This window comes from Myodes glareolus, chromosome 9, assembly GCF_982192425.1.
Source record: "Myodes glareolus chromosome 9, mMyoGla1.1, whole genome shotgun sequence".
Classification (NCBI taxonomy): domain Eukaryota; kingdom Metazoa; phylum Chordata; class Mammalia; order Rodentia; family Cricetidae; genus Myodes; species Myodes glareolus.
The window spans coordinates 32,327,363-32,399,115 of record NC_142034.1 but is presented as its reverse complement, the minus strand read 5'-3'; the positions used below and the strand labels follow the sequence as shown (position 1 = coordinate 32,399,115).

Genomic DNA, 71,753 nt, shown 5'->3' with positions numbered 1-71,753 from the left:
AGGTGACATCCTGGGCAGTAAACACCTCTCCCCAGCTCAGATGTCTCTCAGACCTGTTTTGCTGTGAGAATTTTTTTTTAAAAAAAATCTGCTTCAACTTTGCTTATTCCAACAAGAAGCACATCTTTAATTTTTTTATGGTGAAAAAACAAACTTAGAGCCACTGCCCCAGGTCAATCTTTGCTGACCACAAGTGTGGCATCTTAGATCCTTGGGTCATACACAGCTTAGCTGGGAAAGGTCCCATCACTCTCAATAGCCCCACACAGCTAAGAGATAGAAACAACCCTGCTGTGGGACAGTTCTGCATTCTGTCAATTATGTTTTAAATAAATGCTGATTAGCCAGTAGCCAGGCAGGAAGTATAGGCAAGACAACCAGACAGGAATTAGAGGCAGGGCAATGAGAACAGGAGTATTCTGGGAAGAAGGAAGCTTTTACTCCAGTCCTGTCCAGACACCAAAGAAGCAGGATGTGATCTACCCTGCTGAAAAAGGTACCAAACCATGTGGCTACCATAGAGAAGAATAATGGGTTAATATTAGTTATAAGAGCTAATACGAAGCCTGAGCTAATGGGCCAATCAGTTTATAACTTATGTAGACCTTCTGCATGATTCATTGGGACCTAACAACTGTGGGAACTGGGCAGGACAGAAACCCCAACAAGCAGGCACTCATGTTACACAACCCAATATAAACAAAATGTGGTGTGTATATATGAATACAATTTAACATGGAAAAAAGCAATAAAATGTTGATACATGCTGCAATACCAGCGACTCTTCAGACATTAGGATAGGTAAACTAAACCAGACACCAAAAGACAAACACTAGACAACCATGTTCATATGACTTCTCCAGAAGTGAGAAATTAAATCACACTTGTTATGGGGAGATAAGGTGACAGCTTAGAGGGTGAAACATTTGCTGTAAAACCAGGAGAATTCCTAGCACTCAAGAGAAAGAAAAAAAATAGAACAGAAAAGAAAAGAGGGAAAGAGCCAGACACAGAAGCATGCCCTGGGAACCCCAGTCCTGAGAAGGTAGAGGGAGGAGGGCCCTGGGTTCAGCTGAGCAGCTAGCCTAGAGGAAATGGAGAGCTCCAGGTTGAGGCAGACAAATACTGTTCACACACATACAAACATGCATTAAATAAACAAATAAATAAATAAATAAATAAACAATCGATCATATGGGGGCGACTCATCATCAATAATAACAGCCTCTGGACCAGGCAGAAATGACAGGGAGACAACAGTAGCTCTCTGTGTCTGGCCCCAGTCAAGTTCCTAACCCAAGGTCGTTTTTCAAAACAGGACTGAGTGGTCGGGAGGAAGGTTAGCACATTGCCCACTGAGCATTATCTAACCACATCCTCAGGCGTCTCTTCTGCTGACAGCCTCCCTGGCTACTTTGTCCCCAGGTTCCACCTCTATTTGAACTTTGGAAATAACTACAGAACTAAATGAAAACTAGCTATGACCCCGAATGCCTGCATTAAGAGCACAAAGAGAAGCATTAGTTTTAATGAATTTTAAGTAAAGTCTTTCTTTCTAGGCAAGATCATGGAATTTCTGGGGTCTGTACGAGATATCATTTTGGTGTTTTTTACTCTGAGCTTTCAAAAAAAGTTTGTGTTAGCATACATTAATTATATATAATTAATAATGGATTCCATTATGACATTCACAAGTATGTGTGTTATATATTTTGATCATATTCACCCCATTAGACTCTTTTCACCTTCCCATTCTTCCCCACCCCCTTCACTAACCTATAACTTCAGGGTCATCGTCATGGCCTCCCATTCCTATGTCTTTAGGGCATCTAAAGTTTTATTTGGGGTTTCTCCTCAACACTCACCACCATCATGTACAAAGGTATCTTCATTTTGGTGCCATGTCTTACACATACTTAGTTGGCCAAAGGTCACTGAAGTAAAAATAAACACTGGGTCTTCCCCTGGTACTAATGATAGTAATGCATAGGTGGTGCGGGAGAATTGTCTGTATTCTGTCAATCATGTTTTAAATCAATGCTGATTGACCAGGCAGGAAGTATAGGTGGGTCAACCAGACAGGAAGTAGAGGCCAGGCGATGAGAACAGGAGTATTCTGGGAAGCAGGAAGCTCCCTCTGCAGTTCTGCCCAGAATACACTGAAGAAGCAATATGTGAGCTGCCCCGCTGAGAAAGGTTCTGAGCTGTGTGGCTAACATAGATAGGAATAATGGGTTAATATAAGCTACAGGAGCTAATAAGTACCCTGAGCTAATGGGCTAATCAGTTTTATAACTTATGGAGAGCTCTGTGTGATTTTCTTTGGGGCTTTCCAGCTATGGGGAACTGGGCAGGGCATAAACCCCAACAAGCAGGCCCCTTCATGTTACACATAGGAGGTCACAGTATGCCCCAGGCAGTGTTCTGTCTCTATGTTAGTGGTTCATTTAATCTTCATAAGAACTCTGAGATAAACATATCTGCTCTGTAATTATTAAATAAACAATGGATATTTATCTCACCTCCCTGAAGAAGTTGTAAAGTTCGCCCAAGGTCATACAGTTGTTGAAGAATTCATTTCTGGTCACTTTGTATTTCATCTAAAATGTTCAATCAGTCACACACATTTCCCAACGAGGCAATAGGTGGTCATTTCACAGCTAGCATTTGTCAGGTCTGGAATGAATTGTTCCACTCAGATGGAATACTAAAACTCAGATACGTGGCGCAAGGCTCGAATGAAAAATCCAACCCAAATTCTTGGTCTGTGAGTGCGCCCCTCGCCCGTGGAACTCTAGTCTTCTCTTCTTATCTCAGATAGTCACAAATATGGCTACTGCAATTGCTAACTCTCCTCATGATGGGAAGTCATGCAACAAAAGGACCTCAATCCTGCCAGAGCAATGTTGAGGTTCTAGTTTAGGAGGGGAAGTCACTGTCTTCACAACAGGAAGAGGAAGCTGTCAAGTGGTTTTAGCATGCTGTTTATTGCATTGCTGCTGTGAACGCTGGAGATGAAGTATGCATCTACTTCTCTGAGTCTCTCTCTCATGTGTGCACACACACACACATGTAAGTTCTCACATATGTAAGGCAAAAGACGTCTTCAGGAATTGGTTCTAAGGCATTATCCACCTATTTGGGCTTTTTGGGGGGGGGTTGTTTTGATTTTTGTTTTTGAGACTGTGTCTCTCAGGTGATTCTGGTGGACCGGTGAATCTAGACTCTCAACTCTTCTTATGTGAAATCAAGAGACGATGTGGAAAAGAACCTCTCTGACTTAGACTTGCCATCCCAGCATATCAGTTTCACAACCAATTTTGTTCGATTATGAATTGAAATTTTAAAGAGAGTTTCTTGCCGCCGACTTTAACGATTTTCCTTGGATAGTGGTATGGTTCTTAGGGCTGCTGGTCTGCTTTTAGCCAGGAGCCCCATTTATCTACTATCCAAGTGTCCAGGTGCAAAGATTCTCCTGTGACCCCAAGCAGGAGATTCAGGGTTCAAACACTGGGGCTTTGTGAGGGAGTTTCAAAAGTTAGCTCCTTCCGCAGACTGGAAATGGTCAGCACAAGCATGCCCTGCTCCCTATTTTCCTCACCTCCTGAATGCTATAGTCCACTAAGCACATGAAACTCAACATGCACCTTAAGGGACATGGGGCAAAATCAGGTTGGAAAGGGCAGCACACGCTAAAATCTCTTCTCTCTCCAAAACTGGACCAGACAGAGGGTTTTCCCCTTGAAATCATTAAGAGTCACCTAGGCTGATGACGCTCGTGTTGAGAGTTATCACAGATTCTAACTCTTTGGTTAAACTGTGGGAAAAGAACCCTGGATTGAGGTTCACAAGTCTCCTGCAGGATTGCTACCATGTTGTATCGGTGGAGGTTTGTCCTTGAGCTGAGGAAGAAGGGCTGCAAAAACAGGGACTGAACTCTCATCTGGTTGGCCACCTCTGCCTGTGTCTGGCAGTGAATCCTTGACATGTTCTTACAAAGGAAGCATGTCTGTCTGCTTGCTTGTTTGTTTTAGCAATTTTGTGTCTTCTGCATTGTTCTTGAGTTTCACCTTTATTCAATAGAAAAGCTAAGGTACTGAAAATATTTCCTAGGGCCGAGGAGACGGCTCAGCCAGTACAGAGCACTTTGCCATGGAAGCTTGAAAACCTGAGCTCAGATCCCCGGAACCCACCTAAGGCTAGCCACAGTTGGACGTATCTGTAGCTCCATGAGAGGCAGAAACAAGAGATTTCCTGCATAATAGCCTGCCATGTGATGGCAAACAAGAGACTGTCTCAAAGAAGACACAAAGTAGAGACCGGCAGCTGAGGCTGTGCCCAGACCTCCACACATGTGCCATACACATGTGTGCTAGCACCTCCACACACAAACATGCACATTCACATGTGTGTGCACACACACAAGCACAGTCTTTTTACACACACACACACACACACACACACACACACACACGACTGCCAGTATTGAAATAATGGAACATGAAAAACAGGGATCCTTAAATATAAGAGATTTCCCCATGTCTGGTCAGTTGAACTCAGGAGTCAAGGTACCAGACTCTGACGGCCACAGAGAACTCTGACTGAGTTGGCAGCTCTGGAGCCTTGTCGCGTACACCCAAGAACAAGACGAGACGAGTTTCACCACTGACAGTGCATTTAGGGAGATAGTGCAAGAAGGAGGTTTGGTTTAGAAAGAAGGCTTAAAGAACTATTTAACACTCTGTTACAAAAGGCAGAGCTCCAGAAAGCAAACAGGGCTCTGGGGGGCACTGACGAGAGTCTCAGAAAGGACAGATTCACTCCCATGTGGAAGGGGGGGTCCAGGAGAAGGACAAACCCACAGAATTATCTTGCAGTGTCTTCTTGTATGGTAGAAAGTAGGCAAAGACGGAGGTGATGTCTATAGTGATGAGTTAAGTCAGCACATAGAAAGTCAAGCCACTTGGGGTGTGCTTGCTCCCCTGAACCATTACCAACCAGGGAGACAGCCATCCACTGCGCACTTATGTCTCACCCAATCAGGGGAGTGCTTTGGCTTCGAAACTCCCCTCTCCTGCTCCCTCATTTTGACCTTGACTCATCTGCTCTACTCTATATTAGCTCTGGCTGGCCTTGCTATTTGCTAACCTTGCAAGCGTTGCTGGTCTCTAATGCTGGTGGGATCTGACAGCCTTTAAAGAGTGCTCTCTCTGTTCTCTTTCATGTGACCAGCCGGCAGTGTTGACTGCGGTCCTTTTTCCTTCGCCATCTAAGGAGAGAGTTCAGTCTTCTTGCAGCTATCAGGACATAGCTGTGATTTTTTTCAGATACCTTGTCTTTGTCTCCCTGACTTGGGGGCAGACTGGAAGAGGAGAAGGCATCGTAGAAACTCACCATTCGGCCTGCTGCAATTAGCTGCTTTGGAAGCAAGACCATGTAGAAGGACAACAATCTTGCCCATGTTTCTAGGGGTAGAGGGGTTTTCAAGGCAGACAGCCCAAACCTGCTGAGACCAGTTTTTCCCCAGGGCCTCATCCTTCCGGTGAGCTGGCTGTCTCCTATCCAACCACACATCCCTTTATGTCTCGTGCTAATTGTCCTAGCTAACCATTTTAACTTGAACACTTGACACTGACCTCTATTTTCACTGGCACACTATTGTTGTTCCTTTGGAGAATGTATGGCATGTAAATTTCACTACATAGTTCTAAACCAAAGACTCCAGCGTTGGGGTGAGTGCCTGAGCCCTTGCCACCAGAACAACAGCTCTGGGACATTGATCCCCTTCCCTTACCAGCTTAATGGAGATGTGAAAGGACATTCTTGCTCTTGCTAACCAGTATTAGCTTCATCGGAGGCTGACCACACCCCATCTTCCTCCAGGACATCCTGCCCCAGGATTTCTAAATCAGGACCAAAGGCAGCAGCGTGCAAACGATACATTCCATTCCTTGCGTAAGAAAGCCCATGAAAATTCCCCACTTGGCAAAGAGACAGCAGGAGAGCCTTGAAAGTTGCTACTTTACCCCAAAGTTGAAGAGCAAATCCACAAATCTTCTGCCGAAAAGAGATTTTTCAAAGGAGACAGGTTAGGAGATGGGTATTTCTTTTTCTGTTTATTTATTCATTTTTGTGCGTGTGAATGGGAATCGAGCCCAGGAAGAGCAGTCAGAACTCTTAAGAAATGGCTGAGCCATTTCTACATTCACACACACACATACATACCAGGTACCGGGTTAGGGTTTTATAACATGTCCTAAAGTCTCATGTTCTGGCTTCAAAACAATTATATTTTAAAAAATTATTTTATGTGTATGATTATTTTGCATTTATGTCTGTGCACCACTTGCATACCAGTGGTGGAGACCAAAAGAGGACATCCGATCCCCTGGGCCTGGAGTTACAGGTGGTTGTGAGCTGCCGTGTAGGTGGTGGGAATTGAGTTCATGACCTCTGGACGAACAGCTAGTCCCCCTAAGCACTGAGAAATTTCCAGCCAAAAATTTCTCAAATTTCGTTTTGAAATGAGATTGGGGCCACATATTCTCTCCACTCTTGCGAAGTCTCATCGTGTCTTGGCATGCTAAAGGCCCAAAGAAAGATAGCCAGAGGAATCTTGTTTATGTTTTGTGAAAGACTTCTAAAAACTTACCAGCCCACACAGGATCTTCTCCCCGTCCTCTTAGGTAACACAGTCCACATCTGCTCTGAGGAATGGACGTTGGGAAATAGTAGTGTGATAGAAAATGGTGACCTTGGCAGTCAGCAAACCTACACTGAAATCTCTGCACTGCCATCCTCAAAAGACAAGCTCACGACTCTGACATAACAAAACTATAGCGCGGGTGAAATAAGAAAACATATTGCTTGGTACCAGATGGGGAGGCCAGGAAGCAGAAATTGTTGTGAGCTAAAATGGCATCTTATGGAGTGGATTTGGTAAGGCACTCCCAGATCCCTTTTCTAGAATGAAGGGACTTTTTTTTCCTTGGCTGCTGGGAATTCTGCCAGGAGAAGCCCTTCCTCTCTCAGTTCATCCAGCTGAGGGCAAGCCTTATCCTTAGAGCAGTGGGTAGTGGGAGCTAGGAAGCAGAAGTTCTCACAACCAGGCTCCCTTGCCCTGTCTGCAGAAGTCTAAAAGCTTGTTTTATCTTCTGAGTTTCCCATAGTGACTCAAGTCTAGGAGTTCTCATGAGACCATAGCTGCCTTTCTTCTCTTCCCTTCTCATCTTCCTTTGTCTTTTCTTTTCCCCTCTGTCTCCTTATTCCTTCCTTCCCATGGCCATTAAATCAAGAGCGTTTTTTAGGACTCGCCTGCAAACAGACTCTCCACGGCTTCTCTAATGCAACATTGACTCTACAAGTCCATCTTCTATCCTGATTGTGAAGGGCAGAAAAGACAGGCATGCAGGACTCAGGGTGCTTGGGAAGACTCGGGCTTTTGCCTAGAGGTGTGAATGAGTTCCTTAAAGAGGTACCTGTGAGACAGACACAGTCTTCCTCACTGATATCTTGCTAGTACAGCAGTACACAATGTGGCTTTGTTCATCGCCATATGGTAATTCTGCATCACCCAATTGTGGGCCTTGCCAGCCCTACCTAAGAGCAAGTCTCAGGTGACACTGGGCATTGCGGGATATTTTTACACTATGTGAAGATGTATTGCTGTGATTGGTGTAATATAAAGTTGAACGTCCAATAGTCAGGCAGAAGTACAGGCGTGGTTTCCAAGAAGACGCCAGGAGAGACAGAGAAGAAACAAGAGGTGCAGGATTAAAGAGAGCTAACGCCACGTGATAGTATGTATATCAATATAAAAATGGGTTAGTTTAAGTTATAGGAGCTAGTCAGTAATAATCCTAAGCTTTTGTAGTCACTAAGAAGTCTTCTTGTCATTATTTGGGAGATGGCAGACAGGACAGAGAAAGGCTTGTTAGAACTGGGAATCAGTATTTCCAACAAAACCTGCCAGTGATACTGACTTAGCTGGCTGGACCACTCTTGGAAAGAGAGCACTGTCAGTTCTTTCTGTATGGAAGCAAACAGGAAAGAGTTTTAAGACTGGCAGCCCATGTAGTCTGTATCACAACTAAACATTACTTTAGTTATAGCAAGGGAGTGGCCACAGACAACACATTAGGCAGATGGGTGCCATGTCTTCCAATCAGACTGAAGTGATTGCATTAGGGATTTCACTGGGCCATCAACTCCACATAGCCAATCAAGCCCTAGACCATTGCCTTAACGGCTTGGTCCGTGTATCATGAGCATCATCTGGACTGTGCTTTGAAGGCCAACTCCAAGGCAGACCTCCTCAGGGGGCTTCCACAGGAATGGGTAGGGGGTACCTGGGAAGGAGCATGAGGTTAAGGAAATGGCAGACTGAGAGAAATTGAGACAGAAAACAAAGGATAGGACCTGGAGGGTTGAACGTGAATACCAACCAGCCCCGAGTTTATTTCAGAACTTGCTTTTATAGAGATTAAAGACAGACGGCAGAACAAAGAGCAGTACAATCAGCTAACCACCTCCCTGCGCTGTCCTTGGGAGGAAGCGCAAAGCAGGTGCACTATCTCTGACGAGAATTCATCTAACAGCAGCAACTTCTACGTCTAACGGGATGTGCCTCTGGCTGGCATACACTAGCCCAAGTCTTAATAGAATAAGGTGCTCCTTCATCTGGGCAAACATGCTTTTTCTTCTGGGTTAACTCAGACTTTCTCATGGCCCTCAAGGTGACTGAAAAAAAGCAGAACAGGCAAGCTTGAACTCAAATGACTTATAAGTCAGAAGTGACTCCAGATGGAAACTGAGTCGCACATGGGCTCCCCCACAGACCCAGTGCTCAAATCACGTAGTCTACAACTTAACAACGTCCTCAAGTACTTTCCAGTGGCTTTGAGGTTGAGAAGCCATGCTGTGTAGCATCCTTTGAGACACGGTTTTATGAAGATCAGTATCAGTGAGAGCAGGTAGGCATCTCTGTTCTGTGACTACGAAGGAAGGATCGGACTGGGGCTCTGCTGGCTGTCTTACAAAGGTGTGATGCATAGAGCAGCCAGCTCCGTGCTCCCCCTCAGAGGGCAAGCTAAGTACTCAGCTTCTAGCAGGAGGCCAGAGGTTTATTAATTAAGGATACACAGTCATTAAACACTGCAGTCAAGTTGACTTAGAGGGGGAATGGTGGAAGGAAGAGAAGAAACATTCTTATCTGGAGAGGAATAGCCTGGAAGATAAAGTCTTGGTTGCTAAGCGCTGGAACTCACCTTCCTGATTCTTGTCATCCTGTTTTTCCAGTAAAGACTCTGCAATATTGCATTAGTCAAAGAGTTCTGCCACATCATCTAAATGACATAAGGCGTCTGCTTGTGTCTGAGCATGACTCAAAAGGGCAAACTTGTGCCAACCCATCTGTTCCTCTGAGAACATACTCAGAATTAATTCTATTAGGAACTTGAAAAAACAGGCTCATTTGACAGATGACCCTGTTGAATGGATAGAAAAAGACTATGTACCAAAAGATGTGTCTTTTCTTCCCTCATTTTGCCCATGCAAGCACCAAAGAAAGCCCAAGGATGCTTTCTTGACTGGATATCATCATTGCTTCCTCTAGAGTAAACATAAGGGAAGTAAAACTTCAATTATCATGAGATAGATTAACAGGAGAAACTCATAAACATTCATTAAAGGTTTTACATAATATGGAAACCCTCAAAGAAATGCCCAAACCCACAAGCGTAACTAATGATGTCAGAGAAACTAAAAAGTAAGGTAAGGCGTTTTTTACAAGGTCTATAACTCCAGTAGAGAGTGGGGCGGAAAGAAATGGGGCCGACCCTGGTACAACTTTACTTATAAATGCAGACAGGGATTTAGATTTGGCTTCAAACTGTTAGCTTGTTGGCTCCTCTGCTGGGGTCAGGTCTAGATGATAGCTTCTCAAATCTTAATGCACTTGGAAATCAGCAGGGTGTCTCGTGAAGATACAGATTCTGGCTCAACAGGGAGAGCTTAGTGTTCTGCATTCGTAGCAAGCTCTCAAAAGAGGCTGACCGTGATCCAAGGACCATATCTAGAAAGACCAAGTTGTAAAAAGTCATGCTCAGCCTAGAGTCACACTAGAATCAACTTGGAGAACTATGAAAATACCAACGACTGGTTCCGGAATTCCCCACCTCCATCCCGTTCCTCATCCTGAGGTGTGGCCTGAGCATCAGAATATTGTCGCAGGTCCCCAGGTACCTCTGACACACAGTGAATGTAAGAAGAGTGTACAGCCCAGTGTCTCACACATAAAAGAGGGGTTTCTTGGAGAATCCACTGCTCAAGTTTCTGAAATGAAGATTTGCTCAAAACAGAATTGTCCTTCAAGGGAAGAAAATAGTCCTATCCAAGAATAATAATTATACTCTCTCTTATGGGTAAAATAACCATACCCCTGAATCACACAAATAGGATCATATCAAAGCCCGTGGAGATGAACAGAAGAGCATCAAAGAGATTAGTACTTTCTCCAAAGTTGAAGCAAGAATAGAAATAAAAGCTGTTAGGGTTCTCTATTGGCAATCTTTATTTTGGGTGTGGGCAAATACCTGGTGAGAAAAAAAAATTTTGATGTGGGATGAAGGCTTAATTTGCCTGACTTACATCATGGTGGGGAAAGCAGAGCATCAGGTGGGTACATGTGCCCCCAGTCAGGAGGCAAAGACAGACAAACACTGGTGCTCACGTGGCTTCCTCCTTTTATTCAGTCTGAGAGGCTGGTACATAGGATTGTACCATCTACATTCAGGTTGAGTTATTTCTCTTCAGTTAATCCTCTCTGGAAACAACCTCACATGTATGCCCAAGGGTGTGTCTTCTGGATGATTCTAAATTCAGCCAAATTGCCTGCAGCACATCTAACCTTTCTCTTGGAATAGCTCCACTATGGCTTTCATGAGAGAACATCTCACCATCCTGGCATCCCCAACCCCTGGGGTTCCCATTGCCACTTGGGCTTTCTCTTTACAGCTTCGGGCAAGGGTTCTTTAGGGCATCCCTGAGGGAAATTCAACCCTTTGCCACACCGCCTTGATTTGGTGGCTTTCTGGAATGTCAGTGCAAGCCCCTGGGACCCCTTTACTCTTCATCATACATGAATGATGTTTGCCAAATTCTGTTGCTAGCTCTAGATCTATAGCAACAACCACCACTACAGCGGTTGTACCCTTTGAAGGGCGTGGCTTGCCTCCAGCACACCTTTCCTATGGTCTCACCCTGATCTAGCAAACCCCCCACCACAATGATCCAGTAAGCTGTTTCTAGCCCTCTGGGGCTTTTCTAACCAAAGGTTTCAAATTCTTCCACATTCCTCCTGAAAACCAGCTCCAAAGAACTATGAGCTGTGTAATCCATAGGCACCCAACTCCTGGCACTGACTTCCTCGATTACTTCCTTTTCTTTTACGATGACTAAATACCTGACAAGAAACAAGACTTCATTTGGGCTCGGCTTTCAAAGGTACATCACAGTGGAGCGGTCCTGACAGCCGGAGTGTCAGGTGGTGGGTTATATTGCATCCAGGGACAGGAAACAGAGAGATGAATACTCAGAAGACTTTCACCTTTCTCCTTTCCAGGCAGTTTGGAGCCCAGTCTATGTTATTGTGCCACCTGCATTCAATGTGTCTTCCTCCCTCGGTTAAAGAGCTCTGGAAACACTCTCCCAGACAGGACCCGAGCTCTACCCCAGAGATGATGACACCCCAAAGTTTGTCAAGTTGACAATAAAGGTTAAACGTCACAGATCCAATCTAGAATTTGGGGTACTCATGCCAACTCTTTCAGAGAGAAAGATTCTCTGAAAACTTTCTCAGCATAGCTGGGGGAGGGGGTCAGTGGCTTAAAGAGCAAAGTAGAAGGCTTGAAGAGAATTGTGACATTTTAGAATCTGTTCTGTCAACCCTAGGAGAAGATGCAGATGGGGCAGACATGGGTTTCCTGGTGCTGTGGAAGGCCGGTTGAGGCTGGAAACATTTTTAACCGAATGAATAGAGGAACTTGCTGACAGGGGAAACTATTCAAACTGTCCTGGGCTGACTTCTGATACAGGGATTGCCAGTGTCAGGATCTCTACCATAGGTGAAATCAGCATTTTTTATTAAAAAAAAAAAAACTCCCATATACATCAAGAGCAGTCAAAGGGAGTATTAGTAGTGATTCTGGGTAATACTAATTAAATGCCAAAATTTGCAACTACATGGTTATAAAAATATACTTACTATATATTAAAAGTTGTTTATATAACAGCTGTCTCTCTTTTTTCCCTCCTATTTTACTTTCATTATGCTCCTTTTAATTTTTTTATTTAAATTCTTTACATTTAATATACTTTAATCATATTCTTTCCCTTCCCCCAACTTCTCTCATATTCTCCTCACTTCCCTATTCACCAAATGTCATGCTCACTCTCTTTCTCTTTCTCTCTCTCAAACAAGACATAAATAGAACAAAAATAATCAAAACAAACAGAAAAGGAAAAATATCAAAACAATAGCTCTCCCTCCCCCCACATACACATACTCAAAACAAAACAAACAAACAGAGTCCATTTCATGCTGTCTTGGCCACAGGGCCTGCCTAGGAGTGTGGCTGATACACCCACTGACACTCTAATGTTTTCCCTTTGCCAGAAGATACCAATTGCAAATAACTTTGTGTCCACTTCCCCTTCTCTCATTAGCAGCATTTTTGTACTAGCATGGTTTGAACTTGTGAAGGTTTTGCGTGTACCATTGTCACTATTAATTGTTTTCAATATTCACTTTGCATGGGAGAAAAAGGGCAAAAGATATGCGTGCCCGGAATTGCATCCACCCTGCGTTCTTATCGCGAAGGCAGAGTAATGTATCTCACATGAATGTTATGTTCAGAGGAAGTGAGATAAAAGGACCGGTGATTCATGGGACAGCTGGGAGCGTTGTGACTTTTGAGTCTGAGAAGCCCCTCACAGGTTCATGTGTTGGCACCAGACTGGGAGGCTGAAGAAGTGTTAGGAGATGGAACCTCACTGTGGGTACCTTTGGGGTAGCTCATCCTTGTGGACTTCCTGTGTTTGTCCCTTATCCCTGGGCCAGGAGGCTCTGAAGGAACTACCTCTGCCATCTGTGCCTGTCACATGTTCTTGCCGCTATGATCTGAGCCTTGGCTTCCCCGCCACAGTGGATTGAGAATCTTTGAAAGCACGAATCAGAATCGATCTTTCTTCAGCTAAGCTGCTTCTGTCAGGTTTTGTGGTCGCCAGCAACACAAGCGTAGCCACTACCGTGTGGGAGACTGTGGAACCGTCGTGTGGACTTAGACTACAGTCGAAGGTTTTCCAATCCTCACAAGCTGTGATTCTAAGAAAACATCTGAGCTGCAGTTTGAAAGTAAAAGCCTCTTATAAGAAAGGAATGAATCACTGTATAAATTATTCAGGGCTTCAAGTCCTTTAGGGAAATGCTCTCTGAAATTTGAGGCAGCTCTCTCTCTAGCTATCTCTAGATGGAAGCTGCAATTTTTTTTTCATTTCTCAAGTTCAGAGATAGGCCATGGATGACTAGGACATAAACCAGGTGTCCCCTTAGCTCATCTCATTGTGACTGTTAAAAACATTACCTCCTTTTGTAAAAAAAAAAAAAAAAATTGCAATAAAATATATTCCTGAAAGCTCAGAACAGCTACAAGGCAAATTGCCGTGAGGTCATGTTGCAAAAGAATTTTTATTGCAGTGTAATGCCATGGTATACCTGGCTTTAGATCTTAGTTTTAGCACATTGCAAAGAGTGGCCTTAGATAGGTGATCTAGGCATAGTGCCAGTCTTGGAAAAACAAGCCTATCCATGCCTTTGAGGGTTACTATGAGAACATAACACATATAAAGTGTTTAGAATAGTAGGTGGCGGGAAGAAAGGGGGGGTTAGTTGTGCTAAAACAATTCCTAGTATCTCGTAGCTGAAAGACAGACTTGCACGGACGGACACTCTTACAGCACAACGGCCAGCCAGCACAAAAGGGACAGGAAGTGAAAATAATAGTAACATGTGTTTTGTTGCTTTTAAAAAATAGACTACCTTTTTGAAATTTATCACTGACTTAGTTCTTCGGCATCAAAGTCCATGAGAGGCTGGAGATGTAGCTCACGGGGACGGCACCTGCTCAGCATATACAAGGCCCTAAGTTTGAATCCCATCACCAGAAGAAAAAGGTCCTCCCTGTCTTGGTGTCTCTGTTAGTTGCATTAATGTGTGTGTGTGGTGTGTGTGTGTGCGCGCGTGCAGTGTGTGTGTGTGTGTATGGTGTGTGTGTGTGTGTGTATGTGTATGTGTGTGTATGTTCTTCTCTATTAAGTGAATAGAAGTACTTGAAACAAACCAGACTACTTGTTTTGGTCCTACTAGGCACCACCTCTTTCAAAACTCTGGACACTTACTGTGTATACTCAATGTGTATGCAAATTTTTTTGTTCATCTTAAGTGGCCAATATTTTTCCAAATCTTCACCTTCCAGTCCAAATGACTTCATCACGAAGACTTTTTCCCAACAACACTTTACAGAAGGTTCCTACCCTTTTCTCTGGCGCCTTACCACTTCATGTTTGTTACTGTACTTAGAGTTGTTTGGTGACTTCTACCCCTAGATCTTCAGTGCCTCAAAAGAGAGAAATTGTTCCTTATTTATTTTTATAGCTCATCTTCTGATTGGATCCCACCCTTCCACCCTCTCAATACACGGTTATGTGATAATACCCCACACACTATAAGATTTTTATAAATCTGAGATGGGTATGGGAATATTGAGGATGTAACAGATTTGCAAGTTCCGTATCTAGCCTAAATGTGTCAAGATAAAGCAGACGTCTGCTTCCTAGACACTGCGAGCACTTATTAAAATGAGATGTTTAGTATCTAAGAAAAAAGTCTTACACGCACTTAGTATTCATCAATTTTCAATTACTAGCCACTCATTGCTTCCCATCTATAACAACCTCCCCACTTAACCTCCGGGGATAGATATGGTGGACGACTCATCTGTTTGCTCCGTCATATCTCCTGCACAGACCGTTTGCAGGAAGTCTGGTTACTTCCAGCCTAGTGAGACCGAGGAGCTCTACCAACAGTGCCCTCCGCTACGAATTTCCAACAAAGACCTGGGACTCCTCAACCAGGAGCCACGAGCACCACAATGTGTATAATAACAACAGCAACCATGGTCATAGCTGTGTCCATTGAGCGTGCACTACACACCAGCCACTGAACATTCAAGGCGTTATCGTTACTTCTCGAAGTGTCCTGTGAAGCTGAAGCTATTAAAAGTCCAGAAAATCAGAACCCAAAATATAGCATTTTGGAGTGTTGAATATTTGAAATAGCTTCAATATTTCGCTGTCCCTCTCTAGCAGCCCCTGTTTCGCACCCTTTACTTCCCTAGAGACTCAAGAGGGAGGCTTAGTTTAAATTCTTCGAGTCTGACTACGGACCAGATCTTCTAGAAGATGAGTGGCTAGCCGGAAGGAAGATAAGAGCTACCATCACCTCAGAGGGCCAGAGGAACTGGATCCTAGGGTATTTTCTAGCCTTCAGTGCACTGATCACCCTAAAAATGGTTTGTTTCCCTTCTAAATTGTCTATATTCCCCCCACTTCTCCCATTTGCTGTAGACTATGATGAAGTGCATATACTTCTTTTTTGTTTTCGTTTTTGTTTCGAGACAGGGTTTCTCTGTAGCTTTGGAGCCTGTCCCAGAACTAGCTCTTGTAGACCAGGCTGGCCTTGAACTCACAGAGATCCGCCTGCCTCTGCTTCCCGAGTGCTGGGATTAAAGGCGCGGGCCACCACCGCCTAGCTGGTGTGCACACTTCTAAGAGACACTGAGTTGCTGGGTCTTCACTGTCCAGGGACGCAACTGTACACAGTAGGGGCATACCTTCTTTGCTGTTAATCTGTGTCCTGCTACTTCAGTCTATCTAACTCCGCTATCCAATCCACAGAGACGAGAGGGGAAATTCTTATGGGCCCCGCAAAGCTACAGTTGGCTCCATTTCACAGATGAGGAATCTGGAACGCGGAGAAATGGCTCAGCCAGGCATCACACTCACTCTCTCGATCTGCAATGTCTCTAATCTGCAGTGTCTCTATTAACTACAAGGGAAATGATGTTCTCCGTGAATGGTCAGGAAGGAGCAAGGTCCTGAGGATCTTATCAGGGCACTTTTTTTTAAAAGGGTTTTAAAATGTCAGTCTGATGAGAAAACACCAAAACTACCACGGAGAACAATAAATGAAAGACAAATAGAAGAAAACAACCAAGAGCACTGTGTCTTATGAGCTGGGAAAACCCCCCGGGGGTGGGGGGATGTTTGGCAATACTGGGCTTCCTGCCTTAGAATTTGTGAACCCTGGTTGACCTTTGTACATTTACATAATGGGACTTGAGAGGAAACACACGCACTTAGTAAAAACCTGTGTGGACTCAAAGTCACCCACATGCTGGTTAGATCCTTGTCACCCGGATACAATCTAGAGTCATCTGAGGAAAGGGAACCTCAGTGGAGAAAATGCCTCTATCGGAATGCCTGGAGGCAAGTCTCTAGGGGCCTTTTCAGGATTAATGGTTGATGTTGGTGTGGTCCAGTCCACTTCGGGCTGTGCCCACCCTGGGCTGTGTAAGAAAACTAGTCAAGCTAGCCAGTAAGCAGAAAGAACGCCTCTGTAGGCTCCGCTTCAGTTCCTACCTCCAAGTTCCCACCGGCTTCACTCACTGCTCTAGCTTCCCTTCCTGAGAGACTGTGAGAGTAAACCAAATAAACCCTTTCCTTCCCAAGATGCTTTGGGCCAGTGTTTTGAGACAGTAACAGGAAGCGAAGCGAGCAGGGCAGTCTCTGTAGACTGTCACACTCTGGAAAAGATCCCTTCCTCAGATTTGGATTTATTGGAACACTCGACCATCTGCCCAGGGAGGTCTGCTCCTTTAATGTGTCTGAACCGCCACAGTTTCGCTTATAAAATGGCCAAGGCAGGGAGGGAACGGCTAATCACATTTGCTGTGTCTTCAGCCGAGAGAGTTGCGACTGCAACTAAGCTAAGACGAATGTGAACACCACCATCACTCCCTCTCCTGTTTCCCCCTCCCCCCCCCCCCCCCGCCCTTTTTTGTGTGTGTAACATTTCTTAGGACTTGTGTGGAAGACCTCATTTTACCAGCTGGACTGGGTTAGTCAGTAACAAAGAAGCGAATTTTATCTATCTGGGTTTCATATCACTCGGGTGACTGTTTACAACGTCATGAGTATTGCCAGAAAATGCCTGCGTCCCTTGCTGTGAGTCCAGTCTCTCTTCCTAGCTTACTCGTTATCTACACCATTCTTTCTAGGCTGGTTGTTGTTTATTGTACTGGTCTTCAGTCTTGTTGATTTCTGCTTGGCCAAACCTTACTTTCCTACACACTTGGACCTAACTGGCCACGTCCCTGCTGCACCCCACCCCACTCCCCTTGGCAGGTAATATATGATTAGAAGAGAAATTTCCTTGCTACAAGGCAATGGGTAAGATAACCATCAGCCTGAGGTGAGCCAACTTTATAATTCCCTAATACAGTTAGGCCTACAGAGACAAAGCAGTCACATTTAATTGCATTTCGTAGTGGATTTATTTGTAAATGAACCATGCCTGTCTTATAAATATTACCCGGGGTCATTTATGACTTTGGAAAGGTTTTAGGCCTTGGCAAAATTGCAAAACTCACTGATCCCAATCTTTCTGTCATGGCCACATGACCAGAACTTTACACAAACAAATTGTGCTTAGATGTGCTTAGAAGCACCCCACATGAAATTGTGGAATGCAAAGGACTCTGGGAAAGGACTGCCCTGAGGTGGGATTGCCACACCAAGTTCGGGATGCTGAGTTAAATTTTAATTTCAGAGAAGTAGTTAATTACTAACCAGTACTGTATGAGGGGGCAGAGGCAAATTTTTTTATAGTAAACAAAAATGCTGATAACTGAAATTTAGATTTCCTTGGGTATCCTGTGTCTTTATTTGGATCTGACAACTTTTTACCAAGGGGTTGAGTTTTAATTCTTTTAGCAGAAAGTGTTTAAATTCTCCAGCCCTCTAACTCCTCGAGACTGAACAAGATGGATCCTAAGAGGTTTTGCAGCTCTGCAATTATGTAAGCCTATGACTCAAATCCTAATGAGCTACAAGAGTGATGTTAGGTAAGGTATTTAATCTCCTGGCCGATCAATTCCTTCATCTTCAAAGTAAGAATTATGCAGCTGAAGAATGACCTGGCACAAGCTCCCGTCATGGATAGTCAAGTTGGACACTGGTATACGGGAAAGCTGATTTTACTTGCTAAATAGTGAGGCTAGGGGAAAGATGTTGGAGCTCTGATTTTGGTGACTGCTCTTTTAGAGGGAGGAGGAGGGAGTAGGCAACGGGAATCTGCTAAGTTCCTGCAGAGCCATGGCAGTGAAAAATCACAGAGGGCTGACCCATGCCAGTGTGCTTAGGTCAGCCCTGTCTGCAAGCCGGCAGCTTGGAAAGTCAGTAGTCTCTCTTCCCCTGAGACCCTGGCCACAATCTTCCTGAGGATTCCTTTGCCAAAGAATGCTCTTGGGTCCAGGGGGGTCACGCAAAGATGAGAACACCACCAAGTCTAATAAACCAGAAGCAAACTTTATTCCAGAAACCAGATCCTAGGAAAACCAGAAGCAAACTTAAAAATAAAAAATAAAAATAAAAATAAAAATAAAACACCACGGGACACAGAAGCTTATCAGGTAGCTGAGACCACAGCCAGAGATGGTGTTTGTTAGGCTGTGGCAAAAGGCTGGTTTCTGAACCCACTTTTTATAGTAGGGGCACCAGGCATTAGCTCTGAACAAAAGAAGTTGTACAACCTTGCCCTGACCCTTAGGTTGGTCAGCGGAGACCCTAAAGAGGGGAGTGAGTTCTAATGTCAATGGGTAATTAGACAGCCATCATGAAATATGTTTAGCAATTAGTCAGAAAGGGACTGCTGGTAATACTAGAAGGCTAATAAATTAGGATTAACTGGTTCTTAGGCTGAGAACTTAGGAGATAGCAGAAAGCTTTTCACACTATCTCAAGGTAAAACTCAGATACTGACTGCCATACTTTACAACCTCCATTTTCAGAGCTCATCAATTAAACCATTGTATTTGTCCACTGTCTCCTGGTACCTCCAGGTGTAAACTGGAGTCTTATGCCTCTCCTCTGGTGGAGCCAGTTTTCCATAACGGAGACAGTGTCTAACCCAGAGGTCACATATCTCTGTCTCCTAAAGGTTAACTCAGTTCACATCTGTCATTTATCAGGGATGGTCAGGAGACTACTCTCAATTTGTAGAGAGACACTCTGGCCTTGTAAATAAAACAGCCAGTTGTAAAATGACCTACGCTTCCCAAGCATCTGAGAAAATAGCTCACTGTGAATGAATGATCCTTGATCTGCTGAGCAAGCTGCTGACAGTCTGTTCTCATCCTCCTAGACTTATAACTTTATAGGTTTTTTTTTAATTTTTGGAATCTACATTTTTATTTTCTTATTTCTGGACTCTTCAAATGCTTTTAAGACACTTGAGAAAAACCTTCCTGAGTCATAGGAGATAACTAAGTCTCGAAGGACCTGGGAAAGGACTCCTGACCTTGAGTCCCTTTTATACTGTGCTAGGGAAGGTAAGACAGAGGGTGGTGGTCAGCTTTGGGCTCAAGGGCCAACTTCTCTGACAGCTTTGAACTCAAAAGGGGGCTCAGTTGATCTAGCAATGCCATATTAGGCGCTAGAATCCATGTTCAGCCAAATCTTAGCACAGGATGTAGGGTTTTCCAGGTCTTTTTTAAAAATTTATTTTTGAAGTTACTGTTACTCATTGACAGTTTCATACATGTAATATATTGCTTTCTGATTACTCTCCCATCACCCTCTCTGATCTCCTTCCCATCCCTACCAACCCCCCTCCCCTCCCTATAAACCACTTTCACAGATTCATAGCTTTTGACTGTGTTTTGTGAGTCATTCCCTTTAACGAGGGCTGTGTGACCACTGGAGTGAGACTAACCTCTGGCATCTTGTGGGGTCACCACTGAGCACGGAAAACAAGGATCTGTCCACTCTCCGAATCTACCACAGCAAACGGATGAGCGATGAAGGGGAGCCCCCACCCCCAGTCCCTTCTCCATCCGTGCCTGGCTATTGATGGGCCCATTCTTTTGTAGACCCCATATGGGCACCCACAGTTGCTGTGAGTTTGCGATCACGGTGGCTCGTTTGCCCCAAAGGCTGCATTTTGTAGCCATTCTCACTGTCCTCTGCCTCTTGCTTCCTTCTACCCTCTCTTTACAGTGTTCCCAAGTCCTAGAGAACATTGTCTCAATTCCTTGCTAAGGCTTGAGCCCTCATTTTCCACTTATTCTGAGCACCTCGTACAGCCATGAGACTGCATTGACCATTATTCACTGGGAAGAGAGGTTATAAGCATAAATGATTAGAAGATAATTTACTATTATGCCAACTTAGATAAACAGAATTTTTTTAGCTCCCTATGACCTCCTCCAGTATCAGGCAGGGATTCCATTCTATGGAGAGATCTTGAAACCCAATTGGAGAGACACTGGTTAACCCGGTAACAGTAGTGTCGCTACTGCATGAGCTCGTTTATTAATCGATTGATTGATTGACTGATTGCAGTCATGTGTGCCCTCAGCTGACCCCAAAGTCATCTTTCAGCCACGACGGGCTTAAACTTCAGATCCTCTTGCTTCCACTTCCAAAATTCCGGGATCACAGGCATGCACCGCTACACCCAGTTCTAGACAGGGTCTTACACACAGCTCTGGCTCTCACACGTTCTTGACATGTCCGCGTGTGTCGTTCATGCCCAAGAGCAGCAGTGTAAGCCTGTAGTTGCAGCTACTCAGGAGGCTGAAGCTGCAAGATCTCCTGAGCCCCAAAATTTGAGACAACCTTGGGCAACACAGTGAAAAGACTCTTACAGAAAGAAAAGCTACCAGGTGGTGGTGGTGGCGCATGTTTTTAATCCCAACATTTAGGAGGCAGAGGCAGGTGGATCTCTGTAGTTTGCTAGCCTGGTCGACGAAGCGAGTTTCAGGGCAGCCAGAGCTTTTACACAGAAAAAGAAAAGCAGATATTTACTTGCTTAAAGCACTGTAAGGTCTTACATAATCAAACGTAGTAGTTCCAAAATTGTATGTGTACATGCATGCATGTGTGTGTGTATGTGTTTTCACTGTACATGCGAAACGCAGAGGCTGACACTGGTTATGTCTTCCTCTATTGCTCTATACTTTAGTTTTTATATTTTGAGTCTCTCATTAAGATAACTAACTAGCCACACTGGCTGCCTTGTAGCACATCTAAGCCAGCTCTAGGGAAGAGTGTGTGTCCTGTTGTGTGAGTGTGTGTGTATCTCTCAACACTCATTACATTTCCATTTTTAAATAGTATTAAAAAACTGAATTAGGCACAACGAACACAAAAGCATCCACGGGTGGCATTGTCACTGGTTCAAGAGTATTTTCACAGGTTGAGGCTTTATATATAAAGTGTCTTCAGTCATGCAGGACGGCTCACGCCACCGGTAAGGCCAGCACTTGGAAGGCTGAGACATGACCACTGTGAAGCGGAGGCTGGCTGAGCCTCAGAGCGAAGTCTCTAAAGAAGATGGAGACGGCTAGGAGAGTTCGCTCACGGCGCAAAGCACTTGCTGTGGAATCCTGAGGACCCAAGTTTAATCCCCAGAATCAGAACAGAAGCTGCCTATGGTGGCATGCACGTGTTCTCAGCAGTGGGGTGGTGATGGGGCAGAGATCTAGGCCGTCAGACAAGCTCATTCAGTGAGTCCCAGTAAAAGAGAGAGAAGATGTCTTAAAATACAAGAAGGTATAGGCATCCCAAGGAATGACACCTCGACTGACCTCTAGCCTCACATGCACACTGACGTGCGTGCACACACACACACACACACTGGCTCTTTTATATGTCTCCAGTTATTCCCCCTTTATTCCTCTCCCATGGTATAACCTCAGTGTTCAGCTTTATCGCCTCTTGCCTGGACTGTCGTGATCTGTTTGTCAGTTCCTCTCACAGGATTTATTGGGATAGGGTAAATGCGAGAGAAACTCCAAATAAAGGCACCGGGAGTGAAATGGAAACTTTCCCCTCTTATTTAGTTAGACTCGTGAACTAGCATGGCATCTCTGCCCAAGTCACTGGACTTCAGCTCATCTGTCTTGCTCTCTGTCCGACCAGAGTCACCCTGTGCGTGCACTGTGTCCATATTTCAACCCGTGGAGGAGCATAAATAGGCAGAGCCCCGACTCTTAAAGCGTGCCCCAGACACCACACTGTAGCTCACAGGGAATTGTCTAGAACTCAGCCCCATGACCACATCTGCTGCCAGGTAAGCTGAAAAACATCATTAATCTAAGCAGTCATGTGTTCAGCTAAAGCTTGGAGCGTCTATTCGTACAAAGAAAAAAGGATATAGATCTCCACTGTGTAACACAGAAGCCACATAAAAACTGTTTAAATTAAATATATTAAAATTCAGTAGCGGAAAACATCACGTTCTTCAGAGCACCTCAAAGGTACTCAGTAGCCGAGGGCTACAGTATAGATTCCAATCCTCATGGGACATTCTACTGACTAGAGTCGCTATCAGGAACCAGCAGTGTCAACTGTGTCCCGTCTAGCTGTTTCCCATGCATCCCTCTAGCTGTGAAACCGATCACTTCGCCTGGGTGTTACAAGTTTTTCCAATATGAACTCCCAACTCTATTTTAATATATCCATCTGTTCTTTACTATGATGCCTATGTACCGCCATCTATCTCCACCTGGGACTCTGATCCACAACGTCTCTAGATTGATTGTTTCAAACACGTCAGGTCTTTGTATGTTCCATTGTTCGCCGCTTGGAGCTTAACTTGCTAGCCTTTCTCTCCTGCCTAGTTTGCTAAATCTCATTGTCACCTGCTGACAAAGTTACCCCACGCTGTCCCGTTGCCTTTAGAACATCCCGAGCAATATTTCACCAGAGCATCCCCCGCTGAGCTGTTATTTGATGTCAGATGTTTATCTCCTCCAGGAACTATCTTATTGGACTTTCTACCTGGCCACGTATACCCATCAGACTCTATGCAGAGAGTACTCATTGAGAACATGTATGGCAGGAAAAATATTTCCCTTTTCATACTCATAAGAAAACTAGTAACACTTAGTATTGATAAGCTGTGTTTTTAAAGGGTCATTTATGTCTATATTTCTTCCTTGGTATTCATGAGATTTGGTCCCAGTACCCTAAAAAATACCCAAATCCCTGGATGTTCAGATATACATACATACATACATACATACATACATGCATAGAGTTTGCATATAATCTGTGTACATCCTTTTATATGCTTTAAGTCATCTCTAAATTACCTATAAATCTAATGCAATGCCTGTAGTCCACTTATGTGGATTTGGTGTAGTACTTGGTGCATAGTAAATTCAAGATTTAACTCTCTGGAATTTTCTGGAATTGTTCTTTTTTTAAAAAAAAAAAGATTTATTTATTATGTATGCAGTATTCTGTCTGTATACCAGAAGAGGGCATCAGATCTCATTACAGATGGTTGTGAGCCACCATGTGGTTACTGGGAATTGAACTCAGGACCTTTGAAAGAGCAGCCAGTGATCTTAACCTCTGAGTCACCTCTCCAGCCCCCTGGAATTGTTCTTAAAAAGTCTTTCTATTCTACAGTTGGTTGCATGCACAGATAAAATGCACAGCCTATGGATGCCAAGCATCAGCTACAGAAATCTGTCAGGGAGCTGTGAAGCTTGTCCAGGAAGATTCAGCTGGACAGAAGTATAAATGATGACGTGATGTCTGGATCCTCCCAGGAGGCTAGAGTTTCAGAGGAGCTCCTGTCATGTGTATGCATGGAGAAATACACTTGGGCAATCCCACCAACAAACTCTACTTTTTTTTTTCCTCAAGAGAGGTTATGTTTTATCTTGTCAGCAAGCAGCAAGACTACCCAAGACACACAGAGACAAGAAACCTCTCTTGAATCCTTTCTTTTTGTGGTTGACTTTGGCCATGTGTGTCCCTCCTGACTTCCTAATACCCCTACCTATAAGAGCAAGAAGCACTGGATTAAATGGCTATATCATCCAAATTCAAGGAATCCAGATTTTCTTTAAAAAAATATTATTCTTTCTTCTTTCAGCAGAGAAAAAAGTACAGACAACAGTTTTGTACAAACCAGTGTTATGTCCTTGGTATACACCTGTGGCTTCAGAACAACATAGTGAGAAACACTGCCATTAACTTCTGCTTTGTTTGAGGAGTATTTATTTGCTTAATCAAACCTGCACTTTACCAAGTCTTCTTCTAAAGAGAGAACTGCAGCTAGCCCAAATCTTCTATAGTCATCAAGACCATGTACGACTGTAAGAGTCTCCTATGTACATCTAGTGCAGTTGTGTGGGGTGGGCAAACACTACAGCCAGTACCATGTTATATAGTGACTTTCCATTAAGAGTGGAATATTGCTTCATACAGGGAAGAGTTGCATTTTTCCTGCAATGAAGCTTAGAGGGAGGGACAAAGCATCAGCTTGGGTTCAGAAAGCTTTTACTTCTGATGTGGGATTCCCCTCTGTATGCTGTTTATATCATTGGTTAATAAAGGAACTGCTTTGGGCCTATAGCAGAGCTATAGGGGAACAGAGCTAGGTGGGGAAAACTAAACCGAATGCTAAGAGAAAGGAGGCGGAGTCAGGGAGAAGCCATGGAGCCACTGCCAGAGGCAGATCTGCTGAAACTTTGCTGGTAGGCCATGACCTCTTGTTGATGCAAAGATTAATGGAGATGGGTTAAATTAAGATCTAAGAGTTAGAAGCTAAGAAGTTAGAGCTAATGGGCCAAGCAGTGATTTAAATAATACGGTTTCTGTGTGATTATTTCAGGGTAGGAGGCTGGGAACTAACTACTTGCCTCCATCCAACAAACTTCTAAGTTTTTCACTTATGTTTACAAATCTAACCAACTCACAGAGTTCCCTTCATGCTTTCCCTTCTTCATTTATAAGATAGACACAAAATTTTCTTGAAGGATTATTATTATTTGGGGTAGATAAAGTTTTATTATACTGCTTAGGTAGACTTGGAACTTCTTGACTAAACACCCAATTTTCCTGCTTCAGTCACCAAGTAGCTGGTCTTACAGGTGCACAGGCATGTGGCACTCTGCCTGGCTTTGCCAGGATGGTTTTAAGAATAAAATAAAATAATGGATGTAAAAGTAGGTCGCTAATGTGAATAACCACTTTACCAAGTTGTTCCACATGATCCAATCTCTAGAAGGAGAATTTCCAAAACCATATCAGCCAACAGACAATGATTGTTAGTAATAATTTTAAATAGCCCTCTAAATTTAATTTTTTTGGGAAATACTACTCACAGTCCTTTTCCTGCCCCTGTCATCCTGTCCCTTCCTACAAGTCTACGAACCCTCACACTTTGCTGAATCCTCTCTAACCCTTAAAATACCTTAACCAGCCTTCTTTGGATTATGGACCGTTCTTCTGCCTTATTCACCCTCACTAGAAAGATCAGTGTAGACCATGTACCCATCTATATTAGTTACTGCTTTTCACTGCTACAAGCAAACAAATAAAAGGCTATGGGAGGAAGGTTTTATTTAGTTCATGGTTTGAAGGACATTGTCCCTTATGAAGAGGAGCGAATGACAGCAGGGCTGAGAGACAGCTGATCACACTGCCCATAGTCCTGAGCAGAGAAGCGTTCAACTTGCTCTCTCATTTCCCGCTTCTTCTTCAGCCGGGGAGCCTGAATGGATGCCAGTCACATTCAGAGAGGGTCCTTCCTTCGTTAGCTAAGCCCTTCCCAGAAGCTCCACCAAATACACCACAGAGCCATGCCTGCCAAGGGACTGCAGAGCCAGACAAGTTGACAATAAAGATCAGCCACTGACGTATCTGGGTCCCTCCCATTTCCCGGGTCATCATTTAATTTCTCAGTTTTCTCTTCAGTTACTTCCATCTGCCAAGTCTAGGGACCGAGCACAGCAAGACAAAGGAGCCTTCGAGCTCAAGGGGTGTGGAGAAGGCAGCATCCCCCCAAAAAGGCCAGGAAACTCTTTTTAAGGTAGCTGCTTTACTCTGTCATTTGTAGAGATATACCATAAAGCGGCAACACATCTGACTGAAAAGTTCATTTAATTCTCCCAGGGCAGCTCAAGGAAAAGTTTGAGCAAATCCATTATTTATTTATTTATTTATTGGTTGGTCCATCACTGTCAGGGAAGCAGAGCTCAGGTGCTTGCTAGCCTCATCAGCATCCTGTCTAGGGACCCTGTGGACCTCAGTCAGCAGAGCAGCTGTTCTCCCCAAAGCTGCTTCAGCAGCTGGTGTCTGCACAATGACAAATCTCTTCACGAAAGGAACAAGTTGTTTTTGAAAATGTGGCTGCAGTTTTGTAGAAAGACCTATATCCCCAAACCCAAGAAGATTTATTTTCTGTTAATGCAAAACAAAACAAAAGAGAACCCACAACCAGTAACCAAAATAAACAAATAAATAAAAAGCAAAACTTTCCCACTTTCTTCTGCTCCTGCTATCTTAATCTCAATTTCTAAACTGAAGCCAGTCCTTATTTTCTGCAAATACACTTGGGATTTCACCTCATAAACACATGTGAAAGTGCATCCCACTTCACATGTGTATGCTGTATGCACATGTTTGTGGGGTATGTGCACAAGTATGTGGGTATTACACGTGAGCACATCTTTACAAAAACCAGATGTCAATGGTAGGCGTCCCTCTCCTTTGCCACCTTACTTTTCACACAGGGTTTCTCACTGAACTTGGGTGGGCTGGCTCTACAGCTACATAATATATGACCCTTTCTCTGTAACCGGTTTCATTCATCTTACGTAAGGGTCACAAGGTCCATTCATGTTGATGCAGGCATCAGCATTTTATGTTTTTCTCTTAGGGGAAAAAAAAACCGGAACTTCTGAACAGTTTGAGGCGCAGAACAAGCCTGAAAACGAACTGCAGAGACTTTTCACACCCTTTCGCACATAACCTCCCCTTGGTTCCCCCAAGGAAGTGCTGCAGCCCTTATAATTATGGTTCCTTGTTCTGACCCCTGATGGTAGCATTTCATGAGGCTAATTTTCACTTATCTTTTTTTAGTTACTTCCATTGTTACCGCTGCCTGAACCACTGATCGTTGAGCTGGGGAGTGTCAAGTAGCCAACGGGTAGATGTTCAATCTACATGAACTATCAGGCTTTTCTGCAAATGGAGAGACATCAAGTGCAGGCTTTAAAAAAGTGTACTGTTTTAAAACTGGGGAAGAGGCAGCTGGCATCCTGAAGGTATCTGGGCTTCAGTGTTAGAGGAAGCTGCACATGAGTCTGTTTTGCATGAGGCAAGTTTCTTTTTCACTCAGCAGAGACTCCTTGTACAAAATAGGAGATTTCACTGTGACATTTTCCCCTCCGTGCCACGATGGTTAACTTTTTCACCTTGACGCCACAGCCTAGACTCACCTGGGAAGAGACTCTTAATAAGAAACCGATTGCACGGGATTGGCTTGTGGAGGAGTGTCTTAACGAAAATAACTGATGTGGGAAGACCCAGCCCACTTCGGGCAGCTCCATTCCCTTGGCAGGGGCCCCTGAACTATATGAGAAGAGAAAGAAAGTTCAGCACAAGCGAACCAGCAAGCGAACAGGGATACGTTGACATTTTGCCGTCCTCTTGACTCTAAATGTGATATGACCAGCTGCTTGAGGTTCTTGTCTGGACTCCCCCATAACGCTGCCTTTAACTTGGAATTGTAAGGCAGATAAACTCCTCTCTCCACAGTTGCTTTTTTTGTTGGAATATTCTAGCACAGCCACACACATGGAACTAAACACGTGCCTATAGTATACTTTGAATAGACTTGTCTCACCCCAGTCGTTACGTCTCTGATCCCCTTAGACGTTGAAAACTTCTTTTCCTTTCTCTGTATTCAACATAGGATAGAAAACATTCAGTACTTTTCTAAGTCTAGTTTCTTTCACTTCACGTGATGTTCATTTCCCTGCTGAGGATGCGACCTTGTTCCTCTTGGCAGCCTGTTTGGAAGTTCTTTCAGAGAGATGTAGTTACTCAGACCCTTGACTGAAGAAGGATCCAGTACTCCTCGATTGGGGGTGGTTGTCTTTTTCCAGTGGAGTGTGCAGCTTTTGGAATGGAAGCACCTGAAGCTAGACGTCTGCCTAACCGTTGGTCGGCTCAACCCTGGAGATCAAAAGCCTGACATAGCACAGATTACTCTCACATCTTCGTGTTTTTTTCCTTTATGGGTGACTAATTTTCCATACGCATACCACAATTTTTTCTGCATCCTTTGATGGGCACCTAGGCTGACTCGATCGCTTTAGCTCTTGTGAATAACGCCACCTTTCAAAGCCTTGGCTTCCTTACCTGTGAAATGAGTAACACGATGTCGATTCCTGCCAAGATCAATGCAATTGTTGTGGAAAGTACCTCTAGGCCCTTAAAGAAACTAGAATAGTGGGTGGAACAATTCTCCAGGTCAAGATGCTTCGCTCATTGCAAGCAGAGTACACACTCTCCTGAACCTGGCCCTAAGTACCCCAAGAAGGTGTTTTGAGGAGTGGAGGATGAGTATGGGCGGGATTCCTGGAGTGATCATGACGGGTTCTGCAAATGTCAACCACTTTCCTATTTCCGGTATTCCTCTGACATTGTTCACTACGTCTCACCTCATTTCTCCTTATGAACTGCTCTTCTGGCAAGCCCTCTTAGTATTAAAAACTGTTAGCAAAAGGGTCCCGATTTCTTTGGGAATTTCTTAGGTTAAAAATTAGGAAACAAAATGGATGATACAAGACGATCTTTCCAGGAGATTACACCTTTCTCGGCGACTCCACTATCTTCTTCACAGTCTGTATGTGTTAACAATTTGTCTTCCCAGTAGCGTACATGGTGAAGAAATAAATGAAAGGAAGGACGCGGAACTGAATGAAGGATGAATAAATGGCGCGGAGCCAAGATTAGAAGGCAGAAAGGGGTCCTTGCTTGCTGCCACTTCCTGAACAGCTGCTTTTAAGATCATGGGGCCATCTCCTACACAAGGTTTCTTCCTCTTGGTTTCAGCTCGCACTGCTCCAAGCTTTAATGCAGAGCACCGCCCTCCCAGCGCTCCTCCCCTTTCCGCTAACCACGCCCCTCCTCCCTGAGGTTCCGCCCCACCTTTCGAGCTTCAGGGGAAATGAATGGCAGCGGAGCCACTCGCCGCTCCGGGTATTGATTGGTCACTGGGCGCGGTGACGCGCAGGCGGCCGCGGGCGCACGCAGCAGGCGGAGCCGGCGGGGGCGGAGCCGGGCTCCGGGGCGGGGCGCGGGCAGCCGGGGGCGGAGGAGCCGGGGAGGCGGGAGGCGGGAGGCTCCCGGGCCGTTTAAGCGGCCTCCCTCCCGCCCCCAGCCGCCTGCTCTGGCTCCGGCCCTGTGCTGACCCCCGGCGTGGCCCACTCCGACCCTGCCCAGCTGCGCGGCTCCCGCCTGGCACGCCGGCGGCCTCGGGAGCGGCTCAAACCCATGAGGCCCGCGCGCCCCGCCGCCGGTGCAGACGAGACGGAGCTCCCGGCCCCCGCGGAGAAGCGGAGGATCAATGCGGTTCAGGAATCGATTCCAGCGGTGAGAGCGCTGCAGGGCGCGTGCTCCATCCCGGGGAATCCCGAGCCCCGACCCGGACCGGCTCCCGGGGAGGACCCCTAATCCTGCGATCCCCTTCCTCCAAGCCGCTCGGGATCTGTGCCCCGGGACTCCGCATCTGCCTTGCCTCCTCAATCGGCTTGCACACCCAGCTTTGGCCCTTGCGATCCCCATCCAGGCACAGTTTCTGCTTGCTCCAAGCGCCCCACCCCAACCTTAGAGCCCCTCGAGTCCACTCAGGGCCCTATGCAAACATCCTTGTACAAACCCCCGTGTGAGGTCTCTTGGGGCTGCTCCAGCACCCTGTGGCGGTATTTGTCTTACAGCGCGGTAGGGAGCCTGGCCTGAGCGTTTTAAGGTGTTTTTGCCTGTGACTGGCCCTAGAGACAGGGAAACTGAGGCACGCTTCCCAGCGTCCAGCTTAGCCCGATGGTGTCGAATCTAGAGGTTCTCAGGCTAAGAGCCCCAGTGGGTTACTATTTGGGGATTTTTGTCAGGGACAAGTTAGCATTCAGGTGGAGAGATTTGCCTTTGAGACGCCTGTTTTTAGGAAATGGGGAGGAAGAACCGAGGAGACGCCACCGGAAGGCCGGTCGGCTGCTCCACAGTGGAGAGGTGGTGGGGACGCCCGAACTGGAGGGGCACGGTGGCCCTTCTCTCGGGGTACCTGCCCGGAATGAATGATGAAGGCTCTGGCCTTTTGTTCCCAAAGAAAGCTCTGGTCTTTTCTGTTTCTTTTAAGTGGGTGAAAGTTCAGCCGTCGGGTTTCTGGTAACTCTCCATCCCTTTGTCTGAACCTGGCAGCCATACCCATTTCCAGTCCTTCACCAACAGGCTAGCTTACTGTGAGGTGCCAGAGAATCCAAAAGCAGAAATGCGTGAAATCTTCCAGGCAGGCTATTGAGTTTGAAGTAGTCTGGTTGGTTTTTTGTTTGTTTGTTTTGTTTTATTTGTTTTTAAATTTCAAAATGTAAACCCACAATTTAGTTTTCCTATCTGGTCTTTTCAGCCGTTAATAATGCTTATCTCATTCCTCCCCAGTCCCAAAGTGTAAAGGAGCCAATACATACAAAGGATCAGTGTGGTCTTTGACATCAGTAGAGGGGATCAACTTGAAGATTTGGATTGCCTACCGAATATTGCTTATTGCTTGGTGGCTGACACTATTCTTGGAGGGGAACTACTATCCATGTCAAAGGCAAAAGGGCCTTGGTCTTCTTTTAGAACCTCGTGGATTTAAGACAGACTGTAACATGTGTGAGCCTCATGCCCTGTATATGTTGTTTGTTTGATCTGGTTTTCTCCTTTACATGTCTGTGGGCTTCCTGCTTTCAGAGAACAGTGGCTACATTCTAAAATATTACCCCTTCCCTTTTTGATGAAGAGTTTGCCTTTCTTTTCCTGTCCCTTTGAATACCTCTGTGAAAAGAAGGAAAGTGTCTCTTTTTGTTTGTTACACCAACACTCAAACAGCTCTAGAATGGAAAAATAAAAGCCACTTCAGCTGATGGAGCAATCTCTTTGATGGGCAGGATTTGCTCTCATCCTATTTTGCAGTCTTTTACCCATTCAAAAATTAGAAAACACGGAGATTATCTTTCGGAGTATCATAGAACGTAATGTTTGAGTGGTTACATGTTATTGTACTCCACAAATACTACTTGTGTCTTTCTTGATGATCTAGCCCTAGGTCTCCTTTGATTTTGATTGATGTAATCTTTTCATTACCTGTTTTTCTATTATAGGCTAGATTGGAAAGTTGTTTGTGAGCATCAGTTTGACTTGAAAATAAGCCTCCAAATACAAAGTAACGTTCGGACAGTCCTGCTTGTTATGATCCATACATTAAAACGTCCAGAGTAGTAGTCCACATATTTTTGTCTTCATTAAACATCTTGCTGTGCTATTTACACTATTTACCATAGTGACATGCAGGTAAATTACAGAGAGGCTGTACAGCGGGGGCGGGGGAGGGGGAGTTGTGAAGCGACCCACTGTCTTTGAACTGTGCCCTTTTCCCTGATAGCTGCGTTGGGACTCAGTTGAAGGACAGTTCATTAGACCATAGTTTATGCTCTGCCTCAATAAAAGAACACCTTGCAGATCCACTCAGAGTGGAAACTCTGGTTCCTGTGGCTTTGGATCGTCTTCCAGACTTCTGCCATTTATATGGAGGAAGACTGGAAGGGAAGAGTAAGACAGTGGTGGCTCCTGAAAAAACCCTTACGACGTGAAACAGTTCCTCTGGGATGCAGCTTATTTTGTACCTTGCTTTATTCCTTTTAGTCTAGTCTCAAGACACCTAAGCACGTGCCTGCACTCGCATGCGCACATGCGCGCGCACACACACACACACACACACACACACACACACTCCTCTAACAGCTCTGACATGATAGTAACTGTTACCATTCAATTACTGCCTGTGTGTGCCAGCAGCTGGCTGGATACTTGCATAGTTTTCAACTAGAAGTAATAGAACAGCAGCTAAGTTTAGAGAGTAACAAAGTCCTTACCTGGAGTGGCACAGGTGGTCAGAGGAGCTCAGTTTCCCGTCTTTGCAGTCACGTTTCACTCACCCATCCTGTCTCTCCACTAGGAAATGACCCTTCTTCCTCAGCCCCAGCTGTGATTGCCCTGCTGATTAGATTTTAAATTGAGTGCGTGGAAAGGCATCTCCTTCAAAACCTAAAGCATGTCTGATGCCCTTTTGGGATGGTTCTTAGAGTGTCGAACCACACAATGGGATGGTCCATCTCCCTTCAGTAATTGCCTAGAGGATCATCACTGACAAATGCCATGCTCAGTCCTAAAAGGAAGCTGGCATGGCAGAAGGATGCTGTGCACAGGGTGGATTAAAGCTACAGCATCCAACCGTGTTGAAGAGGCCTTAAGGCGCTCTGTTGTCTTGGCTTTTGGGTCTTCTGTTCATAAGACTCAGGGTTCCTTTGGCTCCGTGTCTTCCTGTTGCCCTTCTGTGTGGAACCTGTGCCATCTCCAATAAAACCAGATTGACTATGGGTTATCTCAGTAGCTGGGAGGGCTGTATTTTTATCCGTCCATTCAACATTTATTAATTAAGTTTCAGCAAAAAGATGAGCATTGTGCTTGGAACTGGAAATGACTTAGTGTAGACCACCTCCATAGATTTGTGTTACAGCGTGAACACAGAATTAAAACAAAACAAAGCAAACGTTTAGGGACCAAATTCTTTCTTTTTATGGTAAGGACTCCACTTGGGTGGCAAAGACCAAAGTGATGCTTGGTGATGTCTGGAAAATCTCTTAGCAGGTAACCCGAGTTAGCTTGGAGGAAGAGAAGCAAGTTGAATATTCTAAGGAGAAATAAAAAGCCAATGTCGTCTAGCAGATAAGACCTTCCTAGGCCAAAGAAACAGAAAGCTGGTATTAGCTGGAGGCCAGATAGACAAGAAGGTGGCACCTTGAACAAGGGAAGTAGCTACCAAGGCTTGTGGGTCAGGGAGGGATCAAAGTGTTACCCTAAACATTTTAGGAAGCTAAAAGATAGTTTTAAGTAGAGGCACACACTACAGTCTTTTTTTGGTGTGTGTGGGGGGGTTCCTTGTGGTCCAGGCTGGCCTCAAACTCACAGACAGCTGTCTGCCTCTGCCTCCCAAGAGCTGGGATTAAAGGTGTGCGCCACCACCACCTGGCTATGATCTCTTTTTAATAGAGAGGTATGACTACCATATGAAAAAGAGTCTGTCTTGGGACAGGCAACAAGGCCAGTTATGAGGCTTCGGTATCACAGGTAGGAGATGTTGCATGCTGGTTTTGTTTTTGTTGGGCACTGTGGAATTGCAGCGGCGAGCTGATTGGAAATATACTTTGAAAGCGCTGTTGACAGTATTTGGACCTGCGGAGTGGGGACCACAGGGGACTCAACCCGTGGGGTTCTGGTCTTCTGCCTATGAATTTTGCTGGACGAGCTGCAGACCTGCAGAGCCTGGTGCTTTGGTCTGGACTCAGCGTGCTAATGTATAAAGGTTGGTGCTGAACTGTTCTCTCCCTCCACAGCTTTGGAATTCTGGGTAGGGCAAAGAAGACATAAGAATAACCTAAAAGCCAGAGGCAAAAGGAATATTGAAACAGAAAGTGACTAAGGCCTGCTTCATTATTCGCCTTGTTAAATGTGATTGCCACACTCTGAACTAAATCAGAGCCCCTGCAGTTGTGTCCACCCAATCCGTGGCCCACATACCTTTCAGGATAGCCGTGAATGAAGCCTAGTACATCGGTAGATGACACTATCATGTTACAGTGACAGGTTGGGCACCCCTGCATGCCAGCTTCTCTGCCCAGGGCACTGAGTAGCTATTAGGTTGCTTTCTCATTAGGCAGAGAAGATTTCCACAGATGGGGGCCTTTTCCTTTCATCCTTAAACCTTTCTCCTTTTGGCAGTTGGCGAGAGGAGGCTCAGAGTGTGGGAGTTTATTTGCATTTTGCATCTGCTTTCCCATTTCGGCCTCAGGAATGGTTTCTTCAGAAACTGAAGGAGGGGGAGGAGGCTTGATTGCACTCTGGCACATCAAGGGAAATTGAAAACAATTGTATTATTATTTCCCAGCAGAACAATTGTGCGGACCTTTCTCATGGAACCCCACAGTAAAATGGTCTCAGGATAGCAGCTTTTTACCTTTGTTTATAGTAGAAAGCTCGCCCCTCCACCAGGATAGGGTATGTCAGTCACAAGAGAGGAATCTCTCTCTCTGTCTCTCTCTCTCTCTCTCTCTCTTCTCCCCTCCACCTCTTCTCCTTTCCCTTGTTTCCCTCTTTCTTTTTCCTCTGCACATGTATGCACAGGTATGTGTGTGTTCATGTGCACATGTGTATTGTATGCATGCACATGGAGGCCAGAGGCTAGCAACAGGTGTCTTCTTCAGCCACTCCAATAACTTCTGAGTAGCTCACTGAATTGGAGCTTACTAAGTAACCTAGGCTAAGTGATCAGTAGTGAGGATTTACTTGTGTCCATGTCCATAGCATTAGGATTACAGGTGCATGGACCTATGCCTAGCTTTTTTTGTTTTTTGTTTTTGTTTTTTTGTTTTTTTAATATCCATATTGGGGATTGAACTTGTCTCCATGCTTGCCTAGCAGATACTTTACCGACTAAGCCATCTCCCCTCCCTCCCACATTATTTTTAACCCGGATTCTTTCTGTCGGGCAGAGACCAGCAGACATGGCCATGCCGCTCCTTTCCTTGCAGAAGATGTGAAAGTCTATCCCCCATGCTGTGTAATGATCTGACTATTTTTAGACTCGGGCTGCTTGAGATAGACGTTGCTATTTTCGTCTGCAGCCTGGTGGTGGGTAGACAGCTCCTACTTCACCCTACATGGAGCACTTTCCATTTCGTCCGACCTCAACCATTTGGGAAGCCCGCTCTTCCACCCTTTGGAATTCCTAGCAGGGCGTGAGCCTCCGAGCTCAGTTGTTACCTCTCAGGGTGCGGATGTGGTGGATCCTCAGATTCTTGGGGCAGCACGGAAACATTCTTCCCCAGGGTGTAATTTCTGTTACTAATAAGATGTGCACAGCGGTGCTCTCCTCCCATAGGAAATGAGTGATATAATTTAGGGGATTGCCAGGGGAAAGGCCAGTAGGCTGGGACGTGCACATCAGCATGCGAGGATAGCTTGGATAAATTCTGAAGCGGCTCGGTGGGTTCTCTGTCCTTCCGTGGGTAGTGGATATACTCAGAAAGTTCATTTAGGGTCTAGCTAGGCGTCTAGTCCAAGTGAAATGTCTTCACAGTCCCATGCCCAGCCTGCACTGGGGATGGACCTTTCTGGGACTCCCTGTTGTGTCTTCCATTATTTGATCTGAGGATACCAGGTTCTTTCTAATCAGGGGGGAAATATTAGTTTGTCTTTTTTTTTTTTTTTTTTTTTTAATGGTTTAAAGATTGGCTTGATTGGGTACTGGCAAACAAACAAAACGACCTCCAGACTGTCTGGACTTTTTTTTAAAAAAATGGCTTTTGTTTTGCCTTGGTTTTTCGTTTGTTTTGGTTCTGTTTTACTTTGTTTTTGTTTTGTTTTGGTACTTTGCTTGTTGACAGGTGGAGCTCTGGGATTTCAAAGCTGTCAAAGCTTTTATCCGTTTGTTTCTCTGTGCCTGCTGTTTTGCTCTTTTATTCAACTCTCTCTCCCTGTGTGTGTGTGTGCATGTGCGCGTGCACACGCGTGTGTGTGTGTATGTATTTTAGAGCCACGGCCTCAAGGACTAACAATGTGTGTGGTGTTTGAAGCAAACTCTTTTCGCTCCGGGAGCAGGGAGGTGAAAACGTGCCTCGTTGCTCAGGTGGCCTGGACGCAGCTGGGTATCAAATAAGCTGCCTGGTGCCAGAACAGGTAATGCAATACAGGAGAACTAGTCTGGCAGGCCCTCTAATGTGGGATGCAGGCTGTGCAGATCTGCATACAGGAAGCGTGTTGTGTCCTGAGTGAGAAAGCAGAGACCTTCCAAATGCAGTGTGTACCCTTTTGTTTAGTGACAATAAGTAAAAGGCAGGGGAGGGGGAGCAGAAATCCTTACTTTAAGATTTAAAGCTTGGTTATGCACCACCCCTTTGATTTGGGGGCTGAGGGGGGCACAATTGAGTCTGATGCGGCCTCTGTTTGCTTTTGCTTGGCACAAAGTTTGCCTGTTGAGCAAACTCAAGGGCTATTTCATCAAATAAACTAGATGTTTGCTTTAGATTCAGTGTTGCGGCGGGCCAAGTTGACACCTCCTTAATGACTTTGGTTTTCTTGTTGATAACAGCAGCCTTTTCTTTTAGAAGGGACTGAACGGGCACTGCAGGCTGCCTGCACAGCCAGGGTGGAGTGTTTCTCACGTTATGGCTTCTCTTGTTTCCATAGTTTCATGAACCATCGGGCCCCAGCCAATGGCCGCTACAAACCAACTTGCTACGAACATGCTGCTAACTGCTACACACACGCAGTGAGTACACCTTTCCTGTCGCCGTTCTTCACACAGGGCTCTGGCGTGACAAAAGACTTCTCCAGTAACTTTAGCACTAGCGAGTGAACTACTCATCCCTTTGACCTTAAGTACCTGAGTGTCAGTGCTGGGTTATGTCACCAGAATCTGAGGGTTGTGAGCATGGAGAACGCTCTGGACACTCTACCCTGTATACAACAATACCACAAGCAAATATAAACAGAGAGGATGCTTTCATGCAACAAGAGTAAAAGCGACGTTATCTCTAATGGTGTTTTTTTCCTAGACAAATAAGTTTTTTTTTTTCTTTATGAAGAAACATTATTACTCTCCCCACTCTTGTCTTGTACTGGAGTAGTGGAAACTGGCTTCTGATGTTGAAATCTGGGTCTATGGTGTAAAATCTAACACAGAAGCTGACCATAGTGGCATGGTCCTGTAATCCCATCACTCAGGAGGGAGAGTATGGAGAACTCAAAGTCATCCTTACCTACTCAGTGGTTGGAAAGGAAGGAAAAGGGAAGGGGAGGGAGGAAGGAAGGGAGGGAGGGAGCTGCAATCAGAATTCTTAGATTCTGGTTTCCTCAAACTTCGGGCTTTAGAAATAGATTATTCAACATGTACTATTTTAAAATGATGAAAGCCCCCCAACCCCTTTGTTCTGCAAGCACTCCCAAATTGATAAAATGAGCAAGTTCTAAGTAAAAATCGGGACATACTAATTCAGCAGCTGATTTGGGGTGTGTGTGGTGTTTTATACAATATAATATGGGCTTAATTCACTACTTTACTTAAATAGTGGGATCCTTTACTTAAATAGTGGGATCACACGCAGGACAGAATGCTTGGAAATCGGACCTCTCTGGGGGTTCTAGAATGTACTTGATGTTTGGATATTTTTAGTACCTGCTCTGTATCAGGTTAGAGAGGAGACTGGAACAGGCTCTTGTTTAATGAAATTAGGGTAAAGAACAGCCATTTTGCAACAGCTGGGCAATGCTGTCTTTGCTTGTTTCTGCACCCATTGGCTGGCCCAGTGCCCTGAAGCAGGAACATCTGCTTCCAGTGCAGCAACCAACTCCATCCACCTCTCGTTCTGATTATCCAAGGGAGACGAATGTTTGCTTAACACTTACTTTCTGAAAACTGGCAAACCTCTGTGTTTCTTAAGCGGAAGTTGACGCCAAGGTACTCATTTCTCTTCCCTTCCTTCCAGCTCCTGATTGTTCCAGCCATCGTGGGCAGCGCCCTCCTCCATCGGCTGTCTGATGACTGCTGGGAAAAGATAACGGCATGGATTTACGGGATGGGCCTCTGTGCCCTCTTCATCGTTTCCACGGTGTTTCACATAGTGTCGTGGAAAAAGAGCCACTTAAGGTACCTGGGGCGGGGCACGTCCTGTGCATATTGACGCAGTTGGCTAAGCATGTTCTCAATTCCCAGGCCGCTACAGTTTAGTCAGGAGGGTGACGAGTGGACTTTTTCCTATCATATGGGCTTTGAGAGGTCCCTTAGTTCAAGGCATTCTCTTTGGGTTGGGCACAGTTTTGAAGACCCCACTGCTGTGTTTGCATCTGAGGAAGCGGCACTCTTGCTGGCTTTCGAGGGCTTGCAGCTAAAATCCCAAGAGCTTATTTCCAGTTCTCTCACACACACTAGAAATGCTGGGAGAGCCCTAAGAGCCATAGCTATGGCCTGCAAGGAAGGACGTTAAACTTTCCGCTCCAGTCCTCCTGTGTTTAACCTTAAGTAAGTAATTCCACCTCACTGAAAGAGCCCCAGTTTCTTCCTTACGAAACTGAAGCTTATCGTGCTGCCTCATAAGGCTGTTATGATGCGATAAAGGGAGCGAGGTGATACCTGGGAAAATAATTCGACAACTAGAGAAAGAACGGGGTGACTAGGAGATACCTCACATTGAAGATAAACCGTGGGTTACTTTTAAAACAGTACCATAGTAAGACCTAAAGTGTTTAGATCTGTGCATATTAGAACGAAGGACAGAGCGTTATCATGTGAAAATGACAGCTTATCAGATATAACCTTTAATACTTGAGTCGGTCAAACCCCAAAGAGGGAAACCATTTTCAGAAGAACGAAAGACTTGGAGCAGGTGACAGGTGATTCAGAGGAGCATGGCCCTTGAGCTGAGCGTGGTGGCACATGCCTGTGGTCCTAGCGTGAAGGAAGGAGGAGTGGGAAGATCAGAAGCTTGGGGCCAGCTTGGGTTGTAGAAGTGATACTGTACTCTGAAACAGAAATGGAAGAAAAGATCTGTGGTTTCATAGTGTTCAGGAAAAGAAAAAGAAGAAAAATATCGCCTGACATGATGGCACTCATGTTTCCAATTCTAGTGCCTCGGAGACTGAGACATGAGGAATGCCGTGCGTTTGAGGCTTCCTAGGATTACAGTGAGTCCTGGGTGTAACTAGTGAACTCTGTCTCAACAACAACAACAAAAAAAAGCAAACAAGACCAACAGCAAGGAAGAACCATTGCTAGTGGAGAGGCAGGTTGGGAAGGCAGGCTCTCAGCCCGCATTGTCTTTTCTCACCATGGCCTTTACAATTCTGCACGAAGGTTGCTCTCCGCTACCCTTGCCTATAAAGTGACAGTCCCATCCCTAGGATTACAATAAAACCACAGCATTAAATCACAAGGGCACTCTGGGCCACACTCACAGGACAGTCACAGCAGTACCTGTGCTGGCTTCCCGGGACACAGTCACAGGGCCCAGAGGCCCGTCTGGACGCAGAGCACTTCATTATCTTTTTGGCACGGCCTGACGCTGCGGTTGCCTCGGCTCACTTGGCTCTGATGTCTAGATTTCTAAATCAATAAAGAGTTGTAGATGCCTACTTCGTATTCGGGGCCTCCCTGGCAGAGTCTAAAGGAGAAGGTAGAAGAGAAACGAGATTCTCTTGAACCTTGAAAGGCATTGCTAGGATCACAAACCACATGTAGATTATTATTATTATTATTTTTTTTTTTGGCTCAGCATTCAATCACTGTCTTTTAAATGCCTAACAAAGTCAAATTAGGAGAGTGTAGGACAGTCCCAGCTTCTGAGTTTGTGCTGGGTACAACACTGAGAACCTTTACCACATTTCGTGTTCTCTCTGCTCAGGTCTTGTGACATGGTGTGAGTCAGAATGGTGGCCGGTGGAGCTTTTTGTTTTTGTAGTCCTGGGTACTGACTCTAGGATTTCATGTATGCTAGGCAAGTGTTTTGCCACTGAGCCACATCCCAGCCCTCTTCTTGCTTTTTACTTTGAGTAAAAAGTCACACTTGGATGCTCCCGATTGTCTTGAACTCACTGTGTATCCCAGGTAGAACCTTGACCCTAATATCGTCCCGCTTCAGACTTCCAGTAGCTGGGATCACAGGCCTGTGTCACAAGGCCTCGCTGTTGGCAGAGCAGGAGGAAAGTTCTAGGTTTGACCGTCTGCCCTAGCAATGTCTAGAAAGCAGAATTAGAAAGTCCTCAAGCCTTGCTAGGCGTCAAAATCATCTCAGGAATTCAAAACAAGAAAGTAAATTCTTCACTGTCTTCCCCTCTTCTGTTTTCCCAGCTCTTTCAAAGTAGACTCTTGCATCCATGAGTTTATGACTACTTTTATTCCTGGGTTTGTAGAGGTGGTGAAGTTTGGACTTTGCTTCATTAGACCTGCCACCGAATTATCAGGGAGTGAATTGCAGCTCCTGCACCATGCATCTTCTCAGAGATTTTTATTTATTTATTCGCTTATACCTCCTTGTCAATCGGCTTTGCCTAGTAGTGTGTATAGTGAGGCTACGCTGTGTGCTGAGGCCCCACAAAATTGTAGCGTTTACATCCTAGAAACCAAAAATAGACTCAAAATAATGTTGTGGGGCTGGACATTATAGCACATGTCTGCAGTCCCAGAACTGTGAGAGGTGTAGGCAAGAGGTTCAGGAGTTCAAGCCCAGCCTCAGCTCCATAGCAAGTTCCAGGCCAGCCTGGGCTATGCGAGACCTTATTTGAAAACTGAACAATAAAGACCGTCCTCTCTATGTATGTTTTCATTTATTCATTTGTGCATGTTTTAAAAGATTATTTCTATGTATGTATGTGCCCATGTGTGAATGTATGTCGTGTGTGTAATGTTGATGGAGGCCAGAAGAGGACATTAGATTCCCTAAAGCTAGAGTTATAGGTGGGGGTGAGTTGCCTGACGTGGGTGCTGGGAACCAAATTCAGGTCTTTCGGAAGAGCGGATCCCACGGAAGAACAGTATGCTCTCTTAACTGCTACATCATCTCTCCATTTATAATTTTAAATGGCCTCAACAAAATACTGGGTCTTTTTGACATTTCGTGGGTCAACCTCAGTGAGTTGGATCTTTGTATATACGTTTCTTGGCTTTGACTCTGGACCGGTTTAGAAGTGCAATGGCTACTCTTTCACAGCAAAAACGCCATATTTTTGTTTATTATTGCTGGCCCTAAATTACTGATTTTCCCTTAATACCACGTACTGTCCACCCTGGCATGTTTAAAATTAAAGTTGTGTGAAAAAACAAGAATCTGAACTCAGCGAAACAAAAGACTTTAAAATGGGAGGGGGAACCTAGCAGAAGGAAGGGAGAGCTGGGACAGTAAGAGATGGTGGAGAAATGAGTAGGACCGAATGTGTTGTGTGTGTATATGGAATTGTCAAAAATTAAGGTCAGAGAAAGGATATGACCGCGGCTCGGGGCATATTAGCTGGGCGCTAGGACTGAGCCCTGCTCTGTGATAGGAACCAGGCAGAGGTTCTGGCAGAAATTCTACCCTCACAGAATTTCATCTTCCAAAAGAAAAGAAAAACATTAGAAAAGACTCACGTCACCTGATTATCGTGGGGCTCCACTGTCTCATGCCTATTACGTGTACAACCTAAAAATATGAAGCTTTTACTGTGACTTCCTGTCATTAAAAAGAAGACCCGTGACTTTGAAGGGCGAGTTATGAATGCCGTGAGAAAATGAAACAAGCATGGGGCTTTTGACCTTGTAGAGCGATAGCCCGTGCTTCCTGTCTGAGCCTCTTGACAAATTTGCCTGCTTTGTTGACTTCCCCCCCACAGGACAGTGGAGCATTGTTTCCACATGTGTGATCGGATGGTCATCTATTTCTTCATTGCTGCTTCCTACACTCCATGGTGAGACAGACTCCGCGGGCTCTGGAAAAGCCTCTTGATGATTAGAAGCCCTCACTCCTTTCCTCTCTTTCTCCCCATCCCGCTTCGCAGCCCTCCTGCATGCACTCCGCCCCACCCACACTGCATAGACACTTGCCCTCCCTCCCATTTGATTTACGTGGTTACAGTACTCAGTGCTTGGAAGGCTGTCTGGCATGGAATCATTCTGAAGGAGGTGCTGTAGACTTGGGTGTAGCTAGCAGGCTCCCCTTTCCTCTCCATCTTCTCCCCATCTATCTCTGCTGCTTTTCAGAATATTTGAAGATGAAATTTGGCAAATGGAAATGCTGTAAATACGTACGAGGAAAAGCAAGCTTCCTTTTGTAATGTATACTGTTTGTTTCTGCTCACTTGGTTCTCTTTGGCTTAGGAACTAACCAAACTAGTTCACTCCTTGAACTATCTAGTCTCGTCCCTTGCTCTTACTGCCCTTCAGACCCAGACCAAATGCAGCCTCTTGTTGCTTTAAAAGCTGAAATTAAAGAAAATTTAGTTTTCCTTTATTAAGACCTAGCCCAGTTTTAAACACTCAGAAAGGACCTGTTGAGCCGTCCATTGCTGTCGTCAATAGAAACGGCAGGCCTCTAGAATCCGGCTCATGCCGGCGCAGTCACTCAAAAGAAATGTAATTATCTGTTAGAATAAAAAAAAGTATAAGGCCTCCCCAGTACCTCTCACTAAATTATAGGTCTGATTCATGTAGGAGCAAGCATGCTTAAAAGCTTTTGTGAAGCAATTTAAAGTAAATATATAAAAAAAATTAAATGTGAACTGAGTGATCACACGCAGAGTAGGAAATTTTTTTCTCATACAGTTTTTAGATATGTCCGTGGTTAATTTTCCATTTGGGAATCTTAATTTTATAGTTAGAGCCAAATGGCTCTATTTTTCATATTTATTAAATATTAAATATTTTTCATATTTATTCTTCACATGCCAGGGCACATGAGGTTGTGGTATGTTAAATTGTGATAAGAGACGCTCATAGCACAGGCTAGAGGAGTTCTCCTCGTATTCTGTCTTGGCAGAGAGATTGCTAAAAGAGACGAGTGTGTGTATTAGGTGTCTACTGTGGACATGTGATCCTGGTTCAGGATTATATTCTGGGTTCTCAGTGAGCTTTGTAAGCATTGCAGATGCTTGGTCAGAAATAAAACAGCCAGCAGCCTTTCCTTCAGTGGGTCCTGCTAGGGGGAGTCAGACTCAGCGGCATTCTGGCGTGTCTGTTTTTAGCTGGGACTATTTTTAAATCATGTCTATTCCCTAATACTAAAATTTGACCAGCAATCTTAACCTTTGGATGATTAATTTCACCAACCTTCCCCAACGCCTCCCTGCTGTGCTGGAGGCCTGCTGCCCTTGTCTTTAGCTTGCTGTGACTAGGAGAGCCTGGGCTCGGAATTCCTCTCATTTACCCCTTTGTTGTCGTTTACATTTGTAGGTTAAATCTCCGTGAACTTGGACCCCTGGCATCTCATATGCGTTGGTTTATCTGGCTCATGGCAGCTGGAGGAACCATTTATGTATTTCTCTACCATGAAAAGTAAGAGAAAAGTCACTTCCATTTGATCATTTACCATTAACTGCCTAAATTATTCCTGTGTTGCAGTGCGGTTTCCTTCGTGCTTGTACCTCACAATAGTAGAAATACATAAAGAGAAAATATATTGCTCTTAGTAAATCTTGACCTCCATTTGGTATTCGCTATTGCTGGGCGAGTAGGGGTGGGAAGGCATAAATGGCGTGTGTGTGTGTGTGTGTGTGTGTGTGTGTGTGTGTGTGTCATGATCAGGTTGAAAGACCAGTGCTTTTAGAGCCACTGGGACCTCATTTCTCATCCAGAGGCAAGCTGGCCCTGTCTGCTTCATAGACATCTCGGAGAATAGCCTTCCGGTTTCCATGGAGACCAAGGATAACCGATTGTAAGTGCCACAGCACAAAACTTCCCCAGATAGAAATCTGGAGAATGTTTGAGAAAAGAAGCTGACATTGGACACAGGTCCCCCACACCACACACGCACTCATAGCTGTAGTGTGAGCGACAGAAACAAAGGCCTATGGGAATTTACCATTTGTCGTGAGATTGTGTCTCTCGGGCCTATCAGAAGCTACACCCATGTATTTACAGACATAGCCACCTGAACCGTTTCTAAACAAAGAGAATACCAAATGGACATATTGATTCCGAGCTTATTGCAGACACCTGACTCCAAGTGCCCTTTGAATGTAATGAATTCTAAATCTGTTGTGTAATGTGTTATCAATCCAAGGGAACATTTGGTTCTTGGGTTCACACTCCCAGGTGATACCCTCTAGACAGCATAGCAGGTGAAGGCAGACCTTTCTGACAAATAAGCTCTGGAGCCCATTCTTCCTCCGCTGGGATTGGAGATCTCAGATGTCCTGCAGCCCAATGGAATGAGACTGGAAATTAATGTACGAAATGAAGAGAAGCAGGAAACACATCCTTTCCTCTGGTTGCAACTCCACCCCTGAAGAAGGCCGTTCCCACCTGTTCTCACCATGTTAAGGTCCTTTTTAACCATGGATGGAACTGGTGGTGGACCAACCCGTGCTGGGAAAGGGAAAAAGAGCGTACTGGACTAGATTACAACTAGCTTTAATGGCAAACCTGTTCTAAGCAGCCTGTGTCAATCTCTGCCCTTTTCATCCAAGAAGAAATGTTACCTCATCATTACCCAGTTTGGTATGTTAGGGAGAGGCTCGGTGGTCTCCTACTGGGAAATGAATTTCCTTTGAGTGGTTTAAAAGCTTCTCTTTCTCTTTCAAAACGAAGCAAGGAGAAGCTGGCATGTGCATGATCTAAGCATTCCTGGGATGTGCGTCTAACTCCTCCTGTGTTCCTGCAGGTATAAAGTGGTTGAGCTTTTCTTCTATCTCACAATGGGATTTTCTCCAGCCCTGGTGGTGACTTCAATGGTGAGACACAGCTTTACAATTTCAGTTCCTTCCTTCTAAACTCCCGATACTCTGATGTAATGATAGGTAGACAGTTCTGCCCTTTGGAACTATGATGTGCCCATTAACTATTAGACGGAGAGCGAAACCCACAAAGATGATGCAGTGTGCCACCGACTTGCCCGGGGTACCACATAAGGATTGGCTGGCAAAGCTCTGTGTGTTAGATTTGTTCTGTATTTGTTTGTTTTGGATGATGGAGCTGGTCGTCCCCGCCACCACACACAGTAGGTCATCATCCTTCCAGGGAAGAGTCTGGTCAAACAGAAGTGGCTGTTCCTGGTTCAATGATGTAGCTGTGTGAGCCTGAATCTCTGGAAGAGGCTACTGGAGAATAAGCCTGAATTATTGACTCATAAGAATCTGAAGAATTAGGATTATGGTGGCCCACAGCTGGGGTCCCTACCCAGCCGAGACAGAAAAATGACAAGTTTGAGATCAGAAAGTTCTTCTCTCCAAAAAGACAAAAAAGAAAGAAAAGAAAAATTTAAAAATAAACACGCACAATTTGCTTCTGCATCCTATTGGACAGTTTTCAGTTCCTTTCATTCTTTTTTTTTTTTTTGCACTTGCTTTTAAGTAATATTATATCTTTCTGAAAAAGGAAAGTACTCTTGTTTGTTTGTTATTTTACTTTTAACTTTGCTTGAAGATAACGTTTGGGAACTTAAAGTGTTATGTTATCTTTAGTGGACTCTTGCATATAGCATATCTTAAATTCTCTTTCGACTTGAATACTGCTTAGAAATCGTTGCAGATCTCTCACTTGGACTCAGATATATGCATTGCAGTCTGATCTAGTGCTACCGGCTCATTGCTTATGTTCTCCGGTGCCTTGTGTTCAACACAGGGCATTAGCCACTGTGTTAATTAAAGAAGTCCAGCTTGTTCAGTTTGAACTCTTTTCTTTTTCTGCAGTTGCCCTGAGTCAGAATTGTACTTGAGATTTCATTACTGAGTTTTTTCATACAGTGTGAGAACATAATTCCCTCCCTCCTCAGAAAAATGCCTCTCAGAGCTGAAACCTGGTTCTGAATATTCCAGAAAGATGCTTGTGAAAATGTCAAAAATTACATCGCCTTGAGATGGGAGCTTGATGATGTACCTGGCCCCATCATATATGCATATTTAAATACATAGATCGATGTATATGTGTGTTGTGTGTGTATCCATAGGTGTATATATATAGTTCAGTTGGTAAAAGCTCCAGAGAATGCAGAGAAAAGGGAAGTATGTGACCGAAATGAGAAAATGGGTCATGGCTGTTTTATCGTTAGAGGGCAATTCAGGACATCCAGAGCCATATAAGCAAAGTCTATGTGGATTGGTTACTAATTATTAGAACAGAATTTCAAGTCAATTCCCTCCGGCTGTCATAAAAGCAGGTTTGTCCGGTATTTTTACTAGCCCAAATCTTTAATCAGCCCTTTCACAGGTGGTATAATAGCCCGTGACTAATGTTTATGAAAATGAAGCAGGGTAATTCACACTCGCTGTCACAGAACTTGGGGTCCAACAGGCAGATACAGTTTCTGTTCAGTAAGAGACTAATAAAATTTTATAATGTCCTTGATGGGGAGAGGGGAGATGAAGGACGGCCGACTCAGGTTGCTATGGGAACATGAGATCGAAGTGCTAAAATAAGTGATAGGTAAGCTGATTCGAAAGACAGGTAGGGACCCGGAAGTGGTCGGAGTGAGGCAGGTGTTACTGTTAGAGGATACAGCAGGCCTCGGGGTGAGTGGCACTGTCTTTGGAGAGCTGATAATTACCTGGGGGATCTAAGCGGAGTCCGGATCAAAAGGGTTATGTAAGAGTGAGCGCCCCGCGCTGTGGATCTCAGATTTAATCCCTCGGCCACAGAGAGAGAGAGCTAGAAAATGAACTAAAGCATTTGGGTTTTCCCGCATCGAGCACAGATAGTGCGGGACTGTGAGGCTTGCGGTAAGAGAAGCCAAACACTGAGCTCTGTGTTCTGCCACCTCCCCCATTGCCGTCCTGTAGACTCCAGGAGAAGCCCAGAGAACAGCTGTCTGCCCACAAGTCAGCTGGGAGACAGCTCATGGGGAGGGACCTAGGGAAGAGATTGCTGTTGAGAGAAACCTTCAGAAATCTACAGAAGAGTATGCTGGGCCAAGCGTCAAGCTGGATCTGTGCAGGGCAAAATTCTGTAAGCCCTTACTGAGAATAGCCATTTGAAGGCAGTAAACAAAATGTTGGTGCCAGGAGCTCCCATTTCGGAAACAGTGGAGTTTCTACCATCCCAGTGGTGAGACCACACTGGACCTCAAACATCTTCTGCTTTCAGGTGCCCGGAGTCACCTCAGGGCCGGAGTTCCTCTGCCCCCATGTCTTAGTTGCTTTTTACCATTGTGACAGAAAGCTCAAAAATAAAAATAAATCAAAACAAAACAAAAAGCCACAAAAACCAGAGGGAGGATTTCTTTTGCCTCTTAATTTCAGAGGCTTTCGTATATCTACCGTCCCTCGGCTGTTGCTTGTGGACTGTGCATCGCAAGGCACATTGTGGAGGAGCAGGGTGGCTCAGCTCATGGCAGACAGAAAACTGGCTTAGTAGGAGCCAGGGACAAGCTAACCACTTCAGAGGCATACCCCCAGCAACCCGCTTCCTCCACATTCTAATAGGTCAGTATATAAATTCTTTTGATCAAAATAGACAGCATACTAGGCTATGAAATAATCTTGGACGCTAAAGAATTGAAACTGTCCCACAAAAAGGAAAGATAGAGAACATCCAAATGTTTAAAGATGAAACAGCACACTCCTATATAAACTCCTGGGTCTTTGACTAGACTGTGAATGAAAATGCAACCTGACAACTTGTGGGCTGCAACCCCAGCGGTGTTGGGAAGGACTGTGGTGCTTCAGATGTCTCTGTGAGTGTGCGGGCTGATGGTGTGAGTCATCTTGACCAGGCCAAGGTACCTAGATGTTTGTCAGTTACCAGCCTAATTGTTGTGAAGGTACTTCGTCAGTAATGTTAGCATCCAATTCAGTAGACACAGTGTGTATTTCCCTGTGATGTGGGGCCTCCAGCAGTCCCCTGAGGGACTTAGGAGAGGTTTTGCTAGGAAGGGTCCTGAGCAACCTTTCTATGCCAACTGCAGTAGTAGCATTTGCTGGACGGTAGTCAGTGCACCCCTGCGGAGTTCAGCCTCGCTGCGCCATAGTGACATGAGCCAGTGCCTTACAGTCTGTCAGTACACACATGCACATGCGTGTGCATCTGTAATGCATGCAGACATCCACATATGTCTTACGGATTCTGCACCTAGTCCTACACCAGGGTAGTCCTGGAAACCTGGCTAGGGTGATGAGGGAATGAAAGAAGAACAGAAAATCTGGGATCAGGTAGCATGCTGGTGGGAAAGAACGAGAACCAGACTTTATCTGTAGATGACTATCACTGTATAGAAGCTGGTATTTACAGAAAAGTCCTAGACATGAAGAATGAGTGTAGCAATGCATGCAGCTAGATACAAGGTTACCCGGAGGCCTCACACCTGCTTGTGCTACTGCCGTGTCTCTAGTGATCCCTGAGAAATTTTGGCACATTTTGTGAGTATTCAACACTTAACATCAATGGGATGCTGAAGATAGCCACCACAGCCCTTAAGGGTGTGGGAAGGAGATATGTTTGTGTAGTGATGGAGAAAGAAGACCCTGACCTCACCAAGAGGACTGCAGAGCTCAGGGAGGATGGGGTAGAACACGTGATCACCATGTGCAGAAGCCAGGCCCTTAGAAGACCCAGACAGGTTCCTGAACTGACAGACGGATGGAAAGTACAAGGCTCTGACCAGTGGTCTAGACAAGTCGTGCTGTGAGGACCCAGGGCAACTGAAGAAGATTGGAGCCCACAGAGGGCTATGCCACATCTGGGGCGGTCAGTTGTCTATGGCCAGCACGCGAGACCACTGGCTTCTCGGACTGTCCCCTGGGTATGTCCAGAAGAAATAAATGTAGCCCTTTTCTGTTTATTGAGGAAGCAGTGACATTTATATATGAACATGACTCAATTGAAGACGGGAAATGTTTTTAGGAAAAGGCTTAGAACATTTTGAGTGTCAATCTCGTGTCACACACAAACGTAATTTGAAGTATGGGCTTAGCTATAAAGCAGCCAAGCCTAAAGTTTCCTGAAAACAGAAACTTCGGCCACCTGGAACATGTTGTCATCAGTTTTAGGAGAGGCACAGATTTTGTGAGCTACGGAAATAAAGACCATGACAGAAGAAAAGCATGTCGGGGAGTTTTTCAAAATTAAAGTCTTTGCTTCTCTGAGGACTCAGTAAAGAAAATGGACAGGCAGTCACAGTTTGGCAGGAAGTGCTTGCTATGTCCATAATAAAGCCATCTGTGAAATATATGCTTAGTCTCTGAACCTCCAAGTCAATCCCAAAGTCATTTAAAGATAGGTAAAAGATTTTAACAGAAAGAAAAATATATATAAAAGAACCCATTACCCTTTGAAAAGACATGCATATAGTCAGTGGTCAAGAAAATGGAAGTTAAAACCCTTGTGACTGCTACAATATACCCCAGAGAACAGTTATGATTAAAAATATGAGATCCACACTAGTAGCCAGGATGTGAAATACTATGCCCCACCTCTCTATATTGTATTAAATGATAGGACCCACCTCCAACAGTTTTGTTTCCTAAATTTTTAGTTTCTAATCAAATTAAGCATGCATTTATCCTGTGATTCAGTGGTTTACTTAACAGAAATAGAAACACACATCTCCAAAAAGACTCATGAAGTTAAGATTAGTCTCATGCATAGCAATCCCCGAAATGGCAAGAATTAATAACTTATGTTTGATGAAGGAACTACTCAGCAAAAAAAAAAGTAAGTATGCTCATGTGATGGCCAGAAAATAAGCAATATATAATTCCATGTATGAAGCTCTAGAGCAAGTGGGCTTTATATGTGTGGTGGTAACATAATAACGGTGCTTGCCTTTGCGGCTGGAGGGGTCCACGATTGGTTGGCAAGGGGGCACCAAAGAAGTTTACAGGGTTGTTAGCGTTATATGGATGTAATCAATGTAATCAAACTCATCCCGTTCTGCCTACTTGTTCTGATCTGTATACTCCATAAAATTAGTCACACAAACCAGTTTTGAAAACACCCCTCTCCCCAATCCCAGATGAAAGTGCAGAAGGCAGATTTAGTTCATTGACATCCCAATTCTGACAGTAGGAAACTCCAGGGCCTTGCGCAGAGTTCGTAAGCTCTCCGTTTCCTGTCAGTAAATGCTGTTGGCAGTTGATAGTGCCCAGTTTAGGGTCATGAAGATTAGAGTGAATACGTACACTTGGGTGCTACCCGCAGCATCTTGAGTCAAAAAGAACAACACTTGGCTTCCTCTGGAATTAAGTCTGTTCTGGTCTTTCAATGTCTGATGAGATAAAAGTCTTTTGGGGAACTGTCTCTTAAAAGAATGTGTTTAAAAACTTACGGGTATACTTCGTTTGGTCTCTTGCTTATCTGAACAAAGAGCGTTGGAGTGTCAGGAACTGTCTTTTAACAGGATGTGTTTAAAAACTTACTGGTGTACTTCATTTGGTCCCTTGCTTATTTGGACAAAGAGCATTGGAGTGTGTCAAAATCAAGCCAAAACCAAAGCATGGTGTCTCTGAGAACAGAGTGTGGATTGGCCAGCCGTGTGACTTTGTCAGGCTACTACTCCGAGTCTCCTTCCCTCCAAATAAGGAGGTATTACACGAGTCCCTTCCACTTGGGGTTCTTACTCGCCTAAGAGTCTGCTGCAGCCATTACCCCAGTGCTCCTAATGCATGTACAAGGATGTTATATCATGGGTGTTGATAGCTCTATAACCTATATGAGTTAATACATGCCTGTGATAAATTGGCTTGGATTTTTTTTTTTTTTGGCTTTTAGTTTGCTTTTGTTTTTTGTTGTTGTTACCATTTTTAAAGTCTGGTTGAAATCTCTTCTGAATAAAGAAAATCTGTTACCGGTCATTTTGAGTCCTCCCTAATCTTTTAATCCTACAGAACCCGGAGGTTCATATGAATGTTGAAGTAGGGCTGATCATCACACCGGGCCTGATGTCCTCTCGCCTGGCACTTAGCTCCCTCTAGCCTGCTGTCATTGCTTCTGCCTAGGCCTATGGGCTCTTTCCTAGCAGATGGCTGAGCTGGAATCTTCCCCTTGTGTTTGTCTGACACTGGGACTTATGGATTTGCTGTCCTAGGGCGTCCGCATTCGCTTCCAAAGCCTCACCACCCTCTGGCCTGGCTTTTACTCCCCCTGCAGGGCCGTCTGCAGCACTGCCTCCTTCATCACTGCATTCATCCAAGTCAGGTCACGGTTTTTTTTCTTGTAGATGGACCTTTGACTCTCTCCAGACAACCTTAGAAACCCTTGCTTTTGACTTCAAATACACAGGCCTTTACCACCTGGCGGCACAGGGCGAATTAGGAAATTCCTCGGGCTGTGTGACATGTCCCCTGTTGGCAGTTCGAGTGCCCTAAATTCATACATGCTTCAAAAACCTAAAAAAGCAATCAATGTAGATGCTGCTACAAAGGTCAAAGGCCTGTGATAAGCCTGGCAGAGATATGAGTTATAAACTAGTTTCTTGGGCCTCCTGCATGTGGCAGGAAGCTTTCAAAGGGCAATATGGGAAGTAAAGATTACTCGGGCCTTTGGAGGCCCTTTATGGCCAGCTGTGATTACAGTCTGCTTAGATACACAGTTAAATGAGAGAATCACCGCTTTGTCCTGTGGAGCCTAGAATGTGTTCAATGGTCAAATCATGCCCGCAGATCCAAAGGGTATTCCAGGTCAAGCGGGATGAGGCATGTTAGGTTTATGTTTCCACATGTAGCAAACCAGGAGCCTTTGGGGGGGGTGGATAGAAGGTGATTCTGACCTTGTCACATTGAAGTAACATCCAGCCTTTCCCTTTGCCTCTGTTGACAGACTAACACAGACGGTCTTCAAGAGCTCGCCTGCGGGGGTTTGATTTACTGCTTGGGAGTTGTGTTCTTCAAGAGCGATGGCATCATTCCGTTTGCCCATGCCATCTGGCACCTGTTTGTGGCCACCGCCGCTGCCGTGCACTACTATGCCATTTGGAAGTACCTTTACCGAAGTCCCGCGGACTTTATTCGACATTTATGACCAATCTGTGCTAGGTCTTCTGATCAGTATTATCTCAGTTGAGGCGCTCGGGTCGGGGTGAGAGCTGAATGTTGCACAGGGAAGAAGAAGAAGCAACTTGCACTGACTTGGTTTAATTTTTTGACTCTAATTACTGTGAAAGTATAAAAGCTGTGTCCTGGAGTCTTCCTCCTCCCAGCCAGCAAATGAGGTAGTGAATTAATTCTTCATTCCATTCCACTATCATGAAGGACTCTGGGTAGACTTGGCCAACTGATGTTTACAAACCAGAATTTTGTATTTTCGTTTTACAGATTTTACTAGATGAGTTTTTCTAAATTCCTAGGCCAGGTTGTCAAAGTCAGTGCAGTCACGCGACTTCCTTTTTAAGAAAAACAAAGAGTCGTTTCTACCACTTTTCCCGGTCACTGTTAAAGAATCATGGAAACATCACACTACTTTCTACCATGTTTCATCTTGACATAACATGATTGTTTTTTAAAAAAAAAAGAGGCTGTAGTTGTTTTGTAAATTTTTTAAAAGCTGTTTCATTGACGTGCACCCACACGGTTCCTCCTCCATGTCAAGTTCTGCAGCAAGCGGTCAACATTCCACAAACAAACGTACCTCTTCTGATGGTTTTATTCAGAATTTGCCAATTTAAAAAAAAAACCCACAAAACTGCAGTTTTCCCAACCTTTCTGCCAATCTCTGACCCCGAATTCTGTGCTGCTGTGGGGCTGATAAACCCGACCTGGTGTGGCCCACCAGGGATGAAGAAGTAGTTGGATATCATTGCCTTGTTCAGAGGACGTCGCTTCGGTCCATGCCTTTTCCAGGTTTTCTCCAGGGTCTCTTTCCACAGCGGAGGAGGATCCTGTGCGTATTATGATAGTATTGTTGGGTTGCCCACCGGCCAGACACTTCTCATGAGCGTTCTGAATTATGGTGAATTGTTGTCACGTTGGTGGCCAACGGTTCGGTCGTCGTGGTTAAGTCACTGAACTTTCTTGTATCAGTTTGATATTCATTTGAAATTGTGCGACTAGATATATAAATTCACATTTCTGCCTTTTCCTCTGCATTTTTCAATATACCGTTTCTTTTCATACCATTTATAAAACTTGGATTGACACATAGAAACTCATATCAGTGGTCCATGGTTTTATGCTGACTCAGTGGAGTGGTATTTATATATTATTTCTAGTTTTCTCTCAATGTCTTATATTAAGATTGATGTATCAGTTGCTTTGTTGTTCATCTTTCTTGGGGTTTAAGAGAAATGAAGTCACCTTGCCTTTAGATCAGATGTGAATATAACCTGTTTGCTTAGAAACAGGCTCGCTCGATGGAGCTGTCAGGTTGAACATCTGCTTTATTAACTGAAATTCTGTACCACTGTAATTTTAAAAGAAAGTTTATTTTGTGTGTATGTTCAGGCTCTGATTTGGGGAAATTGTCAAGGCATGACAGAAGAATGGATACTTGCTGGTGATTTCTTCAGAGGGCAAAGGGCACCCAAGGATCGTACCAGCCGGGTCACTCTCTTTGCATGATTCTGAACAGTGAGCTGCCTGTTGTTTGACTGTGTATAATATTTTATTTTAAATATATTAACCTTTGTGGATTCATTTAAGGTCTCCTCATAAGCAACACTGTCAAAACCACTAAAATGTATGTAAAAACGTGTGCTGTAGATTAGAATAAAGTTGTTACTTGGGTTGACTCTGTTGTCTGGAGCATATGGCTGAAAGTCAGGCTGGGTGTTTGAGCGCTCGAGCGTATCACACATTTGTAGCTTGTGTAGTCATCTTCCAGAACTCAGAACGGAGAGGAAAACAAAACGGCCCCTTTCCTGTTTCGCTTTCTGATCTGCCTGCTGAATACTGACTTGCCAGAGCTAACTCAAGCACCCATCAACACATTACCAGTTTGCCTGCTTGCCGGGTGTGATGATGTTCACATGAAATCTCAGCATTTAGGAAACTGAGCTGGGAGGGTTTTAGGTCAAGTCCCAGCTACATAGTGAGAGATCATAGCATATATATAATAGGATTGTGTGTGTGTGTGTGTGTGTGTGTGTGTGTGTGTGTGTGTGTGTGTGTGAAAGAGAGAGAGAGAGAAAGAGAGAGAGAGAGAGAGAGTGCGCGCGTGCAAAATGACAGTGGTTACTTTTAAAAAGCCAAGCCACACAGCTTGAAGAGACCACTCCATCCCTCCCTGCAGATAGTTAGAAGCTGCCTGTGCTGTGGTCTAATTGCTGCCTCTGATTTATGCTCCTAACCAGCACCTGGCTCTCCCAAGCTCTTTGTCACGTATGCTATTGAACTCAGTCACTTGATGTGAAACCTCCCCTAATAGGTTGTAAAAAGTTCAATTTCTCCTCTATTGGGGATTTGTTCAAGGAGGTGTTCTGAAGACAGCTCTCTGAAGAGACTCTTCCGGCCTTCTCCCATCAACCGTCTTGTGGCAGAGTGTTTGCTCTCTGTCTCTCCCTCTCCTCATTATCAGTCCTGAGTGAAACTCCTCTCCAGGTTTCTAGGAGAGCCGCTCTCTTGCTTTAGGGCCCTGCCACTGTTCCTCCTTCAGTGTATGATAGCATCTGCTGTGTCCTGCTCTTCCTCCCATCCCGAGTCCAGAAGGTTAGCCGTTTGTAGATATGTCTTTACCCAGGGCAGCTTTTGCTTAGCTTATGTAATGCATTGTGTGATTCAGATTAAAAACTTGCGTGCGACCAATGGCGAGGTTACTCAGCACTAGAACCCTAACCACAGCTCAAGTGTTAGGTGTCATTTCTTGACTTTTGTTTCTGGTGCTGGGGATAAAACTTAATACCTACACACTGGGTGAGTGTTTTACCGTGGAGCCACACCCCCTAGCCCCTCTCTGTACGTCAGGCAGTAAGAGGGAGGTGACTTGCTTCTGACTGCTCCATCCTCAATTGAGGAAAGGCCCTGGGTCAGCCCAGCTCCAGAGCCTTGCTTTTGCCAGGTACCACTGCCTTGCTAGAGTCAGCAGAGTCAAAGAACTTGAACCGGATATTCGCCAAGCGGGGACACGGGAACGAAAATGGTTTCCATACAGTTGAGAGTCTCGGTAAGTGCCAGAAGACCCTTCAATGGCACTTTGAAGCCATTTTCAGGAATTCTGTCCACTAGCCCCAGGGTGCTAGCACCCATTTCTAGAGTGCCCGCCCACCTGTGCGGCCCCCCTTATGTCTCCTGTCTACAGCAGTCCTTAAAGACTAAGATCTCTCTTACCACCAGTCCACCCATCCTTGATTTCTCCTCCCACTGTTCCCACAGCCAGTCTTCACAGCTGTAATCTGTGCCTTCCTTACCCCTCCATGATAGACTTGCTTGCCCTGCCCCCCCCCCCCGCAGCAAGGATCTAGAAAATCCTAGTTAGTCCTCAGACTACTGCAGCTGCCCTCTCGTTGGTTTCTGCCCCTGCAGAACCTTCTCTGAACAAGCAAGCCTCCACATTGCTGCCAGCATCGTCTGAAATCAGACCTGTGATCGTGAACTCGGCTTTGCAACATCCATAGATTCCTGCCCAGTGCTTCGGCCTGGACTCTTCTCACACAGACTCCCCTGTGGTTTTGCCTCTCCTAATGAAGCCCATGACGTGATTTTCACAACCTCCCATCCGATGCCTGTGTCCTCTTGCTGCTTCTGTGTCCGCTACAGCTAGGCACACGAATTGCGCTTACCCGAACCCTTCTTACCCAGCAACATGCTCGTTCCCAACCACCAAAATAGGCTAAGCTTTACCTTGGCGTGGATGCGGGTGCCGGGCTTGGTTAGAAGTCCTCCCATTCAACACAGCAGCTTTGACATTCCTTCCGCAGCTCTATCTCCTGGTCTTTCATCCTGAGAAGGAAGTCTTTCAAAAGGGAAATGAGTTCTACCTACCTCTGTTCTCAGCCTCTAGTGACGCACTGGGCTCAAGCTGAGAAAGTGTGAGGAGCGAAGGACAAGAGTGGTTGGGGGAGACAGGAGGGCTACTGTTTTGGATCTCAGAACTTGGCTTTTCTGGACTAGTTGGAACTCAGCTTTCAGGTTCAGAAAGCTTGTATAGGCCACAAGGAAGTTGAGAAGCTGGGCTGTCGACGTTAGACGCTACTCTACATAAAGAAAAGTTACACTTGCTTATGGAAGCTTTCATAAAACCCATCAAGAGTTTACAAGCTTAGAGAATAATCCTTGCCTACCTTATTTCCCTAGGGCCCTTCCCCCTTTTCTGACTTAATAATAAAATGAACAGAATCAGCGCTTGGTTCTGCAGCCCTGGGGCCTTCACGCAGATTATGCTAAAGGGCAATAACTTTAAAGCGCTTATTGATATCATACTGTGGATTTTATCCCTGGGTCATGCAAGTGTACAATTCTTGGAAAAATAAAGATAGAAAAAATTGAAATCTCCGAGTTGACTCCTCGGAATATACCTCCATATATATCAGTCTTCTCTTCCACGGTTATAGGACTTGGTTTTGGTTTTATGCAGCTGTCTATCACATACCTAAAAATTGTAGGGGCTGGAGAGATGATTGGGTGTTGAGAGCATAGACGGCGGCTCTCGTACAGACCTGTAACTCCAGCCCGTGTGGAACCCAATGCCTTTGGCCTTTGCAGACACCTGCATTCATGTGCATGTGAACAGACATAGAAATGCGTACACAAAATTAAAAATTTTAATAAAAACAAAATTTTTAAGAATGTTTATATGGCATTCCATTTTCCACACTTACCACATGCATTGAAAACTGTCATCTAGCTCTCGGCTGGTGAGATAGGACTAGCTAGCTAGCTCAGCAGGTCAGGGCATTTACCACCAACCTCAGCTCCATTCCCGAGACCTACATGATGGAAGTAGAGAACTAACCCCCAAAAGGTTTCCTCTGACCTCCATGTGTGTGTTGTGGCAGGTGTGCAGCACACACACACAAACATAAATGTTTTCCAAGTGTGTATGATATGTGTTCTAATACATCATTTTAATGGGCAGAATAGTCTTTCTGGCGCAGTACTGGGCACTGAAGCTGAGACCTCATGCATGCTGAACAACTGAGCCAGAATTCTCTGTGGCTCTACCATTTCCCAGAAGCAAAAATTCTGCTTAGCCATGCAGCTAGTTTTGGAATTTTTTTAGGGCTCTTTTTCAATATTTGATTATTACAAACAGTGCTGGAAGGAAACTAAAGTTTGTCTTTATGATTTATGATTTAAAGGCAATAAGCAACTGTGCTTATTTGATTTTATTTTTATGCACATGGGTGTATACTCTGCATGCATACAGTGCCCCGGGGGTGCCATAGAGTGTTGAATTCCTGGAACAGGAGTGTGGGCATTGAGCCACTATGTTGGAGATTGAACCTGGGTCCTCTGAAAGAGCAGCCAGTGCTCTTATCCACTGGACCATCTCTCCAGCCTCTGCATGATTCTTATAGGACAAGCACTATTCTGGTTTACCAGAGTTATCTCATTCAGCCAACTAAAAAATTATTGTTGGACTCTTTTTTCTTGTTCCCATTTTACATAGGAGGAAGTAACCACAGAACACGAGTTTTTCCCAGGGTTAGTGGTGATGGCCTGGGAGCCAGGAAGCCAGGAAGCCTAGAGTCTATTTTTCATTTTTGTCAGTTCAACATCTAGGTCAAAGTTTCACTGACAGGCTTATCTAGAGGAAGATTTTTCTAGAGATAGTTTGCTCTATCTCTATTTTGTGTGTATGTGTATGTGTGTGTGTGTGTGTGTGTGTGTGTGTGTGTGTGTGTGTGTGTGTGTGTTTGGTGTCTTCAGGTTATGGCTCCTGCCTTATGTCAGTTAGAGTTGAATAGGAAATGACCCCGACCTCAAAGAAGCAACTTCTTCCTCTTGAAGAAGCAAACTAAAGTTTCCCCAGAGGACCTAGGCAGTCTTTTTAGTTTAACCAGGCTAGATTTACCGCTCACGAGTCTTTCTGCGGCTCTTGCTGTTTTAAATAGGCAGCACCAATATGTTCTTACATTCTGTGCCGTTCCCACCTACATGCCGGCAGCGTTATCAGTGGTTACTTCCCAAGAGCTGGGGCCGCTATGCACTCCGGCTGCTTTGCCTGGCGAGTGAAGCAATTCTCATCGGGGCCTGCTTGCTCTAACAAAACCCCCTGTCATTCTGCATAGTTTATGATCACTCTGAGGCTCACTGCAGCCAAAGGCTTTAAGTCAAAGTAGGCTGAGGGAGTCTGGGAGACTCCATCTCAGGGGAGAAATCATTGTGCTGGGCCATTCTTGATATACCTGGTTGATGTCGGCCAATGAAAAGACCAGGCCCTGTTTCCACCACACGTATTTGGTTTTCTTAAAATTGCATTAGTGTTTTCTTGATCCCGTCAGTGAATGACGTAATCTGGTCAGCAGAGAATCAGAGCTCCTGGAACACGTTGGCAGGATTAGCTTAGGCAAGTTACGCTGAACCCCGGTTCCTATCTGCTAAAGGGGTTGATTTGCTTCTGTCAGTGCAGTCACGAGGGGGAAAATGCACTGCATCCTGGGATATTGTTGCCACTAGATAAAATATTCAAGTGCTTCGTTACCATATGGCCAAGCTTTTGAAATGAAGGCTAGAGCCCACCTGGGGAGATCCTTCATGCAAAAGCAGCCTTAAGGAGCTCTTTTAAAATGTTTGTGCATTTCTTAACTTTTAAAAATAACAGCAGGGACCGGAGAGATGGCTCATCAGTTCAGAGCATTTGCTACATTTGGAGAGGACCCACCATCCATGTCTGATGCTTCACAACTGCCTTTAACTCCACCTCCAGTGGATCTGACCTCTTCTGGGCTCCATGGGCACCTTCATACATGCGTGTGCACAAACAAACCTATTTTTTTAATGGCCCATCCTTTCTAAATGGTGTGTGTGTGTGTGTGTGTGTTTTAAAAAAAATCAGTTCTTTAAATATTTAACATTTTTGGAGGCAGAGGCTGTGTGTTTATGGAGAAAGCTGGACACGTTATTTTATGTCCAAGTGATATTGTACGCTTAGTGACTTATCAGGCCTTTAGCAAAATCTGTTGTTACTTAAGCCTGTCTCCTGGGAAAATCACAGACTAGCGATTTCTCTCTCCCCACATCCCCCACACCCCAGGAGTGCCTTCCAACTATCTGCTCCAATGCCTTTATCTTGTTTCTTTCCCAGCGAAGTATCTCACTTTCATTCAACAAATGTTTATTGGGTTTCAACTATGCGCCAAAGGCTGGTCAAGACATTGGGATGCTAGAATAATAGGAAAAACCAAGCTCTCGCGTAATGCAGGCTGCATCCTTCCTTGCCTCCCTCTATAATCTGTATTAGGGGTCTGCATGAGCTTTGGTCAGTCTGTTGGCACCGTATGAGAGGCCACTAAACACAACAGTATGTGCAGGCAAAGACAAACAAGCGCTGGTTTACGTAGATTTTCAGTGTTGGGACCTTTCTTTGCGCCACACACTTGTTTACCTGATAGACTGAGTACAAATTGTCCATTTGAAAAATCAGCGGTTAACTTTTGAGAGCACCCAAACAGCGTACACTTTAAAGGGAACCTGTGATTAACTCTGCCTTCCAGTGAATAACCTTCACAAGTGAGTGACTCACCCTCTTCTTGGGCTGCACTTGACTTTGTCGGGCTCATTTGGAAGTAGAATCGATTTCTCAGGCCAGAGATGATGCCAGAGAAACACCTGCCTGGGCTGAGATGTTTTCCTTGGCTCGGGGCTGCCTATAGTCTCTCCATTATCCCCACCCGTCCTTCCAAGTGTCATCCTGGTTGTGGCTGGGAATACGGGACTAAATAAGGTGAGTCTGCCATGTGGGCTCATGCAGTCTCCAGAGGAGGGCAGGCAAACAAATGGACAATTATAATACAATGTTTATATTGGGTGTTATTGTCAGAGGAGGGAGTGATTAACTTGCCTAAGGACTCAGAAGCTTGCCCTGAAAAAGCACCATCTTAGATGAGACTTGAAACCTGACTGAGGCATTGGCAAGGAGATTGTGTGTGTGTGTGTCGGGGGAAGTCAGGGCAGTATGAGCACACAGAGTCAGGGTAGGGGAGTGGCACAGTGTGCATTGGGAGAGTGAAGGCTGCAGGGAAGCCTTCACTCCTGAAGGCTGTCTAGAAGGAAAGACAATAATAGCAGCTAATGCTGATTGAGCTCCCACTAAGAGTCTGGCCCGTTCTGCATGGTTTTCATTCATATTGACTCATCTGTTTTTTTGAGAGCAAGGATAGTGGTTTTGGAAAGATGTAAATTCTTTTCCAACCAAGTGAATTTCTTTGTCTCAATATTTCTCCATCTTTTTGCCTTTTATCTACCCCCCTATGATCATGCACCTCTCTAGAACTGTTATGGAAGAAAAATATTTTATGGTCCATCGGAGAAAATGCCTGTGTTAAAATTGTGACAAAAAAAAAAAAACAAAAACGCATGGTGAAATACATTATGAATGGGTCACGGGTGGTTTGTCATCGGGAGCTATTGTGTTCTGCTGCTGACATGCATAATCAAGATCATCGGGAGGTGTTTACAGAGGCTCCATCCAGGCATTCAATTCATTCAACTAAGCAAGCCCTTCCTATGCACCGCGTGCATCACGTGTGTTTCCTGGTGCTGAAGTGAAGGCAGAAATCAGAACAGACTCGGCACTGCTTCACGGCATGGGCACTGTCGACTGGAGGAAGCAGACAAAACCAAGTCAGGAAACAGTGTGTCAGGTGGTGGTAAGTTCTAGGAGGAAGAATGGGTCAGGATGGAGTCATAGGGAATGCTGAGATGGGCTCATAGATAGACAGATCAGGGAAGGCCTGCTGGAGAAGCAGGTATGAGAGCAAACGGCCTGGCCACCCTGAGGCTTGCTGGGAAACGCCTCCAGGCAGAGGCCACAGGAAGTGCAAACCCCTCGGCTGGAGAGCTGATTTGGATGAGGTGGTGATGGAGGCATGACACAGGCCCTGGACCAGGCTTGAGTCAGGCTCTTCCTGACTGGTTCCTGACCCCCTGTGTCATTTTCATAAAAATCCTCTGCTGGGGATAATGGGTTGAAGTCCTTGTCCCTCCTCTCCTGGCCTTCAGCGAGACTCTGTCTACCATTGTTTCTACTCAGTAATTTTCCACCCACTGACCCCCACCACTCCTTCTGGGCTCTGATTCTCCTATAGTCCTTGTTTTCAGAGTTCATCCTAATAGCCTGGCTGGCTAAACACCGCCTTGCCATCCTTGAGAAATGTCATGAATTATTTTCCCTTTAATGGTGGTTCTGAATGACAGGCTACATAGGGCCACATAAGGCCCAGAGGCACATGCCTGGCACAATTATTACTGGTGACATTTCTTGTAGAGTCTTCCATACGGCACATAGTATAATTATCTCGGCATTTCCTTTCAGAATACCAAATTGAGGCCTGGCTCCTAAATGGTGGAGGATACTTGGACCAAGACCTCAGTCTCTGCTCAGTGCCTGCTAAAATGCAGGTGATTGACCAAGGCCGTCGACCTCACAGAACAGAACAATATGAAGACCAAGTTTAAAAATGATTATCTTTATTAACTGTGTGTGTGTGTGGTGTGCATGTGTGCACACGCTCGTGAATGTACAAGCATGTGTAGGTGTTCATATGCATTCCTGTGCAGAGGACATCTAACACCTTCCTCTATCACTCTCGACTTTGTTCTATGGAGACATCAATTTAGCTGGACTGGCTGGCCAAGGACCCCCAGTAGCCGCCTGGCTCCATCTCCCAATGCTAAGGCTATGGTGGTGTACACCAGCACCGGCTTTTTATGTGGGTGCTGGAGAGACTCAACTCAAATCATGCAGCAAGCACTTCGCTGGTTGGGCCATCTCCTCAGTCTCTTCTGATGCTCCTGAAGATCAGCATGCACCAACATATTCCTAAGAGCCCCAAGAGTCTCATTTCTTGGGTGACTGCGGGCAGGGCTAGGGATAGACTTGTCACTCGGTAGGGAGAAGCTGAGATACCGGCTGAACTTCCTCCCTCCTCTCCTCACACCTGCACCACCCCGGCTGTCCTCTGTTCCTCTGAACGGTGATGGTATCTCTGGAGAGCTTGGCACCTCCCTGCCTGCTGCCGGCTGATGGAGTTGCCTTCCTGTGAATGTCTTTCCGAGAGATAACGTCCTACAGCCAGCCAGTCTCGTTTTTTTACTTAGCGTTAAGGGATTGAGTGTCAGCAAAAGTGAAAGGCCCTGAGAAGTTTTGCTTAGGCAAGTGTAGCCTGGCGACCACTGGGGAGGGAACAAGAGGGATAGGTGGCTTGGCGTGCCGAGGCTTGCTGGGGCAGGGAGAAGTTTATGCATCTCGCTCCAAGGGCCACTGTGTAGCTATTTACCTAAAGCGTCCAACATAGAACCTGAGAATCAATATATGCTAAGCTCTGTGTCCACTTCTTTTCTTCCTCCCATCAGGGGAGCTCTGACAACTGTCAAATTGTCCTTGGCTAGGAATTAGGACAGAGCAATGCAGGTGGGTTAGTCACATATTTAGTTCCTTTTATGTCCTGTGAGTGGCAGGCAAACATCAGTTGCTTGACCCTTACTTAACTACTGAGTCTCACTGCCTCTCCTTTTGGGGTCTTCTTTATATGTACCCTCTATAAACTTATGTAATGTCTGGGCATGGTCATGCATGCCTTGGCTCTGCTCTTCCTGACGTGACTACATTTATTTCCCGCGTGCATTCCTGACCTCTTGTTCTGAATCTTTTTACTGCTTCCTCCCATTCTTAGAGCCCTTGAATCTTGTTTCCAGTGCCCCCCCTTCCCCTCCCTCCCTACCATCCCTTGGTGATCTCACTGACATCCATAGTAAGAGTCTGAAGCCCCAAGGTAGCGTCTGATCTAAATCCCACGACCCATTTATCTACTAGCTATTTCTAACAGGTGTCCCTTCACACCTACAACAAAGTCAATATTTTCAAAGATAAATTCATCATCTTTCCTCTGAATTCTCATGCAAGCCAACACTAAATACCTGTATAGTCACCCAGGCAGGAGACCTGGAAGTAACCCGGAACTCCTCCCTCTACCGTGTTCTGCACTCCACGGTCCCCAGGTGTTAACTGAAATGTCTTCTCACCCTCTCCACAGATACTACCATGACTACAGTCTTGCTCCACTCTTAGCTGGCATATTATGATAGCTCCCACAGGTCTACCTACTGCCCACTCCAACTCTCCTAGGCCCGGAACCTGCTCCTCCATCACATTCTAGTATATTCCGTTACGCTAGCCGTGAATCACATTATATTTTGCTCACCTGCTTCCATAATAAACCACAAGGTAAAGACATTTCTCAAATCTTGGTACTCCTGATCTTCAAGAACTATTCAGCATGTAGGCATCATTGGAACTTGTTTCTAAAAGGAGTGGGTGAATGACCTGCAGACATGCATGAAGACTGGGTGGTCAGTGTACCAAAGCGAGCACTCATTAAGATGACTGCGTGAAATGAGAGAAAAGTTTGGAAAAGACAAGAATCAAGGAGGCCAGGCTGTCCCCTGAGTAAGCTAAAGCCTTCAATACTGACAGCAAATGAGGGGAAACACCTTGAGGCAGGCTCAGTTCCAGGTGATCTATGCACCACCCCTACCTGTAAAGAGCGCCTCTCCCTTTTCCAGGTTCAGACTGAACAAAGCAAATTAAGGCTACGATAACCTTTTTGTCTTTTTAAATTATCACAATGCTGAACTGGAAAGAGTCGTTCTGTTTAAGGTGAACTGTTCTTTGAGGAGAGTCTGTTTCCCTTAGCATAAAGATCGATAATTAATTACGAAATTAATTATCAAACCAACCAGGGGACCAGAAAGAACGTGGGACTCTGGAGAGCTAAGGTCCCTTTCCAGCCACACAGGCAGTTAGGGTCCTATCACATTTAATGCCAGGGATGTTGAGATCCCTTAATTATAATGACAATGACCGTCACCATCACGCAGGGACTCCTGGGAGCTGCAAGAACGATAATGTCTCCCCATCCTCAGACAGCGTTCTTTAGGACTTGGACACCTTTATGCCTGACATTCTGGCTCCTCTTCGCTTTTTCTGGAGGCCACTGCATGGCAAATGTCCCAAATCTTTCCTTACAGCTGAGAAGCAGAGCCACCTAGGAGGTTAATGACCCAGGATCACACAGTGAGTTGGAAAGCCAGCCAGGCCCTGTGCCCAGGCACAGTAACTTACGAAAAGGCTATTTTACCAAGTCCTCTATGAGGCTTCATCTGTTCTTTATTTAAGTCTGGGGTAAAATTAAATTTGGGCAAGAAGAACAGAAATATAATTAAAGGATCTGGCAGGAGACTATAAACCCCAGGGGAGCAAGTCATTCCATTGTGCCTTTTTCTTCCCTTAATTTTTAAGCTGCTTGAACATGTATGCGATTTTCTCCCCCACAATGTTCCTCTTCCTTTTAAAAGTTAATTCTTAGAGCGCCAAAGCCCAATCTTTCAGCACCTGGCTGCCTTGGACCTGACCTCTCCTTGATGAACCCTGCAGGAGCTGACCAAGTGACTCAACTTTGGTCTTTTAAAACCTTCTAAAGTTTGCATTAGAGATAATGGCATATGTCCACAGGAGTTCACAACAACGCAAGTCTAAACAGAAAATCTAGCCCAGAGAGAGTATAAACCCACTACTATCTCAAGACACTATGCCATTTCCAGCTGCCCCGAGGCAGAACGAGCTGAAGAGTTGAAGAAGAATGTCTCCATCCAGCTTTCCCTGCTCCTACCTGGATGGCGCTGGGAAAGGCACCCGGAGGAGGCTCACTTGGTCTGACTGCAGGTTAACCAACCTTTAGAAACTCTGACGATCCCATAGTGAAGAGATGCTGAAGACCCTGTTCAGTAAGTTGTACAGTGCTCTGAAATGTGAAGAACTGTTACTAATGGTTCTCAGGATTCCTGGGGCCTCAACAAGCAAAGGCGTTCATGAAGTAGACAGGAGGTGTTCCGCGGTGCACACCTTCTGTTCAGACTCAGTACTGAATCCATCACCGCCCGCCATCTCATTGTTTTATTTTTTTTTTCTGCACACTTCACTACCCACCTTGGTATCACTTTTGCTTTACCTCTCTGTTCACAAAGAATCTTGTTAACAAGTTTCTTTCCCCACTTCCACCCAGGCTCCTCCAGTCCCAGGTCCTGGTTTTGATACCCAAACAATACCAACTCGTGCCGGCTTTGGCTAGACTTTCTCCAAAGGACAGCTAGCATTTTCTTCTTCTGGAATATTCCCGATGGGCAGAATCCCCAAGCAGCAATGAGAATCCAAGAAAACAGCAGCCTAGGCACATGAGGGAGAACAGAGAAGAAAGCGTCTTCTAAGCAGATGCAAGCTCTTTCTTTGGACTACCGAGAGACATGGTCTCCTTATGAGGAGGTTTAGGGACCAGTGATGACCAAGATGAAACGCAAGACCTCATGGAATGTTACACTGCAGAGGGGGAGATGACTGGGAACAAGAAAAGATAAAACTGATAATAAATAAATGATAAATACTTCAGATGGAAACAAGTCAGGGTAAGGAACCAGCAGAAGACTTGGACTAGAGGGTAGTTAACTCAGATGGCACGGCAAAGGTTAAGGATTGTGCCTCGAGGTTCCTGGTTACCCATCCCACCATATCCACTAGAGCCAAGGAGGCCCTGCTAACTGCTGGTCGCCCTCCCAAGGAAGGTAAAACAAGCCATCAGTGTAGAGAACAAAATGCTTTTGACTTGGGTCCTTGAAGCGATGATGAAGAAAATGACTGCTTAAACCCTAAAGACCCCCTCCCCCCCACATTGAGACCTTTCCATTGGCTGAGTGAACAGCTTCTTCAGGCCATTTTGATTGGGGTTTTCAGTCCCAGCAGCCACAGACACTGTGGCTAAGTTATGCCTCTCATGGGTTATTGTTCCCTCCCCAGGTAGTTTACCCATCTAGCCACTGACTGTTCTGCCGTGAGAATCTAAAAAGACCAAGTTTGTCTTCTTATATTTTCAGGGATGGCATTAACAGTCTGAGGCACTGCTTAATGTGCCTGGCATATCAATGACGCCTGACAGATGTCTGACAGACTGAACCGGGTGAACAAGTCACGGGGCTGCTTCAAAGGTGAAACACCGAAGGAGGTCCTCATTTCCCCCAAGACATTCCAAAATAAGACCGCCAAGTCCTTTCTAGGTCACAGAAAGCTTTCACGTATAATTTCACCTTAACCTTGTACTACTTCAGGGAGCGCCATTATCTTCTCTTTATGGATGAAGAAATAGAATAAGAAAGGTTACGTTGGCAAGGGTAAATCAGCATGGTGCTTAAGCAACGCTCAAGGATAGTCCACCTCCCACACTTTTCTGGACTCCATAAATAGATGGGGGATACAGTCGATATCCGGACTCTGGATATGCCTTTAAAAACAACCCGTGTGCTTACTGACCTAGGGAAACAAGGCTGCGGTGACTGTCAGTGTGTCCGGAACTCACTGAGCACTGGTAAGGCCACAGATTCATTCCCAAACCCAGAGCCTCATTCCACTCTAGCTCTATCAATGCTGTCTGCACACCCAGCAGACTCATGGGACAGAAGGTTCTAGAGCAGCCTAGGCACATGAGTCAGTGCTAGCCATGAGAGCAAGAGAATCTGAGTTCAGAACCACGGAACCCTTGTAAAAGTGGAGGCAGAGCTTATGTCTCTAGTACCAATTCTCCTAATGAGAGATGGGAGGTGGAGACAAGAATCCAGCAAGTTTGGGGGGCACTGTCCTGGCATTCTCACCAACAAACAACAGACTCTCTCTCACATGAGGTGGAAGCTGAGGACCAACACTCCACCAAGCTGTCCTCTGACCTCCACTTTGGCATGCATACATCCATACTCACACACATGAACATGCACAAACACACATGTATTAGTGTTTCCTATAGGAACAAAGCCAACGGGATGAAATATATATGTAACAATAGAATCGAGAGCTGGGGGCCTAGTCATTGCTCTGTTCCTCAGGCGGGGTGGTTCCTTAGCAATTCCAACATGGTGCCAGAAGCCAGGAAGTTTCTGGAAACCTGTTGGTTCCTAGTCTACAAAGGAAGCTTAAACATGCTGGTTATATCAACAAAGAGAGCAAGAGCAGTGGCAAGATCACAGATTAACTCAGTCGCAAGAGGGAAGGCCATGGGAGGGAAAGGCAAGCTGCTCTTCCTTCTGCCATGCCCACAGCCAGGTGGGTCATCTCACGTCAAACATGGCAATCAGACACTTCTCATTTGTGACAAGTTAACATTAAAACCAACCATAGTAATACATAAACACTCACGTCTCTCTCTCTCTCTCTCTCTCTCTCTCTCTCTCTCTCTCACACACACACACACACACACACACACACACCACATACAATTTTTAAAACAAACCCTTCCCTTCTAATGCTAGCAAATGACGAGTTTTACTTTTTCATTTTGAAATTCACCTTTGTTTTTAAATTTCATTTTATTTTTGGTATACTTTTATTTTAGATTTACAGAAAAACTGTGATGCTAATACAGAGTTCCTACAAAGCCCCATGCCCAGTTTGTCCTGTTACTGAAACCTTAGACTTCACGGTGTGTTAATCATGGTTAATATACTAAAATCAATAAACTGCTAGTAGGTAAAGTTTATACCTCGTTCGCCTTTCTTATATTTTACATAATGACCTTTATGTGTTACAGGATCCCATGTTACATTAGGTCATCGTGTCTTATTTGACTCTTCTGGGCTAGAACAGTTTTCAGTTTTGTTGCTAGTAGTGGCGTTGAGTGTGTGTGTGTGTGTGTGTGTGTGTGTGTGTGTGTGTGTGTGTGTCTGTTTTGAAGAGTGCTGTTTGGCTGTGTTGTGTGCAGTCATTTGGATTTCTCTGATATTTTTCTCACAATGAGGCAGTGGGTCTGGGTTTTGACGGAGACCAGAACGCTCCAGTGATATTTGCATTCTTCTATCGTGATTCATCACGGCTGAAGCTGACCTTCGTCCCTGGCTGAGGAACTGTTTATCAGATGGCTTCTCTCTAAGTTGTCCTTTCCCCCCTTTCCACATTAAGCCCTTAGGAAGGACATCACAGAGCTCAACCCACAGTTGAGGAACAGGGAGTTACACTCCGCCTCCGTGAACACAGATTATATACATGAAATTACTTGGAATTCCTCTCCAGGCATTTGGCTATTCCCCTCCCTTTTACTTGTTTTTCCCACCATTTGTTTCTATCCATATATAGCTGAGGGTTTTATTTTATCTTTGAAAATATGCTGCTTGATTTATTCAATTGCTCAAATTGCTCTGGCTTTGGCCACCACCGGAGGCTCTTTCCTTTGGCTGACTGAACTTTTGACCCACACAGATGTTCCGATGTCTCTGTGGGAAGCAGAGACAGAAGAGGTTATTGTCACCTCAGACTCTTTCCCGAATTTTCCTGTCACTTTTGTCATGTCCCAGCCTACCTCTCCTATCCTTTACCTGTGCAGTCAACCTGACACCTTGGGCTTATCGTCACTTCTGCTGTGGCTGTGACATCGCCGTGACAGTCTAAGCGAGAAAGGACTGGGGAAAGTGAGACACACGCAGGCGAATCGTAAGCACCATTTAAAATCACTTCTGCTCCCCTCACACACATCGCTAGAGCTTCATAGTTTAAACTAAATAAGTAAGTATTTTTCTATTCTCAGACTGAGTTTGTGAAATAGCTGGGGGAGCGAAGGGTATGGCCTTGCTTCCTGAGCTGTGGCTGGTGGGAGGGTGCGGGAATGGGACAGGACCCAGTGACGGACACGCGACTGCACATCTTTGGTGCACCGGAAAACACTGTCTCCAGCTCAGTTCATTTCCAGCGGCAGCTTCACAAACTACGTTGGGCTTCAGATACGCAGACCTTGGGCTTGGAGGAAGCAGGAAAGCATAAGATACAAGAGACACCATCAGGGAATTGACAGCTGAGGAGGGTAAGCGACTGTTCTCATGGTGTGCTACATTTCACGGGCAACAGAAATGGGCATCGACAGGAAGCATGGCTTAACCTGTTCCTTCCACCTGACTGAACACTTGAGTCAAGCCTATCCCAGGCTGGGGCTCTCACGTTTTCTTCTTTTAGGTCCTTGTTTCTATGGGCCTTAGATTTGCAGTACTATGTCTGAGTTTTAAACCCCGTGCACCGGCCAGGCATTCAACACCTTAATTCATGAATGATCAATGCTATCCAAAATCTTAGATTGCCACACTTTCTTGAGATGGTCACACTTTCTCCTGGTGTCTGCCTTCACTCTAAAATAAATGCATGCTTGCTTGCTTGCTTGCTTTCTTTCTTTCTTTCTTTCTTTCTTTCTTTCTTTCTTTCTTTCTTTCTTCCTTTCTTTTGTACACAATATTCTGTCTGCATGTATGCCTGCAGGCCAGAAGAGGGCACCAGACCCCATTACAGATGGTTGTGAGCCACCATATGGTTGCTGGGAATTGAACTCAGGACCTTTGGAAGAGCAGCCAGCGCTCTTAACCCCTGAGCCACCTCTTTAGCCCCTGAAATAAACGTTCTCTGGCTTACTTTGTGTTGTCTTTAAATCCTTCCACGGATGGTAGCAAAAACTGGAAAAACTGGGTAGAGGTCTCCATCCAGTCTCTCTCTCACAGCCTTTGAGACCTCTGCAGCCTTCAGCCACCAGCATCCATTCAGTTGTATCACATTACTTTTTAAATGTCCCAGTAGCTACCTGCACTGTATGTCTTAACCACATTCTATTTCCTGGTGTCTTAGCTAGGGTTTTTACTGCTGTGAAGAGATACCGTGACCATGCAGCTCTTATTACGGAAAACATTAAATTCAGACTGGCTTACAGTTTCAGGGGTTTAGTTCATTATCTTCATGGTGACGCGCAGGTAGACACGGTGCTGGAGAAGGAGCTGAGAGTTCTACATCTTGGTCTACAGGCAGCAGAAGCAACTGTGTCTTCCACACTGGGCACAGCTTGAGCATATGAGACTTCAAAGCCCACCCCCACAGTGACACACTTCCTCCAACAAGGCCACACCTTCTAATAGTGCCACGCCTTTCAGGGGCCATTTTCTTTCAAACCACCACATCTGGGAGCAGTCCTGACTCACTGTATATTAGGATAATACTGGTTTCAGGTAGAATTGAGACCTGGTCAGATATTTGGGGACAATAACCTGGAGAGCTGTAAGGATGGGGAAGGACATGCTAGATTATTGAGGTATGTGTGTGTGCGTCTGTGCGTGTGTGTGTGCACCCTTGTAGGAAGCAGGGGCTTCATGAGAACGGCACATCAGTTGGGAAGTTCAGATGTGAAACAGTGAATGCATGTCTTAGCAGCAACTCCTAAGGTGGGATAAATAGATGTAAAGGGAGATGAATTTAGAGCACGTCCCAGAATCACCTGGGGGTACTTATTAAAATATAAATCTCAGGGTCCTGCACCCAGAGATTTTAATTTGAGAGAACCAGCATGGGGTTATTTCTGTTGACTTTCCTTATGTCATAGCAGGGATTGGCCATCGGGAGACTCTGGGGACTTTCTTTTACAGGACTCGGTGGCCAATAGAATACAGCAAGAGAAGCAGAGGGAAAAGTCTATGACGATTTCCAGGTCCCTGCTCTTGCCACCTAGGAAGACGAAGACAGAGTAGAAGTTTTGTTTGGGACAAAAGGAGATGAACTGAGTTCAGGTTATCTGTCGCTTGGATTTCCTGTGGCACCCCCAGGGAAATATATCTGTTGGGCATTTGAATATTTGTGATACTATATGTGGGAAACAGGAAGAGAATGAATCAAAGGACAGCCTCCCACAGTACAAAAAGCTCCATGTGTGCCTGGGAAGCTGGCTCAGTGGGTAGAAAGAGCTTGCTCTGCAAGTACGAGGGTGGGAGACCTGCGTTCAATCCCCTGCAACCACAGAAGAGCCCAGGCACAGCCACACACATGCCTGTAACCTCGGTGTTGGAGGACAGACAGGTTAGCAAGCCCATAGCCTTGTGTTCAGATCAGCGGATGGCGGGACCTGGTTTTGACTCTACAGATGGGAGGCCTGGCCCAGGGAAGCAGTTACAGCTCCTGTGCATCCTCTTTGTCCTTAGGCCTTCTCCTGTTCTCATTTTCTCTGGGAGCCACAGAACTTCCTTTGACTCTCATACTGTTTTGCACCAAACAAAACCCTTTCCCACCTGAGGAAGAAGATCCCTCGCCTGCTGCCATGATCTGATTACCCCACCTAAGCAAACTACCAGCCTTGTCTAGTCCAGCAGCCTGGATTCCTGTGAGGTCTGGGGAAAAAAAAATCAAAGTTAAATTGGTGAAGCTGGCTTGACATCTCTCCTGGTCATCCGCATTTTCATTTCCAGAGATTTCTAACTTTCCCCCACATCCTGGTGTGCTAATGAAATACATGTTCTTTTTTGGGTTGCTGCTGGGCATACAGAGAAGCCCAAGTGCATTTCCTAATGGTTTCTTTTCCAGCTGAGCTGAACAGAATCAAAGCCACAAACCACCAAGGAGGATCCAAGATATCTGAAATAACAAAGGAAGTCATTTAAAAGGGCTAAAAATAAAACCAAATCAGATACCACTGGGGATTCTCTGC

The 71,753-nt window shown here is 45.1% G+C and overlaps 1 protein-coding gene across 5 annotated transcripts; it reads left to right on the top strand.

Moving 5' to 3' along the window:
• The first annotated feature begins 29,525 nt into the window (after positions 1 to 29,525).
• On the top strand, positions 29,526 to 53,851 carry Mmd (monocyte to macrophage differentiation associated). 5 transcript variants are annotated; one of them, XM_087910111.1, is made up of 7 exons: positions 29,526 to 29,799; positions 36,706 to 36,787; positions 38,004 to 38,164; positions 41,878 to 41,952; positions 43,433 to 43,534; positions 44,862 to 44,931; positions 45,164 to 45,869. In XM_087910111.1, exons 1-7 carry the CDS (start codon positions 29,774 to 29,776, stop codon positions 45,272 to 45,274), a joined length of 627 nt encoding a protein of 208 aa, XP_087766237.1. In that variant the 5' UTR covers positions 29,526 to 29,773; the 3' UTR covers positions 45,275 to 45,869. The 5 variants fall into 5 exon arrangements, with proteins under 5 accessions (XP_087766237.1, XP_048302837.3, XP_048302833.3 ...); XM_048446880.3 differs by having other exon boundaries at positions 29,527 to 29,799; positions 45,173 to 45,869; XM_048446876.3 differs by lacking the exon at positions 45,164 to 45,869 and adding an exon at positions 51,947 to 53,851 and having other exon boundaries at positions 29,533 to 29,799.
• The last annotated feature ends 17,902 nt before the right edge of the window (positions 53,852 to 71,753 follow it).

Coding starts and splice junctions, on each gene's coding strand:
- Mmd (XM_048446876.3), top strand. CDS start 29,774: ATGCGGTTCAGGAATCGATTCCAGCG. Junction 41,953..43,432: donor GCTGCTTCCTACACTCCATG/GTGAGACAGACT, acceptor TTACATTTGTAG/GTTAAATCTCCGTGAACTTG. Junction 44,932..51,946: donor CCCTGGTGGTGACTTCAATG/GTGAGACACAGC, acceptor CTCTGTTGACAG/ACTAACACAGACGGTCTTCA.